Below are 72089 nucleotides of genomic sequence, written 5' to 3'. Positions count from 1 at the left end.
GTCCTGTTTAGATAAATTTGATCGAGATCGGACGAGTAGTTTTTGAGTTATCCCTGATTCGATTTTAATTGACGGTTTTAACGACTATCTACAAGGTTTTACTTGTCGATATAATTGAAGTTTATATATTTTCGTTTGCGAGCAAATACAATTATTGTTACCTAGACTTACCTTTTCATAGTATGTTAAAGTTTTATCGTGTCGACTGAGGAGTAGTATTAAACTAACATTAGTATTTACAAAGATCATCCTGTTGAAGAAAGCAATCGGTCACCTCGTTGTCGATGAGGTTATTGCCGAGTCAAGGTTGACGGAATTACTATGTATAGCACATTCGTGACCCGAAAACCTAATGTTTTGACGGATCGGCCCTGAATGCGTCACAAAACACTCTCTTAATCCGTACGATTCTACTAACATAGATTTTGCAAACAATAAATACACTTTTAACCGGGGTCGATAAATTCGAAAGTATTTACTTTACACGCGAACACTGTGCCAGTAAATAAATAAAAGCGTTATAGGCCCAATCGCATTCATTCAAGTTTAAATTCTATCACTTTTGTAGTAGGTACTCTACTATCTTTAACATATTTTAACACTAGCGACCCGCTCCGGCTTCGCACGGGTATAAAATATAATTATAGCCTATGTCATTCACTGAAAAAATGATTAAAATCGATCCAGTAGTTTTGATTTATTCATTACCGCCCGTGGCTCGCACGCGTTAACTTTAGAGTAAAAGCCGGCCAGAACCGGCGCAAACGCTATGTACTGCAATTTTTAAATCTGTAATATCTTCGAAAATATTCATTTAAATCATATGCTGTAAAGGGCCATATAGATCTATATTAAATCAACAATGTATTTAAGGTATTTCACATAGAAACCTCAAAAATAACAGTATTTCTCCACTATTTAATGGATGTTATTATACATATAAACCTTCCTTTTCAATCATTCTATCTATTAAAAATAACCGCATCAAAATCCGTTGGGTAGTTTTAAAGATTTAAGCATACATAGGGACATAGGGAAATAGAGACAGAGAAAGCGACTTTTGTTTTATACTATGTAGTGATTTGCTGCCATAAGATTTTTTTATACAGGAAGTTTTAAGTTTTTTGTTGGAAAATATTATAATAATTGTTATACATAACATTCAGTAAAATATAATTGTACAGGTACAATAAACAGAATTGCTCCAGAGAGTTAAATATACCAGACGTAGATAAATCTATACTAATAAATGGAGAGCCGTGTTTTTTTTTTTGTTCGGTTATACTGCGAAAATTATTGAACCGATCGGAATAATACTTATACCATAAGACGCAGTGTGTTTCGGAGAAGGATTTAGTACTTATATAATATGTTGGTGATTACTTATCGTGTAAAAAAATATGGACGGAAAGAGGTCGCTAGTTTGTATATTACGTTCTGCACGTGGTACACTGAAAAAACATAATAATCTAACTTATTACTTATTATTAAGTATTTCTGATTTCGGGGGTACTTCCAATGTGGTTTGTTTTTAATTACCACACAAAAGAAAAATAAAAGTGTATTTCGTGCAATTTGGGGTTCGTGGTAAGAAACTATAGAACAAATAATTCAGCTTAATTTAATAGCATAGATTATTATTTCAAATTCCGTTATATGCCGTTCTTTATTCCGAGCCTAATATCTCCTGCATTATTTTTAAGCAGACGCTATCGGACTCTTGGTCAATCGTTGAGTTGTATTTAATTGATTACAACATTAAAAGTAATATATTGTTTATTTCTTGTATTTAAAGTTATTTTCACATCTTAAATTAAAGTAAATTTGCATAATTTACTCTAAAACGAGACTTGAAACAGTAAAACACTGAACGCCAGGAGACAGTATCAATTACATAACTTCAAGTAGGGAAGGCCAAAATATCGCATGTTTGTATCGATACATACGATATTTACATATTATGGAATAATAAATATAAAGTTATAACTTTTTAGACTAGGACATTAAGTTAAAAAAGTGAGAAGCATTAGACTTTTTAATTACAAAAAAATTAAAAATAAATAAATATATATATGTTAAATATATATATATATATGTTTATTATATTATATGTTTTTTTTTGTTTGCAGGCTAACATAACTATTTTCTATCAAAATATTTTCTGAGATAAAATAATATCAATCATTAAATATAAAAAAAAACGAGTGTGTTTTATACCACACGACTGTAGTAAAACTTCTTTAGATACATCTAACTTATATCTCTCTCTTAACTTTATTTCGCCTCACCACATCACACTATTCGTAATGCTCTCGTCACGCATTCACCAGCTTACTCCCCAAGTCAAGGGTGCGTAAAGAAGTTTTTTTTCAAAAATTGAATGAATCTGGACTTACCAGAGATGGGTATATAGTGTAACACTTAGCGTTTACACTTTCTATTGTTATTTGATTTAATAAAGTAACTCCTAAACAGTAGATTTTACTGGTGGTGCCATAATAAAACGCAAAGCATTATTACTCGAAAATAATAAGCACAAGCTTTAAATTTCTCTTCTTCTAATTTCTTTTTTTTCTCTTGATTCAGATAAATGACCTCCTCAGGCCCGGTATCTTTGGATACGCGGATGACAGCACTGTTACGGAGAGATACATGTCCGGTCCCCGAGCTGGTGGGGCTGAAACTCATGAGCATAGAGAGGCCCTGGTTGAACGCATGAATTTGGCTTTGAAAGAGGTATCCGATTGGGGTGACGCCAACCTAGTCAAATTTAATGCTTCCAAAACACAAGCGTGTCTTTTCACTGCTAAACGGAGTCCATTCCCATTAGCCCCAACTTTCCGGGGTGTATCTGTTCCGATCACCGATAGTATTGATCTTCTAGGCATAAATATTTCGTCTAATATGAACTTCGGACAATGCATAGAATCCAAGGCAAAAATTGCTGGTAAGAAACTTGGTATCCTCAATAAAGTCAGGCAGTACTTCACACCGGAACAGCTTCTTACTCTCTACCAAGCACAAGTTCGATCGTGTATGGAGTACTGCAGCCACTTATGGGATGGCTCTGCCAAGTACCAGCTCGCTGCTTTGGATTCTGTGGATCGACGCGCCAGAATACTCATCGGTGACAAATCGCTGGTTCGCTCTAGACTTCAAAGTCTCGAACATCGGCGCAAGGTTGCCTGTTTGTCGGTATTTTACAGGTTATATTTCGTAGAGTGTGCTCTAGAACTATACAATTTGGTTCCACCATCACCTTTTTACCACCGAACCGCAAGGCATCGCATGAATCTGCACCGCTATGTGGTTGAAATCCCACGATCTCGCACTAAACGATTTGCTTCCTCGTTCCTAATACGCACCGCAAAAATTTGGAATGCCCTTCCGGCTTCCGTTTTTCCAACGAACTATAACTTGGGTATCTTTAAATCAAGAGTGAATAGGCATCTTCTAGGCAAGCGCGCACCACCTTAGGCTGCATCTTCACTTGACTTCAGGTGAGATCGCAGTCAAGCGCTAGTCTATATATTAAAAAAAAAAAAAAAAAAAATATTTAAACAAAGCTTTCGTTACCGTCAATCTTAATAAAAATCTCAAATAATTTAAATATAGCGACAAATTGAAAATTAAATTTGTTATGTTGACGTACAGTTTGATGCGACACATCGATACGATATTATAATAGGAATACGATGCATCGCAGCGAATCGTATGGCTATAATATTCTATTGTATATTGATATATCGTATAGTGCTGTATCGATAAATCGATTTATCGTATCTTATTGGACATCTCTAACTTCAAGTACATTCATGTTAGGAAAGATTGATAATTGTATTCGCGAATTTGTAATTTGAGCCCTCTCAAAATGTGATAAGCTTTTTTCATAAATGGTTTTCATTAATTCGATGTCCGATTCTTTTGCTACATTTATTTAGAGATCTTAATAAGATAAAAGATTTTTCAGAGTAATTTATTTTACTTTTTGTATCACTGTGTACCTACGTTGGTACTCTTTTTTTAAAGTGGTTCTTTACGATATTATTTAATTTATTGCCATACATACCTGTTGGTTTTACTAAAAATAATTTATTTTAATAATACCACGAGAGCACGGTGGCTATACTGGTAGTTAAAATCGTAAATCTATTGATGCTACTTGCTCGATGGTGCTGACTACCTATCCCTATATTCGTTTTTTTAAAGACATGCTTTATTGGACAGCATTTTAATTCGTTATTTATTCGTTATTACTACTGTTTGTTTATTATTTTTTTTATTTTATTTGATTGCATAAACCTAACTCAACGCTGTTTTTTTGAAGTGAAACTTTTTTAGGCACATGAGCGTATAATTTTTACCGATGAAACGGCAACCATTTGATGAAACGGCAACGTATTTGTCGATGGCGCTGGAACGGATATCTAAGGCTTTAGATTTGTATAAATAAAAACAAGACTTAAAAATTAGTTTGCCAAAGAAGTTTCACTTCTGACATGTGTACTTTGTACGCACGCACTTTTTTTGTACGTCTTAATGTTGACTGGTAGATAAGGTTGTATGGCTTTAAATCAGCCTTATGCGCAACATATTTTATTTTGAGTTTTGTAATAACATTTTTAAATAAATAAAATAGACAATTACATTTAAAATTTAAGTTTGAGTACAGTAACAATATCAAAAGGAGCTCTTTTTATTGTTTGTTTTGAATTATTTTAAAATAATAATGAAATAAAAAATCCCGTCATAGATTTTTTCAAATGCTCAAGACGCTGTTTATTAAAATATTGAAGTTTAATTTTTAGACACTTCTAATTATTCAGGTACCTAAATATAATATTACCACATTTACGATTACAGCACGAACATAATAAGGAATGATAAGAATTTCACAGTAAGAAATTATCATATTGCTTTATCTACTATTCATTCATTGTTTTATTGAATTGTTTGTAAAGGTTTATGCTATTATTGTAAGTTAGTATTATGTAAATTGTATTTGTACATTATATTTATTTACAAAATAAAACAAAAATAATACAAATTGCATTGTACTTCTGTACAAATTGAGGATATTGTACGTCGACTATGTAAAAAATAAGACCGAATTTTTTTAATTTATGCATAAACAATTGCAAAAAATATCAGGAAATAATTAATAGGAAACCGACCTAAAAAGGTGCTATAATTTGTGGATTCGTTTGATATACCATTGATATACGACGTTTAATTCAATCTTGAAAATAAATGTTTTATATAAAAACAATCAATTGTATATAAGATGTGCCTTGTTATTGAAATAGAGCATCTCTTTGTGTTTTTAAATAAACTTTTATCTAAGAATCTTAAAGTACCTAGTTGTTATCTAAAATAACCAAATAATAATAAACATTATTACGGTAATAAATAGCTTGTTGAGTATTCGATGATGTTATTTTAAAAAATCAACGCATTGGGCATCATTCAATATAACGGTATTATAATTTCCCACCGATTGGAAACAAGCGTTTAAATTTATGACGGTTATTATTTGTCATACAAATTCGGAGATTTTAATTAAATACCTTAGAACTTAATTTACTTCTTTTGTTTCTTTAACGAAGCGTGTTATTTTTATTTTTAATATACATGAAATATAATTTTTAAAGTGTATGATTAAACTCATTAAACAAGCAAATTTCGCATTAAAATTATCCGCCTAATATGATAAAATGTTATTCAGTGACATAAACCTATAATAAAGCATGCTATTGTATTATTGTAAACTTGCGTTCCAACCTTATAAATAAAAATAAAACATATAAGAAACCATTGTTTATTTTAAGATTACTTTTCTTATTCAACGAACAAGTTTACAAAATCCCTGATAATCATGTCTCGCTAGAAAAAAAAATACACTCAGCTAATTGGCTGTCCTACTGTAGGACTAATAAAATTCTCTACTAAGTTAAATGTTCGTACGAAGAGTATAAGAGGCGTAGGATCTTGATCGCGCGTCCATACATAGCCAAAGGCCTTGTTCGCAACGCAAGGACGCACAGCCCCTAAATCGCCCGCCATTTTCAAAGCAGCAAGAGCGCGGGAAAGTTTTGTCTACGTGTCTAATTCTATTTATATCATTTATTTTATTGCAAAAAATACTAAATATTATTTTACTTTATTCTATTTAAAATTGTACAAATTTGGTTGTGGAAGTGAATAACGTTACTGGGGATTTTTAAGGGGTAAGTTTTTATCAAATATTTCAATAATAATTTACATTACATACATTATTATGATTTTTGTTATTTCTTAAAATTAACTATTTGTATAGATTTAAATTAGTAAATATTATAATAATAAAATAAAATAAATGAAAACAGTAAATATTTATTTTATTAAAAGTTATAATATTATAATAATACAGTTATAATAACTTTCTTTAAACAATGTCGATTATTTTTGAATTAAAATATCATTAGTTTGTAAATATTAAAAATTATTTATTACAATGAGTAACACAAATAAAAAAAACAATACCTTAATTTAAGTATTACTTTGTGGATAAATAAATATTACTAAATCAGTCAGTTAGCATTTCAAAAGTCAATTACCGCTGCACTGCGCCTGCAGCTTGATACTGAGATAAATCGAATGTTAACAAGTTAGACGTTTATTTTTTCTATGAGTAAAATGTTCATTGGCTTTTGTGTCTTACTTCTTAACAAATAGCCATTTGAATATATATAAAACCATCGCTAGAACAAGGTGTACCATACGAGGTATATAATATACAAGGTATATTTTTAATAATTTAATTTTATATAGACGGTTTTAAAAAGTTTGAAAAACTGTTGAGTTTCTTGCCCATTATCCTCAGCAGAATCTGCATTTTGAACGGACGGTAGTTTTGCATTAACTAAAATTAATTTATTAAAATAATTGTAAGCATACTTTGTAAAATGACGATTCAAAAGTCCGTTTGAAGCCTTAAATTAAGAAGGTCTCGATTTTGAAGACACGAACTTGAATTTAAGCTGTTACGAATAAAATATTGGCAAAAGTCGAAAATTAGTGTATATTTAACGTATTTAGCAATTTTGCAATGATAATCACGTAAATAGCACGTATGTGTCTAGAATATTAAGTATAATAATCGAACAAACAACGTTTTCTTTCCCAACAAGAGGAAGCATTTAAATTACATATCGAAAACGAGACTTTTGTCTTTGAGAATGTTTCTAATACATTCTTTAAAAAATTCTTCCTAATTAGCGTCTAATGATAATCAATAATTATTTTGAGTGACTAATGTAATTAATAAACTATTCTTTAAATAAATGGAAAAATATAATAGAATTAAAATTTTAATATGAAAGAAGTAATAGAAATTGTAAATACATTTAAAGTTAATAATAGTGTACAGTTAGACGGTGACAGTACATACATTATAAATTTCATTTTAAAAATGTTTACAACAAAGTGATATGTAGCGTACTTATGTTTTTTAAATTCTAATTAAAAAAATGTATGACAAAAAATTAATAACACGGTGTCGATTTTTATAAGTCTTAATAAATTTGGTAACTGAAATAATTGTCTTCCACAATAATATATCCTGTCTTTGTCCTAATAATATTGCAGAGCTAAATAGTTATTTTTAGATGTACACAGTATCCGACCTAGTATTTCTGAAGAAAATTCTTAGAATTAGCAAAAATTATAATATTTAATTCAAAATTAGGTAACTTCACTGTTTAAGTGCACCGATATCGGTGCACATCGGTTAATATTATGACATTATACAGAAGTTATATGTATGTACTTAGTTTATTCAATAAATTTTATCAATTTAATTATCTGAACTCATATTCATTCTTGCCGTTGATACTTTATCCTCGTGAATTTAACTTAGATACAAACGTAATATTATATTTTCTACGTTTTTAACATCTTTAATTATTCCAGTTATAAAAAAGTTGATAAAAAATCGGAGCAAAAACAAATCAGATCATAATATAAAACTGTTATTTTTCCTACATCCTACTTCTTTTGATTTAATTTGTGTGTTTTAATTCAAATAATAATGAGTTGTACTTAAAACAGAATGGAGTAGATCGCTGGATCAACTATTACCATTTAGGGTACGTCTTGAGTAGTGATTTTCTTATGAACTTCAGATTTTTTTTGCTTTATACCTAAGAAGGAATTCCAAGTTAAAGTTTCATTTCTAGGCCAAGGCGTTCGTATCTACCAAAAAAAAACCTATAGGAATTTTACAATAATTCCCAAAAATAAGTAAATTTAACATCTATATTTAAAAAGTCTGTCATAGCAAAACCACATTATTTGATATAAAATTATATCAGTAATAATACAGATTTGAATGATTTTGCTTTCATACCGGACATACAACTGATGGCTCAGACAGATATTTAAAAACTCTTAAAAGAGTAACTGTTGATTTTCTTGCCGTTAAGATTACTATTAATATTTTCCTACTTATTATTTTAACATTAACTATAATAACTAGGAAATAAAAATAATATATGTACAAATACCTACATACTTTTAAAGAAACAGTTTAAAAGTATATAAAGTATAATAATTAAAACATTTTCAAATTTTTTTTATATATTTTTGTAGAACACCCGTTTTTTATTCTAATGGAATTTTTATACTGAGTTTTCAAGATTCCTAGCAAAATCATTATCAACCGCCGACACGATTAACGACATAGCGATTTGCGGTTAAGTTTGTGCCTTTGTAGTCTTATAATTTGGTCATTGACTCTTACATGACCACATTTCCGAAGTTTGATCTCAATATTGTAATGATAGGTTTTGTTTTTGCGTATGCGGTATTTCGCATGATATATCTCATGTTAAAGCTATTATTACGATGAGATGCGAGAATTCGGTTGTAATCGAACTCGTCAATCATATCTATTAATTTGAATTCACGATTGTATGATGTAATGTACATGGTTTTCTGTGTCATTAAATATCATTACAAATTTTTTAGAGTAGTTTTTGTAGGTGTTCTTCTCTCTGTTATTCAATTAAAATATTTTGATTTATATTTTTAGGTTTGAATGAAAGGAAAAAAATATATTTTTAGTTCTATATACACAAATGTGATTCTTCTCTCTACCGTATTGCCGTACAGTATAAAAATTCGTTTCTAAAATACGAGTATGAACAGATTCAATGAACAAAGTAAACAATTATAATTTTATTTTCGTAAAATGTATAAAAAAAAAAAATTGTAAATTACAGCGACTCACATTTTATAGTTGTTTTAATAAGCGATATTTCATTAAGTATTTAAAATGTAGTCATATAAATACCAAAAGTATACAATCTTTTGTTATTTTAATATGATAAAGAATTACATTTATCTTTGAATTAAAGAACGGCAGGCAGGCAGAAAGAATTAAGAGAATGCCATACAAGTAAAAAAAAAAGTATAGCTTTAAAGTTTAGATTCCGCAAAGAAATCGATCAAAAACTATGAGGTATCTTGTTTTCATTTCAAATAATTGTACTAAATTAACTTTAAAATAGTTTATTAGTTTCATTGCATCACAAGAACTAAATAAAAATAACCTTTCTAATTAACTTAAACTTGGCCTTATTTTCATTATCCGTTACATACCATTCCTTGTTAAAACTAGAGATCGATCAGACAACTTCATTTACATATAGATCTTTGCGAGATAACATTGTTTTCTGTAAGGCTATCACGGCAGGGTAAAAGAGTAATCTTGAAAAAAAATTTTTATATTTTTATACACCCTAATAAACCTTATTCGTATGTTTTCTAGTCTGTCTCGTAAAGTTTTTTTTTTTTTTGTTTTATACAGCTAGGTTGGCAAACAAGCGTCCGGCTCATCTGATGGCAACCGATTATCGTAGACCAGAAGCATCGCAAGCGTGTTGCCGACCCTACTCCCGATCTCCCCTAGGAGCTCTGGTCACCTTACTCACCACACGAACACGAAACTGCTTGAAAGCAGTATTATTTTGCTATGATCTACTGTAACGTCAAGGTACTTCCTCAATAGGGCTGCTCCAGATTTACAGCAGGATATTTCCTGCTATAGTGTATTTCCTACTTTAGTGATTCCATATGAAACTCTTTTTTCGAAAAAAGAATATATTTAAAATCACACTCGTAAAAATAGTAAACAAATAACTTAGATTGAAATTCAAAAATAAATCGCTCGAAAATGTCGATCATGATCAAGGTTTTAATACGACATTAAAACCACATGTGATGATTTTACCCAAAATAATAATCATAATAATAAAACAAAGAAATCGCAAAGATTGTTTTTTATATAAATATTAAGACTGCGTGACAAGTTACTGTGAGATTAAAATCAAGAAGAGATATGATCTTCACTCCCGTCATCGTTGATTTTTGTTGTATTAGGAATTATGAATTTACGCTTGTCGCTATAAATATAAGATTAAATGAGGATTAATATCTTTTTAATAAATAAAAAAGTTTCAATGGTGTATTGATTTGGCATTTTGCATTTTGAAATGAAAATAAAAAGACGAAGTTCGATAAATTTTATTTAAAAAGCTTGAAGGAAGTTCTTGGTGGATAAAGAGGATCGAGTTCGGCAGAAACTTTTTTCGTTCACAAGTTTTTAGAAAATATAATGAAATTTGATGAAATAAAAAGTTGTAGTTTAATGTTTGTATTTTACAATTTTACCTTAATTAGTACAAATGATATTTTTATTTTACGATTAGTTAATATTATGGGAATTAAAAAAAAGATACTTCAAAGTCGAGACTCTAAGTATAGCGCGTAGAAATATATATATTATAAGTTATTGTAACTCAGTCAAATGATTTTTTATTAAATATTGTGCAATGTAAGTAATGAAATCGCAAATTAATAGTTACCAGCAACAACAAAGAAATTTAAATGAGGAAAATTTAGAAAATTCAGTTATATAAATCTCACCTTCGGTGCAACAAAGTCACAATTCAGGACACTTTTTTTGTTATGATAATTCAATATAAGATTTTTAATCTATAGCAAAGAAAATAAACTATTAATTTTATAAAGGTTTCAAACCTACCATAAATATTAATCCAGAAATGAGGAAATAAATGGGAAAAAAAGTTAAGTCCTCTCCTGTAAAATTAAGAAATGAGCTGTTGTGACTTTGTTGCACCGAAATTGCGAAATGTTTAACGTCATATTCTTATTTGGTAAACGTAACACCTCTGGTGTAAAAATTTTCAAACATGAACTATAGTATTTTTCAAAATATTGAAAAATATATCGGCGAACAAACAAAAAATATGAATTGACGAAAACTTAATCTTCTTACTTTGTAGTATGTAAAAAATACAAAAAAAAACAAATATTTTATTAACTACCCCAAGTCGCAAGAAGATAGGCAAGCGACATATTTTTTACCCGTCTACGTAACGACACTGCAGGTTTTTATCCCTAGTTGGACTTTTTATCCAACTGTGGCTATTTTTAATATAGCGTCTGTAGATTGGAGTATGTAATAAAAGGTATAAGATAATATTATAGGGCGTCGTCAATGTTGAATACCTACAAACCAGTTCGATTCCCAGTTATCAAGATGCAATGAACCTCAATATACGGTATCATCGTGAACAATAGTATTGAAGCTGAGTGATCGTGACCCATATGGTAATAATGGTATAAAATGGTACTGGTGTATCCGTTAAATTATCCGTTTGTTTTTAACTTAGCCTTTATTTTTACTTGATGAACGGTGCTATAAAAATTGATAAACATGTTTTTGGTGCAATAGGACATTGATCTCGCAATAATAAATATTAAGAATTTAGGAACTACTTTTACGATATCCGATTAATATTAATTGCCGGAGACTAGTTTTGTTGAGTGATAAATGAATAAAATATATTATGGCGCTACAGCTCTTGGACAACTGAGGTGATAAGAGTTGATTGAGGGCTATCGTATTTGAACATAGATTTTGTAAAATAAAGAATTAATTGAAGAATAGTGAAAAAGTACTTTTAGGCTTAAAAATCAAATGAATTAAAATTTATAACCATATTTAAACGAAAAAAATAGCAATTCTGGAGGCTTGTGAATTGATCGAAGCTTTTAAGTTTACATCAGTGTGAAGTGGAAGTAATTTTCTTAATCGTCGTAATATTAATATTTTATGCATTAATGGCTTTTTTATAACAATGCTAAGTTTCAACATTTTGATTCACACGATTGTTTAGTTAGAATATTTATAATATTGGGACGGGTTAAACCAAAAACGTCAAATAAAATAAAATAAATGATACCTACCTTTAAAATTATAAGAAGTAAAAAATAAAGGTAAATTTACAACTGATGACTACTTCAATTAGACTATCACGATTTCTCACGACGAAGAATTTATTTTGTACGATCTTCACGTTCAAAAGTCATTAATTTAAAAAATTTCTTAAGTTCATTGCTCATATAAAACCACAAAGTTTGTAAAAAATGACTAGGATTAGCATAACGGTGGTTCCATTGAATTGCAGTTAAGTCTAGCCATGACGTATAGATTAATGTGATATCCATGCGTTTTCCACAAGGTCCGTAAGTCTTTGGCATATTTGGCGATCCGGCCAAGTAGGCTCGTACCAAGTTCAATGCCAAGAATCCGCTACTTCTTCTCAAACGACACCCTGCTCCCATATTGTTATTATTCTTGACACGCAACGAAGCTAAAGATTCCGTTTATAAACACTGTAACTGGACAAAACGGGAGATGCTGTGCATACCGTCGTTGGAATAATAGTTTTTACATAGATTTTAGATTCAAGCGAGTGTGCTTCGCGACGATATAACTAGTTCAGTTATATGTTTATTTTCTACGGGTGCTAGTGGCTTACTTTAACTTTTTATTACGTTGAAAAAAGCTTAATTGCTTCTAATTGTTCATAAAGCTATATATAGTTTGTAATAACGCACAAATTAAAACAATGTAAATTAAAAACAAGAGTGAATTTATTTGACATGAGACAAGACGTTTTTTTGTTCTCTTTGACAAATAATATGTATATATAAACAATGGTAAATTATATAAATTGTTTTAGTCAGTCAGCCAGTTCAGCCTATTGCAGTCCACTGCTGGACATAGGCTTCCCCAAGTTCGCGCCAGACATCCAAAAATAAATGTCTAATAAATTGTGTCGCCGCGTTGGCGCAACGACTACAGCCATTGTACCTGTTGCGCTGGTGGTTGCGGGTTCGATCCCCGCACATAACAAACATTTATATTGGCCATACAGGTGTTTGCCGTGGTCTGGGTATTTGTGCAGTCCTTGTGGGTCTCCCCACCGTGCCTCGGAGAGCACGTTAAGCCGTCGGTCTCGGTTGTTATCATGTACACCTGATAGCGGTCGTTACTCATAGTAGGAAATATATCCGCCAACCCGCATTGGAGCAGCGTGGTGGATTAAGTTCTGATCCTTCTCCTACATGGGGAAAGAGGCCTATGATTATTTTTTTTTTAATTGATGCTTAAACAGTACCAAAATAACAGTAATTATAAATTCGAAGTAAATAGAGTTCAACCACATAATAATAAAACCTCGACGGGAGATTTGTTCCCATGAAGGGTATATACGAGTAAAAGTTTAGTCCTTTCTCATATTGTATTTAATGTTAAGTTGTAATACCTTTCTTTGGTTTCAAAAACTCATAAACCATACACAAATAAAACGCGAGGGTAAGCAATAAATTATTTAGCTCGGTATTCAATATTGGTTGTACAATCAGAGCATTCTTCGACGTATAATATTTTGAGTGCTTAAACAAATCATGAACCCCGTCGCGTCCACACACATAGGGATTTCGCACGCTAAACATACGTTCATTGAACTTGGGCTTTAATACCGAAATTTTAATTATATAATTGTTATTATTAGAAGGTACTAAATAAGGACGTATTCTTAATGCAATAAATTTAAGTTTTTTTTGTCTTTTCCTAATTAGGCAGTTTAGTAACAATGAACGCAGTTTTATTGAATATTAACATTCATATGTAATGTTAGATGTTTTGCTTTAAAATACGTCACATAACTCAAAAATTTATGAAGTTGTTTCTACATCAGATCTTTAAAAGTTACTCTAATGGTATCTCTTTTAGTTAACTAACAGCATATTTAGATTAGATTCGAAATTGTGTCAACACAAATTTTACATAGTTGTTCTATTGTAGGGTGTAATTAACGCAATAGAAGAAAATGATATGTGTTGTCTGTTGATCTTCTATATGTATTTTTTGTATGTCAAGAATATTTGTATCATCGATCATGAATCGATTTTGAAAATTATTTTTTCTATTGTTAGGAAGAGATATGATTATGGAATCTTAGGGAAAATATTGAAATTGCGTAAAAATACAAAGTTATTGTTTTATATGTGTAGTATGTGAATCTATTTCTGAAAGGAAGATTTGGCAAAATTTTGTATAAATTAAAATTATAGGATTATTAAATGAAAACGAATTACAGTTCAAAAGCCACATATCTAACAAGGAAATAATAATATTTCAGTTTTTTGTTAATCGTATTTTCAAGTCGAACTAGATACCTGTGACCTGATGTGTTTTGATAACCATAGTATGTATTTAGATATAGGTACCTTAACGTTGGTAGAGTAGGTTTACCGTAGAGGCAAAGACAATTAGTAATTAAATTTTTAATCAAAGTTTTCTTAGTTTTATATTGTGCAGTGTTTTAGAATATTTTTCATTAAATATTTTTATTACAACAAACCTAAAAAAAATACAAGTACAATTTGATAAGCCGCTATTCTGCTTTTTTTTCTGTAAGTAAACATGGCGTCATCAAAATTGTTTTGGATATACAATAATAAAACCATAATATTTATGACATTGTAACCGTTTAATTTTATTGGTTCTTAAACTCAAAATTATAAGGGATATTTAGTCATAAAAATGTGCTCCTAAAAGTCTTCTAAAATAATAACATTGTAAAAAATGATATCAAAGTTGTTATATGTGAACTTCCTCTTATATATATTTTTTATTTAATTTGATTATATTATTTGTCAAGAGTAGGTAATAATTTTTAGGAATTAGAAAAATGTTAATAAAACAATTTGAAACATTATGGAATCGTAAACTTGCTAGCATATTTAACATATGTATTTAGTTTTTTTTTAATATGGTGTTAAGTTTGGCTTTTAAATTGGTTTATGACAGCCGGTTTTGTTTTATTTCTAAAATTTGCTATCTTTATTGTAAAGTATGTTCACAAACGTTCCTGTTATACAGTTAGATATATAAATCTAACTGTAGAAGTAAATTATTAAAATGATGTGATTTTTATGATAATTTTCTGTTAATTAACTGTCCATAATCAGTTACTCAGAAGCATTCATAGGTAGACAAGTTGGTGATTGAAACATAATATATTGCGAGCTGGTTTCGGACTGGAGAATTTCGTAAAAGCGTTCTATGTTTATGACATTCTGTTTTATTTTTATCGAATATTTTTATCATTTGTTTGTTTGTGTGCAATACTATACAATACTACTATAACAATTCCGTTAAGGTGTTAAAGAGGACACGTAAACCTGTGACAAATGTACGGGTGAACTAAGCAGTCTATGTTGGATGGTACTGTACTCGTATCCTAAAAAAAATATTATTTAGAACGATACGTAGTTCAGTTTGAATATGTGTGGAATTCGGAAATTGATTAAAAATTTGCATAATTATGACAGTTACTTAAAAACATTTTCTTTTCATTCTATTGATGAGATGAAAGCATAACATAAAATTTTATTAAAAATAAATTGTTGATTTGATGTTACCTTTTATGAGGGATAAGTGACAGGAACATAATAATGGAGAGACAATTAAATACCGTAAACTTCATAACATGTTGTAAAAAGTACCGAATTCGAAGAAAATTTAGTACTTAATTTTACGATGTACGCCTGAGATCGTAATTTTCATTTTAAAGGCAAATCTTATTGAGCCTAATCCCACCAATAGAATTTATATTGTGTGTAACAAATAAAGCCGTTATTTCGTTTCTTTCCATTACTAACGTTTCTGTTAGCAGGACGTCAACTACGCCTCCGAATACCAAATGTTTCTTTGATATTTTAAATGAGTTGTAATTTGGTTTGGTCTTTGTATTAATTTTTATCTCATTCTTCATTAGCTGAATTCGCGAACTCTTTTACAAACCGTACTGTATTTCGACATTAAAAAATACCTCTTTTCTTAGTACAGTCCCAAAAAATACCATATTCGTTAATATTTATTCATTAGTTTTGAAGTGATGCGCGGTCAGGATAGACAAAGAGCCAAAATTTTAACAATTTAAGTTTCGTCTTCAGCTTTGATTATACAGCGCTCTATAAAATATCGTCAGTGTACGAAATTTAATCAATTACAGCTTTACTATAAGAACAGTCGTCCTGTATTCCTATACAGGATGACTTGACGAATATTTAATTATTGTAATAATTTACATCGAAAGAAAAGTAGAGTTAAGTCTTGATAAAACTCTAGATAGATTTGTGTACAGTGTTGTAGTGTTGATTTGTGACTTATGAGAAGTTTTTAAATTTTATAAATATCGATTACCACCTGACCTCTGTAACCCACGGTGACAAATCAATAGCCGTTGAGAGAAATAGAATTTATATATTAAGAATAATGAATGATGATGATGAGACGAACAGATAGCGATACCCAGTATTGAATACCAAGCACAAATAGAAGTCTATGTCTTTACTCTATGTTTTACATGTATTGAATACAATATAATGTTGACATTGACCTGAATCAAAATTTATTACATCTAATCCATTGAAATCAAACAATAATAAAGTTTTAAAGTATCAGCTACAAAACGATAAGATTTTAGAATCACCGGAAGATCTGATAAACGATCTATGCCCCGGAGCGTATCGGGTTGCTAAACTGGATTGATTTAGGATCTTTAAACTCAAAGTTTTACGTGAATACGGTACTTTAATTATCGTCTACTTACTAGTTAGCGTATTCCTGATGATAGTGCTAAATTATTAGTGTTACTATTTAAGTTGTTCACCTTATTAGTGTAGCGACGTTTTTACCGTAAGTATTGTTTTTGTTTAAAAGTTTTCAAATTTATTGTATACTAGGTGTTAAAGTGAATTTCAAACAAGTATTTAATATGCACTGTATGTATATTTTAAACTAATGGGGAACAATTTAATCTAATATATAAAATTCTCGTGTCGCGGTGTTTGTAGTTAAACTCCTCCGAAACTGCTTGACCGATTCTCACGAAATTTTGTGTGCATATCGGGTAGGTCCGAGAATCGGCCAACATCTATTTTTCATGCCCCTAAGTTATAAGGGGGTGGGGGGATTGAGGAGGTTAATAAAATATATGGCAAAACAACGTTTGCGGGGTCAGCTAGTTTTATATAACTGTACTATAATTATATTGTTAGTTTCTATGGAATGCTGTTTTTATACATATATGTTACACAAACATTAAACAAAATATTGACCAAGTTTTGCCAATTAAGACTCAAAAGAAAATAAATTTAAAGAAAAATTATAAATCACCACCATCACCAGGTAATGTTGTCTGTAGAAAATAGAAAAAAATGTTTTCGTACTGTGCTTTCGTTTTTTAACATTATTTTGAAGTCGTTTTATTTTTTTATTACTAGTTATCGACTTTTATTAATTTTTACACTAAAAATTAAAATAGTTTCACTATTTTTTTCGTTTGATTAAACTGAACTGTTGATTCGAAATAAATTAAAATTCAACTTTTTATTGTGTATGATTATTTGATGATGTAGAGAAAAGTTCTCAGATTACAGGTCATTCACTTTTAGTATTCACAGTAATAATTAAATAAGTGGCATGAAATAGAAATGCAAATAGAATATTGATAATATTATTGTAAAATGGTAAGTGTGCGCGTAGGCGGTACAAGATTGCAATAAAAAGTGGCTTGCAGCTTGTATTACCATCGTTATAGTCTTCCCTTTTTACAGATGTAGCAATAACACGTAGCAATCATTTTTTATTTATTTATGGCATATAAAATCTCTTGCGTATTAAAAAAAATAACTGGGATAATTTTAGCACTTTTTTTTATGCAAATTCTTTAATCATCAAGTGTTCTTATAGGCAGACAGAACAATTTTATTGTTGGTTATGAAAGTAATTTTATTGCTAAAATAATAACAAAGCATTAATTAAAGATACAGACGCTTATGTATATTTACATTTTCAAAATGCATTTTTTCAACAATATTTGTAAATAAAAATATCAAAATACATTTAGTTGAACGCATCATCATCATCATTATCACTTCCAAAATGGATTCTTCAAACTTTCTTAGTTCAACTGTTTTTTTTTATTTGTATTGTTTCAACAATGACTAATTAATCATTAATAAATCAAACTTATCACTAGCACAATGGCAAGCATATTTTTTTATAACTACTTAAAGTATTTTATTTCTTCCAATTTTTTATATTCGATTTAAACAATGAGTTCCTGTCAACCTATCAGATTTATAAATAATCTCACCAATTTGTTTTTAAAAGTTATTATTTGAACTGTGGGTCATTGTCCTCTGTCATAATAACGGATTTCGTAAATTTGTAAATCCTTATTTAAGAAGTCAAACTTTTCTAGCAGTCTTTTACACCTAAATATGATTAGTACTCATCATGAGTTCATTGTGTAATGACTGACACGCTGCATGGAAATCGTGATCGTACCAGAAAATTACGGCATCCTAGTATCGTATACGCACGTGGGGTCAAGGTACGATGGAATCATAGGTAAAAATTCTAGAACTCAGTGCTCTATCCTTATATAACTATATAACTTATCAGAGTTCCTACGACAAATATATCCAAAATTGAGGAATGGTAAATTTTTAAAGTTACATTTTACTTTTTGTTTTCTAATGTTTACGCAAATTTCACTCATTACAATGAAACAACTTTTTCGGATTTCATCGCGGTTTATTAAGTTTTTTAAATGTCCGACGTTTCGGATACTTTACAGCAACCATGGTTACGGGAGGACCACATTTTACTGCTCGGCTCTACCATTACATAAACTGGCTTTGGTGGTGTTCTGGTGTTACAATGGTTACATTAGAATAATTATTTTCGCTTTATAGTAATAAGTAAGAATTTTGTCTTTTCAGAGTTATAAACTTCGAGTAAAAACTAATATGTATATAGCGTAGTTAGTTCAAATGTTTATGCAAATTAGTTAGACGTAATAAACTTTACACTCATTAATCTTAATTAAAGTCCATTAAGGAGTATTTATATAAATCGTGTTATAATTTTGACTTCCTCTAGAACATGTTTTTAGGATTTTTTCTTTATCTTCTCATAGAAAAAAAAACCAAAGGTACATAAAAGTATGAACTTTGTACTCTGCGTCTAGAATGTAGGTAATATTTATACTATTTAACTAACCAAATAATTAATTTCAATATTTCTTTTACTAAACGAATAAATAGTAATTTATTGGTATGAATTTTTTGTAATAAATAGCTGCACCCTCGACTTTGTACGTAATTGGGTTTTATTGAGTTTAATAAAGATTAAGATTAAGTGTATACTCGAGCTTAAAATGAGACATTATGTCGAAAGGTTTAATTATAATATGTAGTTATTTGGACCTAGAATAGACCTAGGGTTACGATGACTATAATTTTTGAACTAAAAAAATAAATACTTACGTGTTAAATTTCGAGGGAAAATTTTTCCATCTAGGTCGTAGCGCAAACTCGACACAATTGGCGGGATGCGTATTACAGTTTTGGTTTCAACATTGATTATAGCTTACCAAATAATAACTACTATTTGATATCTGTTATTAAAGGTACCTTAGTAGATGGAAATTATTTTGAAGTCGTTGTTTAACAATTTTCTTATATTATGTTAAAACACTTATAAAAAAAACCGTCAGCGTCGGATCACCCTCTAGTTTTACAAGGCAGTCACAGGACTGTCGATTTGTAGTTGTAATGAAAAATCGCCTCTGGTATTATAATAATGCATGCATGCTTAACAAAAGACATGGGCATTTTGAGTCCGTGGATGTTTATTTTTCAATAAAAAAAACACACATCTATTCATTATTTTCTGAGTGAGCCTAAGCCGCCTGCCCAGCGTGGTGACTATGGGCAAAACACATGAGTTCACGTTATTTTTGGCGTAAACTTGTGGAGGCCTATGTCCAGCAGTGGACTGTATAGGCTGTAATGATGATGAATGATGATGAGTGAGCCTAAAAACAATAACACTGAATTGAGCTTTTTTTTCACAATTTTAATATCTTATAACCAACCGTAGATACCTGTATTACGCTATTTTATTCAACAAAAACTTAATATTACCATTGTTCTATTGAAACAGAAAAAAATAAAGGATTTTGTTTTTGTTTACAGAATCTACACTGTTTCTAACAATTCATAATAGTGGTCATCCGGTGAACTAAGAAGTCAGAGCATTCATTAGCATTTGTAACTCGTTTATGCAATTAGTACAATATAGTTGTATTTTTAATGACACTAGTGGTCGTCCAGAGGTCGAAATTCGACCATAATTAAAAAATTTAAATTAATGAAAACCAAAAAATTATGAAAATAAAGAAAAATTTTATTGATTTAATATATTTTTATGCATTATTTAAAAAAAAAATATTAGCTTTCTGCACTCCTTCTCTATATAAACTATAAGTGTGCGAAATTTCATACTCCTCCATCCGCGAAATTTTCGTAAAAAGGGATACAAAGTTTTTGCTTCACGTATTAATATATAGATAATAAAAGTATTGGAATACATAAGTACCTATTAAAATCACTATGAAACGAACGATGAAAATAAAATGCTTGCAAAACATGTATTACTAGATTAATATAGCGGTTCTTTGTTTGTAAAGTGAATAAACTAGATACAACTTTAAAAAGCTACTATTAGGCCAGTTCAAATAAAATTTAATCTTGCACTAAACTTACTTTTTTTAAAGGTTTAGTTTCACTTAGGTACTGAGTATAAAATCACAATATTTTGACAGACTCAGGTGGAGCTTCAAGCGCCATCTTTAAAAAACGTTTTTGGCCGATATCTCGAAAACTATGCAATTGAGTGCAAAAGTTATGTATACCATTATTATATATTACCGGTTTTTCTAACGCAGCCGATAATTTTGAAACTATCTAAACTATCTCTTCTAACGGTTCATTAAAAGGGCCACTAATCGTAAACGGTAGTGTACAGGAAACAAAAGATGGGAAATTTTATTCCCTACAATAATTATCTCAAAAACTTCCCAGACTTTAGATTTTTTGGCCAGCTAGTTAATAACTAAGATGCCCAGCTTAAAATAAGTAATATTATGCAATCATGATATAATAGCATAAAAAATAAGCAGGCGATCAAAAAATTGTTTCATGAATTCGAAACATACCTACGTTAACAAATAGCCATGACCGTGAACGTGTTAGTATGAGCAATGCACAATTATATGTGATGATTGCTTTAATTCCATGCTATTAAAATTTTTCTATAATACATAATTCATTTAAACGGAAAACACTAATGGTTTAATACATTTTTTTATTCTATATACAGATACCTATATCGAAACATATATATATATATATATATATATATATATGTTTCGATTAATTCTGTACATTGAATATTTATGACGACAATATGCTGTAACTATAGTTACTGTAACTATCAAAATACAACGATTAGAGTAATTATTATGTGTAATGTATTAGTAACAGATCGGAATAAGTCTATATATAGCGATTAATTCTGTACATTGAATATTTATGACGACAATATGCTGTAACTATAGTTACTGTAACTATCAAAATACAACGATTAGAGTAATTATTATGTGTTATGTATTAGTAACAGATCGGAATAAGTCTCAAAATTGTCCGTCTGATTATAATAAAAGTATACTAAATTAGATAGACTTTTTATAAAGTGATATAACAGCTTATATAATACAAAATAGAGACACACTAGTTAGCGTGAGTACAAAAATCTGAAAACTGTATCACTATTAAGTAAATAAAAATGTAACAGATGCAATTGTAATGCTACTTCACAATAAAAAATAACAAACACATTCCCTATTAAAGTTGAAAATATTCAATCTGCTGAATGATTATACCTCGCTGAAATTGCTAGTTTGCATAATCACCCGGTGTACGCAATCTTCAATGTTACACTTACGCCCCTTATTTAACTCTAAGCTGGATAATATTGTATTATCCATTCCAGCTATTAAAAGTAACTTGTATCTCCTCAATCAGACATTAACCGCAAGAATGCAGTTCTCACCACCGCTGGAAAAGGGAATCTTCACGAACCTGTTTCACCTGCACCCTTCAAGTCGCAATAAAGTGTGGCTTTTGACTTATGCAATTTTACTCTCGGCAGACCTTGAATCTTTTTAACGAGCCCATACGTCACTCTCAGCTATAAATAAAGAGCTAATTCTTTTATTTTCTTTTGACTGCGTTAAATATAAATTAGTTTTTGTTCTTTTATAATTACAATAACGTGTTTAATAATATTAGCGAAAGTTTTTTTTATAAATATTATTTCAAAGATGTATGTATGTTGAACGTAAATTATTTATATATATTTCTATATATTATCTTTGAAGGTTAATAACAAGAAAATATGTAATCATAAAATTAATGGAAGCGTTTTTTTATTAGATTGCTGTAGTTCAATGATAACAATATTTAGATGTCGAATTATGATAAAAATGGGCAAAAACTTAATTTTTTAATTTTTTAAGGACTGATAATATCGAGTAAAGATTTTATTAGATAAATATTGATGTTTTTAAATCCGTTATATTTTCGGTTATTTTTATTACCGTTGATAATATTCGATTACTTGTAATCACGTTTTTAAGGTGATAATTCGGAAGGAAAAAATGTTTTGAAATGCGCTTCATTTTCTTTAAAGATATGTTAGACGCCCCGTTGCGAGATTAATAATTTCGGTGATTGTACAATTGGTGGTCAGGTTTCTGTTAATGCCGGGCATAACTTTTCCTATTATATGCGAGTACCTACGAATGTAAGATAACAGTCAAATAAATTTCCTCCAGAAATACAACTAAGCGTGGTACTCGATTTAATTTTAACAAACTATAAGTATCATAATAAAAAAAATTAAGTTTAGAGTCTAGAATGTTCATAAAAATAGACCTTAATATATAAGGACAACGTTTCGTTAGAAAAGATGTATTGTTATTAATAGGAGTAAAACATTCAATTAAATTTAGTTTATATTTAGTTGGTGCATGGTAATCTTATTTCAGTCTGTACGATTTCGTCTTTGTATTTTGATTTCACTTTTAAAAGTACTTTAATTTATATAGTCGAGATTGAAGATAAAAATGAAGCAAAAAAACTACAATGAAATTTGACCAGGGTGAGAAAAGCGTTCGTTTAATACATTTGAATACAGCAAGCAATTAGATTTGCACGCTAGGATGCCTTGGGAAATAATGTGTCATCGCAAAAAAAATGTAACATCCCAACTCGTTCCTTTGCGTTTTTATAACATCAGCCAGTAATTATTCGAGGCAATGAACTAGTCGTGTTGATTTTTTCTTATAAATACTAACTGGTTGTTCACACGTGACCTTTAGGATAATACTCGAGGAATTACCGAGAATGCGATAAGGGAAGATGAGTCCTTACAAGCATTTATACAGACTAGTGGTCGCCCAGTGGTCGAAATTCGACCATAATTAATTTAAATTATCAATTTGACAATTAAACAATAGAGTATATAATATGCGTGTCTGTGTCAAATACATAGTAGTGTGTGTAGTGTTTTTTTCATGATTTAATGTATTTTTAATGCATAATTAAAAAAAAATATTAGCATTCTGCAGTCCTTCTCTATATAAACTATAACTGTGCGAAATTTTATACTACTTTAAGCTGACTGAAAGACAAGGTTTTAATTACAAATATATATGTGTACACAACTGATATCAAGAATAAAAAAATAAAGTGAAGCCCGCATTCAAAAAGTTTTTTGTTTCTCATTTGTCATTATTTACATTTTCAAATTATTTACTACTTATAATTACAATATATATATATATATATATATATATATATATTATTTATTATTTATATTTAATGTTACGTACTTGTAGTCTGATATCATGCAGAAATCAAACTTTTCGACGTTTGTTTTTAAAGAAATCACGATGTTTGCATATTTATATATAATGATTCAGAGGAAATTATTGCTTTGATCACGTTTTTCAATTAAAATAATTCAAAATATGACAGCTATCTTATTGTTTGAAGCATATGTTGTCAATTTATAGTTTAAAATGTACCCTATTATACCTATATGCTTTATTAATAAGGACACTCCAGTTGTATAATATAAAGGCAATAATATCAATTTTTAATTTATTTAAAACAGATTGAGCATTAACATTGGGATACTTATGGCGAATTAGGTGTTATTTCCTGAAGATCGTAATTACATAACAGTGCTATATTATACGTTTACCATCATAGCAACCTCTTCTGTCATAATTAATATATATTATAGACTGGCTGCCCAGACAGACTTTGTTCCGTCAAAAGTTAAATAGTAAAAAAATATTTTTTTTTCCAATTTTTTTTAGTATTAAAAAACTTCCGTGGGCCACAAAAAATAAATTTGCCGAATTGGTCGAGCCATTCTCGAGTTATGCGCTTAGCAAAATTAATTTTTATTGATATAGCTATATATTGGTTTGAAGCACTCATGAATACTGTGTGGTTACGGTAGTTAGAATATAACGAACTAAGCGGCGACTAAGGGATAACTCAGTTCCACTACCACCTTGGAACTTAAAAAGCCGACCGATGGCGGGATAATCATCCAACTGCTGGCTTGCAGCGTTTTCGGTGCGACAATGCCAGCCCTGCGGTCATTAACCCGCCTGCCCAGCGTGGTGACTATGGGCAAAACACATGAGTTCACGCAATTTTTGGCGCTAACTTGTGGAGGCCTATGTCCAGCAGTGGACTGTATTAGGCTGAAGTGATGATGATGATGATGATGATGAAACACTCGTGAAAAATAAGAATAAAATAATGTTTACAAGTACCTACAACATTGCAGTTTTAACATATAATTCACTAATTATATATTTTAAAATTCAATATTATGTTTTAAAATATGTTATCAACCTTCAAGCATATTTCAATTACATATACAACACGTCACGTTAGGTATGGATAAACGATTTTACATTACATACTTGTAATACTGACTGGTTCAATTTACATTCATTCTGTACATGCACTTGAACTAAATGGTATATGATAGTATCTATATGAACATAAATAAGAAAATGATATACATAAATATCAACAAATAGTTTGACACCATGGAAAATTTTGGGATTCTCTCAAAGACTGAAAGAAATATTACTTTTGTTACATTTTTTAACACACACAAACTCATCTATACAAATAAATAAAATTGGAGTATCTGTTTGCAATATTAAAATAGCCGCTTTTTACTAAATGCATATAGGTAGATAGATACACGGTACATAATACAAAATGACATTTTTTACAATTTTGCCTGTCTGTCTGACTGTCTGTTTGTTCCGGCTAGTCTCTGAAACAGCTTGACCGATTTTGACGGGACCTTTACTGGTAGATAGCTGATGTAATAAAGAGTAACTTAGGCTACTTTTATTTTAATTTTTTTTTGTAACTGCGTACTGAACTATATTTTTTTTTAGTTCCATGCGGACGAAGTCGCGAGCACAGCTAGTCTTTAAATAAAGTTAAAGGAAATACGTGTAATTTATTTTCTTGGTTTCTATCGTGCTTTTTCTATTAGATCTAAAATTCGCCATTCCTTGTTTTAAGAAACTTGGTCTAGTATTAGATACTGTATCGGCAGTAAATAATATAGCAACCCCCTCTCATCCCGTGGGTGTCGTAAGAAGTGACTAAGGGATAACACAGTTCCACTACCACCTTGGATCTTATAAAGCTGACCAATGGTGGGATAACCATTGAACTGCTGGTTTTGAAATATATAGGCCGAAGGCGAGCAGCAGCGTCTTCAGTGCGAAAAAGCCAGCCCTGCGGTCACTAACCCACCTGCCCAACGTGGTGATTATGGGAAACACACATGAGTTCACGCCATTTTTGGTGCAAACTTGTGGAGGCTTATGTTCAGCAGTGGACTGCGATAGGCTGAAATGTTGATGAAGACTGTATCAGCACAAAAGCGCTGATGAGCAAAGACCTTTTATCCATATGACAGAAACAGCTAAAAGCTTAGTCTAGTCAGGTTTCTATTATAAAAACTGGCACTAATCGATTAACGTGTTCTTTGAGCAGAACTACAAGAAAATACAAAATATATTAGAAACTCATTACTTTAGAATGTAATCTAATTTTAAGTTTTAATTTTGTTTTCTTCTAGGTATACGGAATGAAGAAGTTTCAGTAAATATTTCTAAACTTATCGTTAAAAATGAAGGATTTCGATAGAAGATTGTGTCAGACTATATTAGTGCTATTAGCACTTACTAACACGATACAATCTGATACAAATGGTATGTAAAACAATAAGTAATAATTAATTTATAAAGAACCATCACTACTAATACCAAATTTTCGTTATTAAATATAAAACACTAACATACTCTTAAATTGAATGCTATCGTATTTGATCTGAGAAAGCACAATAGACCATCGTACTTGGCACAGAAACTGAGATGACCAAACGCATCTGACACCGATAAAATTATTATCGTTAACCTTATTGCTTGCCTCGGCTGTGTTTAGTTGCATTTAGAGGTGGTTTTCGCTTTGCAGCTTGCAAATGCTGGAATGACACACCACCTCCCATTAGATTTTTTGCAACTCGCTTGAAATTTTAGTAAGAAACTGGTCCTTGAGCAGCAAAAATAAGAATCAAAGTGGCAGAAAGTGAATCTATTTAGGTATTGTTATAGGCGGCTAAAGCATTTCATAAGACAGTTTAGTATGAAGCGCTCATTAAGTAGGAGTTGTATTAACTATGATTTTATTATAAGCGTATAGTGTATCTCATGTAGCTCATCACCTGTATATTTTGGCTACTTGTATCTTCGGTGAAATACTTCATTTATTATTCCTGTTTTTTTTAATGACTATTTTCGTATACTTCTTTAATATTACATATGTTTTACTATATTTAGTTTTTAAATGTAAATGTAACGTCCTGGGGCTGGCTGCATTTGTAAAGGCGCATACTGAAAAGCTGAGCAGCTGTAAGTGTACGGCCTTTTCACCAGCATTTTTTCTAAAATCTCTGTTAATTATACTAAGAAATCTTTTTATTTTGTATGCTTGATGAATAAACGTCGTTATTGTTATTCTTAATTTTTATTTTTTATACCCTTACAGAAACTATTAGCACTCAGGATCGTAAAGGACGCGTAAATGGGCGTATAGTAAAACTGTATTCAGGTGTAAAGCCTGATCCAATATTATGTTTTGAAGAAGGATTTAAAGCTGATCCAGTTGATTGTGCAGTTTTCTATCGATGCACAAAAACGTCTCGAGAAAAATTTACCGTTTACAGAGTAAGAATTATTATCATGCATTTGTTTTAATAAAAGTCGCTGTTATTATAAATTAGTAAATTATTGTTAATATACTATACTTTTTATCATTATTTAAACTTATAATGTTATATTTTCAGTTTCAATGTGGGCCTGGTACCGTTTACGATCCTGAAACTGAAGTATGTAATCATCCGATTAATACAAAACGATCCGAATGTGGTGGTTTAATTCCAACCGCAGAGCAAGAAGAAGAAAACGAAGTAGAAGATCAAGAACTTCCTTCACCTATTAACACGACATCCTCAAGCGCTACATCATATCCATTAACATCAACTACTCAAATAACAGAACATTTTGTAGACTATAAGCCAGTCGCAACGGTCTCTTATCCAACTGTAGCAACAACTGGACAAGAACATGTAGAAAATTCTAATAACTTACTAAGTTATCCAGGGTTTGACGTAATCAATGATACTCAAAATGTGGCTATGACTTTTACAACGATGGCTCCATATCCTGAGAAGACTTCTCCTTGTATATTAGATGGGTTTATTGGAGATAGTGAAAATTGCAGAAAGTTTTATAGATGTGTGAGCGATTCACGTGGGGGGTTTATACGATACGAGTTTTTTTGTAGCGAGTCTACAGTATGGGATGATAATATTCAAAGCTGTAATCACGCTTGGGCTGTGCGAAATAGACGATGTGGTCGAGGTGATTTTAGTAGTAATAATAATACCTATCAACCTTCTAGTATGTTATTACAGAATAACGAGATACAAAGTAATAATGACGCTAAACTAAATGAACAACATGATTATAATATTGACAGACCGAAAGAAGAATATATGCAGTATGGAAATAAAATAAATGATGAGAAACACACTAAAAAGCCAGAAACGATTCATACAACTACAACTTCAGCATATCGAGAAACATCAGTTAGCAGCATGCGTGATCAATTTTATAACAAATATGAAGAAACAGATGTAAAAGGTGCCAACTATGATATTAATGAAATAAATCATTATCATACAACAACATCTACATATTATATACACAACTTCCAACGAAACTATACGACGTCAAATACCAGCATTGAAAAAAATGTTCAATGTACGGAAAGTGGTTTTATGGCAGATCCAGTGGATTGCAAAAAGTTTTATAGATGTGTAGATAATGGCAAAGGAGGTTTTACAAGATTTGATTTTTCATGTAGTCAAGATACAGTATGGGATAGAAAACAAGAAGTATGTAATCATGCTTGGGCCGTTAAAGAATGTGGTGGAATAATATCAATAGAAGACTTAAATAAACAAGTTATAACCAATAATCCAATAAAAACTAGCACTACTGAAAAAAATAATGAGGAAGGATTCGGTAACCAAATATATCAAGAACCTAGTAATGTCCAAACAACATCCTCAACTAGCATTATTGAACAAAATAAAGAGGAAGGGTATGGTAACCAAATAAATCAAGAAACAAGTAATGTCCAAACAACATCGTCAACAGTTCTAACCACAATATCTCTACTTTCAACGACAGAATCTTCTAAAGTCACGAATGCAGAGTGCACCTCAGACGGATTTTTCGGGGATGTAAATGACTGTCAAAAATTTTATAGATGTATTAATAATGAAAAAGGGTCATTTACAAGATATAATTACGTATGTGGCGATGGTACCTTATGGGATCAAAGTATACAGGCATGCAACCATGCCTGGGCTGTCAATTCTTGTAATCAAAGTACAACTATAAATATTACACCGCAAACAACTAATGCTCATTACTCCACTGTAACGACAACTGTTTCGTATAAAGAGACTACTATAAATGAAGATACTAACAACGGCGATGATGATTCTGGTTATAATAGTCATGAGAATACAGCAATTTCAAAGCAACCCATTGTGTTGGAAACGACTACAATAAAAAATTTGCAAATTCAGCAAAGCAACTGTCAATCTAGTGGATTCATGGGAGATGCTAATGATTGTACAAAATTCTATAGATGTGTTGATAACGGCAATGGTGGCTACACTCGATACGAATTTTCATGTGGAGATAGTACTGTTTGGGATCCTGAAATAGAGGCATGCAATCACGCATGGGCAGTAAAACAATGTGGAGGAGCTAGCAGTACACAGGAAGAAGTCACGTCACATGCCACAAAGAACGATTTGGGTAATGGACATACAACTCCTGTTTATAGTTCGCAAAGTTCTCCACAAATGTCAACAACACTACAAACAACAACTAAAACAACACAAATTATTACCGAAAATAATCTGTGTGAAACAAATGGTTTTATGGGTGATAAGTTTGATTGCAAAAAATTCTATAGATGTGTCGATAATGGCGATGGAAAATATATTCGGTATGAGTTCTCTTGTGGTGACGGTACGGTATGGGATTCAAAACTTCAAGCTTGTAATCATGCATGGGCCGTAGAAGAATGTGGTAATACGCTACATACACAGACAACACAGAACAATAAAGAATTTGTGAAACCTAGTACCACTCCTAGTTCAGAGAATGAAAATGGCTATGTGACTCTAAGACCTACTGAAAAAGACATTTCTATGTCTGTTACAACCTCGAGCAGTTCTATGGTTACGATAAATGTAATCAATAGTAAACAAGAGTGTCAATCAATTGGATTTATGGGAGATCAATACAATTGCAAAAGATTTTACAGATGTGTTGATAATGGAAACGGAGGTTTTACTAAATTCGAATTTTCATGTGGTGAAGGCACGGCATGGGACTCTAATATTGAAGCCTGCAATCATGAGTCAGCCGTACAAAATTGTGGTAGTGTACATTCACAGACTCAGTCAGAAGCAACCACATCTTCTATGCAAACTCCATTAACAACTACACCTTCTAATAATTTATTAACAGAAACACAACAATCGCAAACACAAGCATCATACTCTTCCACAACTACTTTAATCGATATAGAACCACAGCGTCCTTCACCAGATAATGAATGTATGTCTGATGGATTTTTCGGTAACATTAATGACTGTAAAAAGTTTTACCGTTGTGTTAATGATGGCAAAGGTGGTTACACTAAATACGAATTTTCTTGCGGAGATGGTACTGTATGGGTTCAAGAAATACAATCATGCGATCATCAATCTGATGACGTTAATTGCAGCTATTCCTCAAGTACAGTGAGTACGGGAAAACCCGAAATCAGCAGTTCATCAGAAAATACAATCTTGAATACAACTGACCACAGTGAAAGCCAAACTAATGAGAACCTTGACAACAATATGCCTATTTTACAGGATGAACAAGGTTCTGGAACTCAATCAAATATGAGTACAGATAACTCAATAGCTTCATCGTCGACTACAGTGAGTACAAGGCCAACAAGTAAGAACGAGTGTACGGACGATGGATATTTTGGCAACGTTGAAGATTGTAAGAAGTTTTACAGATGTGTTAGTAATGATAAGGGTGATTTTACAAAATACGATTATATTTGTGGTGAAGGTACCATTTGGGATCAAGATATAACAGCCTGTAATCATCCACAAGATGTAACAAATCCATCATGTAAATCTGACCAGGAAAGTTCATCAACAACAGTAAACAGTAGTTCGCAGTCTACGAGTAATAATAGCTTAATTTCATCAGAAAGCACAAGCCCTGGAGCTTCAACATTAACTGAATCTACTACAATTAAGAATGAAATGAATTCAACAAGTACTAATAATGAAAACTCAAACGAAAATTCTAATGACAAAAATATTACATGTAAAAAAGCTGGATTTTATGCTAACCCAAATGATTGTAAGAAATTTTACAGATGTGTAGATTGGGATAGCAATGGAGAAAAGTTTTCGATATTTCATTTTGAGTGTGGTGAAGGAACTATTTGGGATCCCTCACTCGAAACATGTAATCATGCAGATTCTGTTTATCCACCTCGTAGTTGTAATGGTACCTCACAGCCAAATGAAAATAAAACTGAATCATCTGAAACGACAGAAAAAGCTACTACAACAACGAATCAAGAAACTACAACTAGTCAATTAGATTCTACTACACAGCAAATAACAACAACACAACAAAGTACAACACAACATACCTCATCACAGCAAACAACAACACAACAACAATCATCAACTACACAGCAAGAAACAACAACACAACAACAATCATCAACTACACAGCAGGAAACAACGACACAACAACAAATAATAACAGAACAACAAACAACTACTCAACAAAGTCCAAGTAGTAGTAGCACAAGCATAGAAACTACACAAGAATCAACAACACAACCATCGACTACTGAAAAATCCACCACTCAGCAACCAATAGCAACAACGACAGATCAAACTTCTACTCAAACAACACAGGAACAAACTACAGTTTCAGAGTCTAATACTGTATCGACAACGACTGAATCCCCTGAGCAAAGTTCAACTACTGGTGAAGTTCTTACATCAACTCAACCACTAACTACTGAAGAAAATATTTCACAAACAGAACCGCAAAATTCAACCGAAGCTTCTACTACAGAAAATCAACAGCAGTCAAGTACAGAGTCAAATATAGCTAATCAAGAATGTCCTGAAACAGAAGAAGATCAATTTGTTCTAGTGTGTCCAACTTCATTTAAACGGCATCCTAAATATTGTAATCTATTCTATCAATGTACTGAAGATAATGAAAGTCATGAAATTAAAACAGCAACGTTTACTTGCCCAAATAACACAATATACGATGAAACTAAAGTTCAATGCGTGGAAAAAGACAAAAGCGATCAGAAGTGTGACGGAGAAATTGCTCAAAGAAACAGGGTTAAACGACTGGGAGTTGTAAATAATGAACCGGTAATTTTACTTAATACATATAATTTTATTACAAAACTTAAATTAGTTGCTTTCAAGGTTATCATATTCATTAAAAAGAATGCGTAGTTCAAGTTGTACATCAAACCGTTGCAGTTTTTTATCAGACATAACAATAGAATAAAATTTTAAGTTGCAGTGTAGCATCGCCACGGAAATGTTTTATCATAAGCTGGCGCAGTGGTTATGGTAGCAAAATTTTATTTTAACGTCTATGAGTTCGAATTCAGCTCATATTTAAATATTTTATACGGCACTACACATGTCAGTGTTGGTGTTAGTGTTTTTCATCTAACAGTAGTCCGTTGTATGTGCGATTTCCTTTAAAGCGCCTATTATTTCATAAAGTCATTAGAATTTGTTGTATTACAAAACTCATTATATTTTTCTTTTCCAGATTGTCGTCACAAGAAATGTTATGGCTTGTCCAAATATTGGACATTTTCCAATTGACAAAAGCGAAGAATGCTCCACAGTTTTCCTTAAATGTGAACAAACGAAATCTCGAAAATTACGGGGCTACATTTATAAATGCCCTGAAGGTTTTGTTTACTGGGCAATAAGTAGAAAATGTGAATCTCTGAGAAAACTAAGAGATTGTAAAAGACCCTTTGACGAATGGATAAGGAGACATGATATACCCGTAGAAAAACACAATGTTGCACATTAGCTTATAATACTGGGGATACGTGCAATACATTAAACAATGCGCTGTAATTACAGCTAATGATGTATATTATAGATAGTAAGATAACGCTATTCGTTATCATATATCATAATATCATATAATTAGTAGTTAATAATGTATAAATAATTCTAGTCTCATTCTTATTCAGGATCCATGATTCAATCATTAAAAATAATATTGTTGCCATAATTATTAATGAAAAATATTGTACTTGTGAACAAAATATTGTAAAGTCACATTATTTTGATCACGACTAATTAGTATTAGTAATTAAATACATAATTTATTTTAAGAATCTTTTATTTTAACACAAAATTGTAAAACACAACAATAAATGTTTATAACATTGTACATTATATAACTTATATTAAAATTACATCAACACCTTTACACGACGATAAAACTCCTTTACAAAATATTAATAGTTCTGTTATTATAAAATCTGTAATCGATTCGTCATCATAATGTTGTAAAGCATTGCTAAAAATAGTTCCGATAAATGCATGACAAGGTGTTTCAGTAGCGATTAAATTTCCTTTCAAATTAATACTTAACGATATATTATTTTCGTTTTCATTGGAATTTTCGTCAAGGTTAATATATTTTTTAGTGAACATTTTTCTTTTAGACAAACATTTTATTAAAGAATTGCTTCGTTGATCTTTAAAAGCAACGTCCTCCAGAGCAGAATTTGTACTAGTAAGTGACGTCGATGCTGTGGACGTTGTCGGCGTTGAGGTGTCGTTTAGTGTACTGATTTGCTTATTTGAATTTTTAGATGTATATCGTGGACTTTTGAAAAGGTATTCTAAGAACATGGGAAAGAGATTGTGCTGGGTAATAACTTCATCATCAACTTGATTAACGACTTTTTTTGATGTAGATAAGTCATTAAAACTACTTTCGCTTAGTACGTCGGAGTTTGAAACAATTTTATTTATATGTGTAGTGTCTTCAAAACCTTTGGTTTTGTTTTTGTTGGTATTATTGAGATATCGTTTTTTAGAATCGTTATGCGTATTTCTTTTAATTTTATTAAAGCTTAAATTCTTCTTTCTAAAAATATCTTTTCTAGTTTCTTCCTCTAATAGATTTTCTTGCATTATATTTTTGTCTTGGTACTCTATATTATTAATTATATCTTGAATATTATTTATTTTCTTTTTTGGCAATGAAACATTTTCTTTTTTTGTTTTTTCATGTCTCCCAGACTTAAAATTATTAAGAATATGTTCCAAGCTTTCTCTGTGCTCTGGGTTTGGTGAACTTGGAGTAAGTATTACGGGATCAAAGGCAACGCCTCCTTTATCCCATATTGCAATACATCGAGTTAAAAAACCATAGATTTTTTCGGGCAAACGTCGCCAATACGTTTTCAGCGGGGACTCATCCATGTATTCCATTAAAGATATAATTTGAATATTAGTATTTTCACTTAAATTTACTATTTCTTGCTTTTTATCTGCCATCCATAATGAATTCCATGCCATTTTAATATTTAATTCGTCACTATTTTCTAATATATCCCTTGGATCATCTTTGAGGAGTATAATTACGTTGTGCATAAAATTTGAATACTTTTTTGAAAATTTTACAATGTGCGGTAAATAAAACTTTATGCTTGATTCCTCATAATTGTTTACGAAAATATGCATAAATACATTAATTTTCGAATTTTCATGAGACACATTTTTAGATATGTATTCTTTATCGTTGTATTTAGCAGGCTTATAATGTGTTTCTGGGAGCATAGAAATCGCAACAATGCTGTTATATATTACAAAAAACGTAAATGCAATCATGCCAAATCCTATCCACCAGTACTTCAGCAGAGAAGAAAAGTGCTCTGAAAAACAATTAAGGCATTATTGTAGTTCATTTAAATAACAACCACATTTAAATCGGATAAGCCGTTTCTGAGATTAGCGTACACAAGCGCACAAACAGACAAAAATTCTAACTTCCATTGTTTTGCGTACTTTTTGCGTTGATAAAGGTTCCAATAAGTTTTCTCATATGGCTTCCATGTGCAGACAGTGATCCGTTACATTTTTATTACTAGCTGTGCCTGCGACTTCGTACGCGTGGAATTTAACAAAATAGTTATAGTTCAGTTCGCAGTTATAAAATAATAATAATAAAAGCAGCTATCTGCCAGTGACAGTGCCGTCAAAATCGGTCCAGTCATTAACGAGATTAGCCGGAACAAACAGACAGACAAAAATTGTAAAAATATATTATTTTGGTATATATACCCTGTATACATAAATATGAATTTAGTAAAAAGCGGTTATTTTAATATTACAAACAGACACTCCAATTTTACTTATTTATATAGATATGTATTAATTGATGTCATAATTATGTTTTTACTATAGTCGTCACAATAAGAGGCCCGTTTGGACATTTAACAAATACCCTAGAACGTAACTTGGTACGAAACTGTAAGAAACAATAAAATAATTATTAATAACAAAGTGTTTTTAAAATATAAGTACGTATGTTTTTAGACCCGTTAAATAATATGATAGAATATATTGGGAGTATTCTTTTCACGCTTACTTTATAGTAGCATGCAATTTCTAATTATTACGAAACGTCTCAAAAACAGTTACGTTCCAAGTCTATTTTTTTAAACACTAGTGCTGTAACTAATTAATTATTGAATTTTGCCAGCTTCATTCGATTTTAATCGTAATTAAATGTTGTGTCGCGATCTTTACTAAAAAAAGAGCTGTGCGCTCAAAGCGGTAAATAAAATTTTGATTTGGCTAATAAATCGCAATAAAATCCGAAAAAATTGTTTCATTATAATGATTAAAATTCGTGTAAACAATAGAAAACAATATAAAAATATGAAGACAAATTACATTTGTAGACAAAAAACCTTTTGTACCATTGTACTATTTCAAATGACTTACATACAATATTAAAGTTTAAGTTAAATTTCTGATCAAAATTTTAATCAAATGCACTTTACATTACATAATCAAATCGATCAAATACTCATACAAACATGAATCGATTTATCGTGAGTATCGAATACCAATTTATATGGTTACTTCGCTATTTACGTCCTGATGACATATGTCCAAACGGGCCTATTATTTTGTGACGACTATAATAGCTCCTTAGTACAGTTTTTAGTGACTCTGCTTTCTGCTTGCTGCTAGTGGCTTTAAATATTTTTGATTATATACGTACGTTCATACGTATATAATAAATAATTATCAACAAAATAAAATATGTACCTATATTAGTCGGTTGTTACTTATAACACAGACAACACGTCAACCTTAGGAACAGACGACCGTGTGTGGGTTGAACATATTTATTTATTACTATTGTTTAATATTTATTATAAAAAATATTACCTGGCCACCGGGTTATGATAGCAGCAGCGCCTATCGCTTGAGATCTTGCACGACCAGATATCGCTGAATGTCGGAATAGGCGTTGAAACTTTGGGCTTGATTTACGTATGCGAAAATCTTCATCAGAATAATCATCATACAACAGTGGAAGGTTTTCTCGACACGGTTCACTCATCACTACATAAGTGCATATCAAAAAAATGAATATTAATAGAATGAAACTCTAAAATTACAGTACAATTGAACAAACAATGTTTAGCATACCTTCTTTCTCAATTAAAACACATTTAATTTTTTTTATATAAAATGTCAAAATAATGTCACGAATATTTATACATGTTTCGTTTTTAAATGATCAGCTTCATGAATAAAAACTTTTTGTGAGAATAAAATTGCTATAAGATCCTCAAGATTATCGAAAATAATTAAGTATTATAAATAAATACGACGCATCTTTATTTAGAAATTAAATTTGAAATATTCGAAAGATTATTCAAACAATTAATTTTGTTTTATGTTACACACGTCTTGTATGTTTGAAATTGAATTGATGTTATACATGACTCAATAAAATTTTAGTTTAGTTCCTGGGTTATAGCACGTTTAGTCTTTCCGCCACAATACTGTTGATTCAACAAAGATTCGTCTCACGTGCTGTTATTCATGTAAATTTGTTATTGAAATATTTAGTGCCATCAATCAAATACCTACTTTTACAAATATAATAAACGCTTTAGCTTCGCTTCCTTTAAATAGAAAAAAAAAATGTATAGCACTTGTATATCATCATCAATACATATAATTAAAATATAATGGATCACTGTCTGTACATGTATGTCATATAAGAAAAAATATTATTGGGACTTTTATCAACGCAAATAGCACCCAAAACAGCAATTATTAGAATTTTTCTCTGTTTGTCTGTGCGTTTGTTTACGCTAATCTTAGAAACGGCTTATCCGATTTAGATGTTATTTTCACTAATATATTTAAGCCTTACTCAACATTTAATCTTTATTTTATGTCAATTGGTTCATAAATTAAAAAGTTATGCCAATTTAAAAAAATTAACGTGTAAATAACGGTGTTTATAATCCAAAATAAACCAAAAGATATATATATATATATATATATATATATATATATATATCATACGCCGGTCTCTTGCCACCGTCAACGTGCCAAAGGTTATTCGACGTCACAGGAGACCGAAGAGCTGGCAGCTACTTCGGACAAAGATTTAGTCTAGCTATTCAAAGAGGGAACGCTGCTCACGCGGGCTCCGTTTAATAATATTTTTTAGTTATTATATTATGTATAAGTATATATATATATATGTACTTTAGGTTTTTTTAGTTCAATGTAATTTATCTTATTATTATTATATCTTTTCATAAATATAAATAAATATTATAACCCAAATATATATCAAAAAATGATGTCCAAAGTCACTATTCCACGCAGACGAAGTCGTGGGCACAGCTAGTATATATATATAATTCTCATGTCACAATGTTAGTTACAATATTCCTCCGAAAGGGCTGGACCGATTTTTATGAAATTATGTGCATAGTGTGGATATCGGGCAGGTCTGAGAATCGTTAACATCTATTTTTCATACCCATAAGGGGAGATATATAAGGGGAGTGGACTATGGGGAAATTTAATATTAACATGCATCTGGTGATATATTATCTATCTACCTATCTTTGTTTTATGTATGTATGGTATAAATGAATAAAAGAAGTTAAAAAAGTTTGCATGTATTTGTTTACTTTTTTGTTGATTTTTAATAATCATATCAATTAAGACATAGCGCACATTGGTTACTTTTGTTACCGTGACGTTAAAGTTTTGTCATTGTCACGTCACGTTTCTAAAGTGAAGTGCGCTAACGAAGAATGACTGTAACAAAACTATTTTTAAGATCGAAGCGCATTCCAATCCATATTTCGAAGAGATGGTCATTGTCATTGAACTCATCAGACTCAGAAGAAAAAAAATGTAGATAAATAAATATACGTACACACACGGTCTTCTGTTCCAAAAGTAAGCAACATAATGCTTGTATTATAAGTAACAGCCGACTGTTTTAGCTAAATATTTTGGAGTTCACTTCTTAAGAATCGATTTTCATATAAGTCCCTCGATATGATAAATATGTAGAGAAAAATTTACTGAACGAATAACCTCATTACGTTTCTTGTAACGCCATCTATCGGAACCCTATTAGGTTGTTGGGCACGAGATGTCTATAAGCCCTATTGGCGGACGACAACGTTTTCTAATAACGCCATATCTTATCTTAACATATATAAATTACGCGTTACATTGTTTGTCCGCGATGGACTCCTAAACTACTTAAAAGATTTTAATCAGTTCGCCATGTCTGCTAGTGATATATATGATAGATGGCGCTATTTGTTTCGTTTATTTTCCATTTGATATGGTATTAATCTTTTTCTTAGACTAGTAAGACTTTTTTGTGTCTATTTACATAGTCGATCTGAAGAAGTGGACTCCAAGTATGCGTCGAAGCTGATTGACACTTTTTTATATGTATATATAGAAATAATACATATATGAATATATAACTACAAATATTTCAACCAGACACAGGCGGGAATCGAACTTGTAATCGCAGAATAGAAAGCAGGACGACTACAAACGGCGCAAATGGATGAATACTGGGTACACTCCATTTGGAGTGACAGGCTACTAAGTGTACTTCGAGAACATTTAATGATTTTTTAAATAATAGATAAGATATGCGGGTCTTTTTTCAACTTCTTCTATAATTATGTCATTATCAATACCTTCTTCTCAAATTTTCACGTTTTGTGTAGATCACTTTCTGTGGTCTGTGGTGTAGATGATGATGCTATTTTGCATATATTAAAGTCGATAATCGTTATACAAATGCGAACGAACGATGCGGAGAATGACAATTTTGTCACTCGTGTGCGCGCTGCTATAAACACTCGAACGGCGTGGAGACAGTTTCGTCACGAGTTGGCCTACATAATTGTCACCGAGTTGTCACGTCGTAGCATTTGCGTATCTTCTATATTCTCCTTAAATATCCACGAACTTGATAAGACTGACGAACAGTCACGGTGACAAAAGTAACCAATGCGCGCTATCTCTTATTTAGCAAACTAATTTTGACACATATTTAAAAATGGAAATCACATAGAAATGTAAAATTCTTGTCATGTCCCAGAGATTCATTTGTAGCTCAATAAAATTTTTGATGTTACGTTAAGTTTATATTTTCATGAGGTAAGATTTTTATTAATTTTATACTATATAAATAATAATAAAAAAATATTATATGAAGAATGTAGATAAAAGCTTTCTCTTGATTCTGTAGTGTAAATGTGATGGAACCTCAAGTAAAAACTGATGAAGAATATCCCTTACTACGAGTAGAAGCGGGAGCAGGTGACACTAAGACCCGAAATACTATTCCACCCGCCATTATGACGACGGGCTGGAATGTTACCTGTACACCGAAGCAGTCATGGTGTACTCGTTGGCCAGGTGAATGAATATAGATAATGAAAATTAAAAAAGCATTTTTCTATAATTAAATTTATTAATAACCTTTTTTTATTTTATTACAGAATATGTTTCAGCTTTATGGATGACTTTTATTTTATTAGCTGTTTCATTTTTAGTATTTTATGCTTTAGGGATGAGTGCTTATAGACGACAACCTATTGTTATTGTAAGATCTAATGATACAAATACTAAACAGGGCAGCGATGTCTTCTATCATCATATTATAGCACGAAGTGCATATGTACCGTTTACATTATTTTCTGATTATCTGTCCTTCATGGCAACACAGTACCCGTTTTTGCGCTTCAATGTATATTTTTTAATCGACGATTCATGGCACACAAAGTATCCTCACCCTATATTTTTAAATAGGCTAGTACCACATCTAAGTAATTCTTTTAAAACGGCTTTTAATCAAAATCATCAAAAAGATATACGGGTCTTCCAAAAAAGATATCAAAATGTGAAAATTAATGTAATGTATTTGAGCAAGTACATGGCGATGACACCCTTAAGATTTAAATGGAAAATGATTCCTCAAAGCTATTTATCCTTTTATGCTAGAATATACGAAATTTGGCAAAATGGCGGCATTGGCTTCGATCTTGTAACGTTTAATGATAATTTTAATATTAATAAGAGATTAGATCAAAGGATTGACACGATTTTGAAGCAACATAGCAATGGTTTTGATGTAGGCAAGTATGAAGACGTTTTGGATTCCTTAGACAATGAAGAGCAGAATGATTTATTTTCCATGTTCTTCAATTTAATGAATAACATCTTAAACGAAACCCGTTTATTTTTAAATACAGATTTTACGGGTAATGCGACGCCTGTTAATAAAAACCTTATAGAAAACACACGTAGAAACAAGCGTGATATGGGATATATCGTTCACAACAATACTAGTAAAAATTTTACCTTGAATAAAAACGTTTCTATACTTAAGAAAATAGATCACAATGACTCTCTTATATCAGATAACTCTAGCACAACTATTAAAAATATTACAGAAAGTTCTTTTAACAATTCTATTGAAGAGATAAAGCAATATGATATTAAATTGCCAAATATTTCCGGACATTTGCCGCAAATTTGGTTTTTTTACGACATATCCAACTATCCTGATGATAGTAGTCCGTCTTTTTTGCTGCCAAAATTATATCTTCAGTCAAGTGAAGCATCGAAAAATATTGTAGCAAATTCGAAGAAATCTAATTACCTGTCATTAAGTCCTGATGGTCTTTTTATAGCAGCGTCTTCACGACACCATCCATTTCTAGCTCAACTATTTTCCTCGAGTTGTCATAGGCTCAGTCCAAAATACGCTATAAAAGATACACTTTTCAGTCAATGCTCTGGATTTTTAAGAGACGATATTTATTGTGAAAATATTCGATTAATTTATAATGCTATTTGAGGTACTTTTATTTAATGTTATTTTATTGTTGATTATGTTTTCGTTTGTAAATTGTTATGGAATTTTGTGTCTTTAAAATAAAGTTTTCTACTCCACAATTCAACATATAATGTTATTGAAATTTAAAATAATAATTGAAAATTGAACTGATATGTTTTGAAACTAGTGCGTTCACCGATATCCAGTGGCGGATTTACAAATTTGCCACTAGTAGGCTGTTCAATTTTTACCTACTGACTTGTTTTTACAATACCCTATTTTTTAGTTTTTGAGATTCATTTTCTAGATGTACCTATACGATTTTATTTTTATACTAGCTGATCCCGCAAACGTTGATAAAAAAACCCCTCCACCCTTATAACTTAGCTGTATGAAAAATAGAGGTTGGCCGATTCTCAGACCTACCCGATATGCACACAAATTTCGTAAGAAACAGTATATATAGCCGTTCGGAGGATTATTGTAACTAACATCGTGACACAAGAATTTTATATATTAGATTTTTTAGTAAATTTTTTGTTCAATTACAATAAAATAATAGCCTTTGGCACTCCTGAATAAATAATAAATAAATATATAAAATTAATAAATAAATACCTACATAATACACACACGGCCGTCTGTTCCTAAGGTAAGCAACTTAATGCTTGTGTTATAAGTAACAGCCGACTGGAATAGCTATATTTTTTTTTTTGATAAACATACTTATAAATAACTAGCCGACCCATGCCCACTTCGTTGAGCGTTAATTATTATTATATTAACCAAATAACATACTTTAAAGAACAACTTTTATAGCACTTACATAAATAATATGTTGCTCCAACGCCATCTATCAAAAATCGAGAAAACGTCGTCGATAGACTAAAATAAGACTAAATTAATAACGTCAAAAGACTAATAAATTGTTTTCTAATAGCGATAGATAGCGCTAGTTTATTTACCATTTTGATATTATATTTTAATCTTTTTCTTATTTACTGAATTTTTTGTTCAATTACAATAAAATATAGCCTACGTCACTTCTGGATAGTGTAGCTTTCTGTTAGTGAAAGAATTTTCATGATCGGATCACTTTTTGCGAAGATTACCCCCTACATACAAACAAAGTTATAAACTTTACCTCTTTATAATATTAGTATAGATACATATATAAATATATAAATAAATAGATACATTACACGCAGACTCAGGGTGGGAATCGAACCCAAAACCCCCGGTGCAAAAAGCAGGGTCATTCCAAACTGCGCCAACGGGCTAGTCAATATAGAGTAACTGTCTAAAGAATTTTCGTGATCGAATCAGTATTTGCGAAGATTACCCCCTACGAAGAAACAAAGTAAGAAACTTTATCTTAGTATGATATTAGTATAGATTAATGTTTTTATTTATATTTTTGTAAGACAAAAAAAACTTAGGCCAAATTTGCCGCCCCCTAAAATGTATCGCCCTCGTCTGCAGCCTACTTAGCCTACTACTAATTTTACTACAATAAGACATTGTATGTTTGGCTTTATAATAATATTTAGTAGATACACAAAGCTGTTGTGTGGTTACGGCAGTAAAGAATATAGCCACCCCTTCTCTTCCCGCGGGTATCGTACGAGACCACACATGAGCTCATGCCGTTTTTGGCGTGAACACTGGGAGGCTTATGTCCATCAGTGGACTGCAATAGGCTGAAGTGTGTAGATATATATTAAAGCTTTTAAACTACCACATTCGTACTAAAAGTCGGCGTATTAACGATTAAAAAATAATCTTTGTGAAATAGTAGACTTAATTATTCTTTAACACATAAATGTCGAAGCTCCCTGTATTTTTCTTGCCCTAAATTGTTTCATTATCTTTCTGCGTGATCTTTTCCATGCTAAATTCCTCCTCATTATGTACATAGTATTTCTATAAAAAAAACTTGATATTATTATCCATAATACCAATGGAAACGATTTCATGATCTAATGAAAATAGAGTTCAGATAAAATATATAAAAATACGTCCAACGTATCAATCATTTTTCGATAATAAGTGGTCCTCACTACACCCAATGGTTTTAATACATATATTTACAGTAATGAATGGTAGCTGTAATTCCTCGTTGAAGCGCAATTCTGACTCTCAACAATTATCGACTAGCCTTCATATTACCAGTGGAAACTATGACTCGTAGAGTTAATTTTTTTTCTTGCGCACCCTCAAATAAATTTTCTTATTCATTTTTTAACGTTAATTAATGACATATCCCAAGTTGTTTTATCTATAAGCCCTTACCTAAAAACTATCTTAAAAAGTTTAAAAATAGACCTTTTAGGTCTCTTCATTGCATAGACTACATACTGTTTGAACTAAATTTTTGTGTATATAATTATTATTATTATTGTTATCTGTACCCAAAACAAATGTTTTGGAAATATTTAATCAAATAGCAATCAAAGCTCCTGCCAACTGGTTAAATTCACTTTTAATATTCTCATGAATAAAGAATAGAATATTGATAATGAAGCTCCCTTTTAGCATAATTTTGGGTCCCATATTAAAAACATATTTTAGAAGTTCCAAAGTGTTTTGCCAACATTACGCGTTTTCTGTTAGTGTCCCCTACACATACATTTTTAGTGCTCTCGGTTTGGTGAGTCTAAGTTTTCTAAAACGCATTTTTAATTATAATCCTTTTATAAGGTTTACTGACGTATATGTAAACACGAAAAACTTATACCATATTTTTCTTCTTCAAGATAAGAAAATAAATTGAGCTCTCGAAACGATTTGTGGTGAGAGGACTTCCTCCTTTTTAATATAATATTATTTTAAAGAATCGTATTTTTTCTAAAAAGTGAAATATTTACTTGTTTTTACAGATGTTAAAAAATTAAAAGTGATAATTTTACTATTTACAGTGCATAAATGTCCATCATTTAAAGAAACATTTTGGCGAGACACCACTAATTTATGAGGTATCAAAAGAGTCGAATGAAATTAAAAGAAATGATATGCTTGTGCATGATTTAAAAATAATTGCAATATCTATGGGTTTGATTCAGTATATTTGTCTTCTTGTCGGTTGTTTTACGGTAAGAGAAAGTTGCTTAACGTTTATTAATATAATACAGATACAGAGTAGATATAATAATTTTAATTTAAAATTTACTTCTAGGAAAACCCGTCCCTTTTTCTTCCACACTTAGCAGGTCAGTTGGTAATCGTATTCGTGAAGATTGTAAGTACGTTTCTAGTTCTGATCAAACTAGATATGGAGTCACTTCATAAATTCAGACAGAGATTGACGAGTGTCGCGCTGATGTCTTTCAACTGGTTGCAAGAGTTTTGTGTTTTTAGACAACACTTATGTATTTGTGATCTTTGATGTTTGAATACATATTTTTTTAAAGTTATTATTTTATTCGCAGTAATTTTTGGTAACACTATATTAATACTTAAATGTTAGTTTACAGTGATCTACTTTTTTGAGGAAAAGGCTCTAAAATTTTTTTGTGACTTATTTAGTTTACAGTTAAAATCTATTTTCCAAGTTCTCCTTAAAAAAAGAAAAATGATTACCTACACCAAGGGCGGATCCGGGAGGACGGATCCGGATCATGGGAGTCATGACCTCCGCCTGGGCTGGGTCCAGGACTTAGGTGGACAACTAATTAACATTGTTAAACAATGTTTTTATATAGTTTTTGTTACAATATAGATAGAATAGAATAGAATTTTTAAATACAGTACCTTACATAAATAAAATACCTACTTTTTACGTGTATCTATTATTATCAAAATTAGATTATAACTTCATGTGAATTGACCACGACTATGTGACCCCCTCCCTGGCGCCAAAGCTGGATCCGCTCTTGACCTACACACAATTGTATTTTTGTCTTTATATAAAATAAGTAATGAAATATTATATTATTTTAAGCTAACGCGAGCACTTTTCATATTTGTATGAGTTAAGGTGCTTACCACGTTTATTGTTTTATACAACATCTTGTTGCATCAAAAAGCACATTGAGGCTGTCACAAAAAATGACCTTCATAAATGCGCCATAGCTCAACATCTCCTAAAAGTGGGTAATAATCATTGGATTGAGTTACATAAGCCACAGGTTTTATCATTCGAGCGTCATAAGTTCCCTCGACTAGGAAAGAAGGTAATTGAAATTAAAAATAATTGTGTTTGCTCACAAACGAAAAAAAACCTTCAATTTCATCGACGAGTAATACAACGTAGATCGACGAAAAAATAGTTAAGTAACTACGCGTTATCAAAGATAACTCAAAAAGTAGTTATCAGATCTTGATCAAATTTATATGTGACCACATGATAAGCATCAGCTTTCGATTAAATTAAAAATGATCAAAACCGGTACACCCAGTAAAAAGTTATTGCAGATTTTCAAGAGTTTCCCTCGATTTCTCTGGGATCCCATCATCAGATCCTGGTTTCCTTATCACGGTACCAAACTAAAAATATCCCCTTTCCAACAAAAAAAGAAATATCAAAATCGGTACATCCAGTAGAAAGTTATAATAAGGTATAATACAACGTAGGTCGACGAAAAAAGCGTCAAGTAAAAACGCATTATTAGATATAACTCGAAAAGTAGTTGTTAGATCTCAAATAAATTTAAATGGGACCAATTGGCACACACCACCTTTCGATTAAAACAAAATTTGTCGAAATCGGTCCACCCGGTCAAATGTTCTGATGTAACATACATAAAAAAAAAAAAAAAATACAGTCGAATTGAGAACCTCCTCCTTTTTTGGAAGTCGGTTAAATATCCGAATTTCAATAGGAAAGGCTCGTTCAGACTACCGAGTATGTGGAATCCGAGGATAAGTTTATGTGAAGGTGGGTTACGGTATCAGTGCTCAAAGTCCAAAAAAGGCACTGTCAATGTAGTTTGTCGTAGTGTGTATTACAAATACCCTTAGTGCTAATTATAAACTAGTCGTCCAAAAAGAAAGAATAAATAGGGTAGAGAGATTTTTCTGATCTGTCACCATCTACAAGCACCGTACGTCAGTCTTGCTGTGACGGCCATTGAAACTTTGCCCAAATAAGGGGATCTCAACAAAACAATAAACGTGGTAAGCACCCGAACAAATAAAATACCTCACACTTAACGTCCCCCAAAAGAATAAGAATCCCGTGTCGTAGGTTCGGAAACGCACAATCATAAACGGCCCTACGGCCTTTACAAATATTTGTCCTATGTTGAAATTGAATACGCCGTCCATGGTTTCTGTGACATCGCAAGCGGATAAACCAGTTACTTAGTGTGATTATTGCGCTAACGCATCGCCAAAGATCACATGTTGAATTACAGAAGCAACAGCACATTAAAAAAGTTTTTTTTTTTTTAATTAATATGTATTGTACGATACGTTGACGCCGAGTTGGCGTAACAGTCACAGCACTGGTCCCGGTTGTTATCATGTACAATTGATAGCGATCGTTTCTCATAGTAGGGAATGTATCAGCCAACCCGCGTTGGAGTAGCGTGGTGGATTAAGCTCCGACCCTTCTCCTACATGGGGAAAGAGGCCTATGCCCAACAGTGGGATATTACAGGCTGAAGCCCGAACGATAAGTATATACGTATGCATACGCTGCAAAAATAAATTTTATATTCAAATTTATAAAGTTTTAAATTTTTTGACTGAACGAGCTAATACTGCTTATAACATATTTTATAATGATTTGATAATATTTTTTTATTTTTTTGCATTTTATATACGGCATGTCAAATTTAGTGTCAGCTATAACGTCACTGTAATTTGCATCGACATGATACCATGAATATTTTATTTTGGTCTAGCTGTTACTAACAAAATTTGTGTGCTGCTCATGAAGAAATATTAAGTGCCCACTCTATTTGCCTATCTTAAAAAAATAACAGTATTTGCTGTAAACATTTCTACAATATGGAAACTGAGAGCAGCACACATTTCCTCGAAAATATTAGACTTAAACATGAAAATGACCCGAATCCTGTAAGTATTGTATTCTGCCTTAACAATTTAGATGAAGAAAACTCAAAACGCAACGCAATATATTTACACGAATGTATATTTATGAATATCTCATAAAACGGGCAGGTTTTCTCACAATGTTTTACTATTTTATAGCAGAGGTCAAAATAAATTTTAAACTCAAATTTAGAACTAAAAACGTTGACGGTATGTACTGTTTCGATTTTAGTCATTCTGATCCTATATATTTAAATGGCCTTCAAAACTACTACTAGGTAGGTACTACTACTAAGGGTATTCGTGAAATACAAGTTTATATACCTATGTTCCTACATTAATCAAAATGACATAGGTATGTTTTACTGTTTAAATGTATGAAAAATAAAAGTTACATTAATGCCGACGGTTGCGGGTTCGATTCTCGCTTGAAGCGGGTATTTTTATGTGTTCAAAGTCTAAAATAACCCACGTTAAATAAATTCAGTTCATCTCACTCACTCACTTCAGCCTATTGCAGTCCACTGCTGGACATAGGCCTCCACGAGTTCGCGCCAAAAATGGCATGAACTCATGTGTGTTGCCCATAGTCACCACACTGGGCAGGCGAGTTGGTGACTGCAGGGCTGGCTTTGTCGCATCGAAGACGCAGTTCAATTCATCTCATGATAATTAAATATTTATTTCAGGCTGTTTATTCCTGGATCTTGCTACCAACACCTGATAAATATTGCTCTTGTATAATAAAAATTATCATCCAACCCTTAATAGGATTACGACATTCACAAGTTGTTTTTGTTTAGTTTAGTAAACACATACATATTGGTTTCCGGTCTAAATATTTGTTCCTGTGCATCTCGCCACGGTGCTTCTATGAGCCCATTAAGCTGGAATATATCCGCCAATTCGCAGTAGAGTAGCGTGGCTAATTTAGGATTTTGGATTAAACTCTGATCCTCTTCCTACAAAATAGAAACTAGAAAGATGCAAATTACAGTCGCATGTTACAAACTGAATCAATCTATCAGTTCACACAAAAATATTAAAATCTTAGGATTAAATTTATTTACTGCCTCTATAGACTGGTACGGTGAGCAACGATAGTGACGGTATCCGTGTGAAGTTGCGTGCCCTACTTGTAGCCCTGTTAGGGATTTCCATGTCAGCTTGTGCATTTGCGTCGCAACCCGTCGAACTTGAGCTGGACGATGACGAAGTTAACCAAAGACTTAATAACGTTAGCTTTGCTAGACGGTTAGTACTTAAGCATTAATATTAGAATAGCTATCTTGATATTAAGTATCTATAAGACAAAACAATGTTAGACAAACGCTATTGTATAATTTTCAACAATTGAGCCACAGTTTTAACCCTTTAACGGTCACCTTGACTTTTTTTTTAATATGCAATTTATTTTAAGTAATATATATTTTTTGGCCCGAATTAAAAAACACTGTCAAAGTAAAATAAATCTAGACTGCATATTTTTCGAGAAAATCCAAAAGCAAGCAAGTGGCCAGTAGACTGGCCACTGACCGATCTGCACCACTCACTATCACGGCAAGTTCACTGGCCAGTAAACTGGACATGCACAAAAAAAGTACATTTAGAAGGAAATAGAATAATAAAACAATACGTAGCCATCAGCCTTATATTTCAGGACATGAATAATCACATTTCCATAGTTTGAACTATGTTACGATAAAGTTTTCTTCTAAAAATAATCACATTTTAACAAAAAGTTCTTTTAAAAATATTCATCGTTTTAACTTTAGATACATATTATAAACGAAAAATTCTTCTTAAATTTAATAATTTTTTAAATCCTATAATTATAAAATCTTAATCGGTTTGTAAAATTGTCAAATACTCATTATGTTACCTTTAGGAATTACAAATCAAAATTTCTTCTTTCAAAAATATAAAACTAACAGAAAATTCTTCCTCTTAAATTTAATAAACTTTTTAATCCTATTTTTATAAAATCTTAATCAGTCATTAAAAAAATCTACAAATATTCATTGTTTTAGCTTTAGAAATAACAAAACAAAAACTCTTCTAAAAATATAACCTTGCAAAAAATTAGATTTTCTTTTTCATTCCTGAATTATGAAATGGTACAAAGCATTCTACACATAAGGCGACATTGCACTTAACACATTCATAGGTACTTCTCTTTGGCTTAGAAGCAGTACTGCAATATCTGCATCGTCTTAAATTTTTCTTGGTTGACTTTATTGGCCTGTGGTCATTCTCATCATCGTCATTTTGAATAGGTACAGAGGGTTTTTCATCTCCAATAAGTTCATCAGCTAATTTGCTCCTGAATATCAAATGAGTCATGGGTTTTGTACCCCCAGGGTAAGCCTTCGTCCAGGTATCCTTGTAAACAATGTAGGAGTTGACAATCGCAGATTCAATTAAATAAAACCAAATTTTCATCCACCAACGTCGTGATTTCCACGATATATTATAGGATGCCATGTGTTGATCAAATTTATCAACCCCTCCCATGTATTTATTATAATCGATAATAGGACTAGGACAGGCGACTTGTTCCTTATTACCCTGACTATTAGTACGGCGCACATATCCTTTTTTGCTTGGGTTATGCATATTTGAAGCAACACAAACTGCTTTTTTCCCTCGGTCTCTCCATTTACTAACAGAAATGTTGGATTTCGTCATTGCGCAAGCACTATCACCCAAAGCCATGGTCCGGTCAAGGGGAAGTTTATTAGACGGGAAGAATTTTCTTGTAGGCATAATAGTACCAACAGCGAAAATTTTTTTTCGCAACAGCTTGACTAATAAAGGCAGAGAAGTAAAAAATCTATCAAAAAATATGCAATAACCCAGATGCTCAAACATTCCAGCTAATTTCATAACAACTGTTTCGCCCAGACTCATTTCCCTCTCAACTTGTAACTTTCCTTCGTAAACATCAAAGTTAATCATGTAACCCGTTACAGCGCAGCATATTACCCACACTTTGAAGCCACGCTTTATTGGCTTCAGTGGCATATATTGTTTTAATGTTGATCTACCTTTGAATGCTATCATACTTTCGTCTATTGAGAGTTGCTGATGCGGACTAAAAACAGAAGAAAAAATCTGTGAAAAATGGGTGAGCAGAGGTCTTATTTTGAATAGGCGATCGTAACCTGCGTTGCCCCTGGGGATCATTTTTTCATTATCGTTCACATGCAAAAATCTCATTATTTTTAAAAATCGGCGCATGCTCATGACACTGCTAATTCTTGGCACATGAAAATTTGTATCTTGCGACCAATAAAGCCTTAGGGAGGGTAAACTGTGGAACCCCATAATTATCAAAATCCCTATGAACTTCTTCAGCTCCTCTTCCGTTAGGTTCAGAGTCTGATGGCACTGTGTGGCATATCTGTTACTTTCAGTAATCATGAGATTGAAAAAAAAAGGTGTCAAGAAAAGGGTAAGTATTTGTAGTGGTGACTGTAAATTGACTTCTGTATTTATTCCAACATAATTTTTGAAAGTACTATTTTTGAAAATAGGTGGCTCACGAAAATGTTTATTGCTCCACTTATTTAGATCATCGTTTACCTCAATAGTACTTGGGGCTACTTGAGGATGGGGTGGTAGGGGCGAAGACGGGGGTGGGGGCGACGGCGACGGAGGTGGTGGCGGTGACGACGGGGGTGGTGGCGGCGGCAACGGGGGTGATAGTGGCGACTGCGGCAGCGACGATGAGGATGTTAAATTTAGTGAAGGTGATGATGTAGAGGGAGGAGGTTCTGACAAACGTGATGGTCCTGGCAGTTGGTCTCGGTTTCTCCTACGGGTACTACAGCTACTGGCATTATTGGTGATGATACTGTCGTTGAAACAGTCTTCACCATCAGAATCACCACCAACGTCAGAATGGACGGCCTGGTCATCTGTGATGCCCATAAAATCATTCCACTGGTCTTCATCAAGTGCTTCCAACTCCGAGTAAGTGTAGCTTTTTCTAAAGCAAAGAAAATTTCGTTTGTTAATATAAAATTAAAAGATTTTTATTAACGTTTCAACACTGGCACGAAAATGCACGAAAAAAGTACTAAAACTGGCGGGATTTTGGGTTATAACTACCGAACCAGAATGGTTGTGATTAATCTATTAATTAATATAAAAAAAGGCTTATTATTATATTGCAAATAATATTATTTCAAGTGATCACACCAAAACAAAAACTTTATGCAGTAGTTCAAAGTTACATATGTAATTTTTAGGTTATGTTTTTCTCAAAGACCGACTGGCATTCAATCGTTCATAAATCACATTTTTATTATAAAACTATATCATTATTGGGAATAACATTAAAGCTTAAACTATAATCAATAAGTTTTACTCACCTGTTAAAGCCAGACATATTTATTTTCACTTTAGCACATCAAAAAACATCCTGCACTCGCGCGGTGACAGTAAAAACTACGCTGCGGGCGCACAGTGGTCAGTATACTGGCCACCGTGAAAAATGGCGCGAAATTTCTTGAGCGCGCAACTAAAACGAACGCTGGCTAGCTTACAGGCCAGCGTGCTTCAACACAAGTCGGAAAAGTGCATAAGGTTGAACTTCGGAACAAAACTGTATTTAATTTCGACCTTAACGTAACAGTCCAGTTTACTGGCCACTTTGTATGAGCCGTCCTATAAGGGGTTAAAGGCGTTAACCTACCTAAAATTAGATAAAGTATTTGTCTTTCGTTTTTATTTTCCATGTATTTAGTTTATAGAAGAAAAAAAAACAGGTTTGCACTCCAGGAGTGCCGACAGAAGTGAAAACTTAGATTTTAGCGGTGAGGTTAATGGTTAGAGAATCATTTTGCACATATTGATTTAATTATCAGTATAAAAGTACTATCATTTATGTGGTAAAATACAATATTTCACTTACTGCGCTATACACATTAGTTCGCGCCAAAAATGGCGTGAACTCATGTGTTTTGCCCATAGTCACCACGCTGGGCAGGCGGATTGGTGACCGAAGGGCTGGTTTTGTCGTAACGAAGACGCTGCTGCCCGTCTTCGACCTGTGTATTTCAATGCCAGCAGTTGGATGGTTATCCTGCCATCGGACGGCTTTTTAGGTTCGAAGGTGGTAGTGGAACAGTGTTATCCCTTCGTCTCCTCTTACGACAGCCAAGGGAAGAGAGAGGGTGGCTATATCCTTTACTGCCGTAGCCACACAGCTTGCTTCTTATATCGTTTCTGAAAGATTAAACTCTATAATAACTAATTTCGTGTTGATAACATCAAGCTAAGTATGTACACAAGAAAGTAGGTACGAAGTCAGGCTTAAAACAAGCATGATTTAGTCCGTTTATAAATTTGAGTAAACCAAAAAATAAATGATTTACCAAATATACCCCTTATTAATTTTTTAAAATAATTTTAGAATTACGAAACCGACAATCCGCCTTGTGATGGGATACGGAAAACTAAGCGCTTTCGTAACAGCTACCACGTCTCTTTTACTACTCATTGCTGTGATGTCCAAGGTAAAAACACTTATTCATAGAAAACATTACTCGCAAACGAAAAAAAACCGACTTCAATTACATCGACGAGTAATACAACGTAGATCGACGAAAAAATAGTCAAGTAACTGCGCGTTATGAAAGATTACTCAAAAAGTAATTATTAGATCTCAATGAAATTTATATGTGACCACATGACAAACATCAGCTTTCGATTAAATTAAAAATTATTAAAATCGGTACACCCAGTAAAAAGTTATTGCGGATTTTCAAGAAGTTTCCTCGATTTCTCTGGGATTCCACTATCAGATCCTGGTTTCCTTATCATGGTACTAAACTAAGGATATCTTCTTTCCAACAAAAAAAGAATCACAAAATCGATACACCCAGTAAAAAGTTATTGCGGATTTTCAAGAATTTCCATCAATTTCTCTGGGATTCCATCATCAGATCCTGGTTTCCTTATCATGATACTAAACTAGGGATATCTCCTTTCCAACAAAAGAAGAATTATCAAAATCGGTACATCCAGTAGAAAGTTATGCGGTATAATACAACGTAGGTCGATGAAAAAAGCGTCAAGTAAAAACGCATTATTAGATATAGCTCGAAAAGTAGTTGTTAGATCTCAAATAAATTTAAATGGGACCAATTGGCACACACCACCTTTCGATTAAAAGAAAATTTGTCGAAATCGCTCCACCCAGTCAAAAGTTCTGATGTAACATACATAAAAAAAAAAAAAAAAAACAGTCGAATTGAGAACCTCCTCCTTTTTTGGAAGTCGGTTAAAAATACAAAAAAAAACCGACTTCAATTACATCGACAAGTAATACAACATAGGTAGACGAAAAAATAGTCAAGTATATACGCGTTATCAAAATTTACTCAAAAAATTGTAATCAAATCTAGATAAAATTTAAATGTGACCACATGATAAACATCAGATTTTGATTAAATTAAAAACCATCAAAATCGGTAAACCCAGTAAAAAGTTATGCGGTATAATACAACGTACAAGTTAGATCTCAAATAAAATAATGTAAGAATAAAATGTAGACTGGTAATGTAATTTTAAGATAAACTACTCTAAACTATTTCTTCGTTAAAAAGAACGAATAATATACCTACAGGAAATTACAAATAATTATCTTAATCCTATGAAAAATGCAATAGGAAAGGAGTGATTGATTAGTCTTTTAAGATCCCTGGTGGAAATATTAGTTTGAAAGTTTTAAAAAATCTTCATAAGTTTGAATAAGACTTTAAAAAAAATAATAACTTTAAATTATTGTAGACCAGTCATATTAAATTCAAATTCACATGGTGAACAAAAGCATGAATAGTGTAGTTATGTTGGATCTTAAAACCCATTCATAAAGAAGATGATAGACTAAAAATATTACGTGTCATTGTAGGACAAGCATATTTGTTAAAGTAGTATTACAAGCATTGTTGTTTGATATAGTTGTATTCCAAACGGAAATGGCAATACAAAGATATACAATTATTACCCTTCTTTGCCAGATAGCTACACATCTTTTTTTAACTCTATACGTTCACGGACCGCATTATCTGGCAGTTTTCAAACTTTTCGTTTTTAAAATTGACCGCAAAGTTCAAGTCATTCACTCAATTTCAGAGCCGTGAGCTTGATATGGTTATTGGAGACTATAATTTAAATGAAGTATTATTCTTATTAGCAATCATGGTGGCGACGTGGTGCAAGGTGGCTAGCGGCACCAGCATTGCTCGTAGCGGCCCTTGAAGTAGCATCAGATGCTAGCGACGCATTACTCGCAGCATTGTTACGGGGACCTAATGAACCTGCGCTTGTCGCAGGGCAAACTGCCGCCGCTTGCTTTCTGATCACTGTTGAGATTCTTGTCTGGTAATAAATTTGTTTAATTATTTTTACTATTATAAAGAGGAAAAATTTGATTTTTTGTTTATTTTTAATGGATAAACTCAAACCTACTAGACTTTAAAAAATTCTTTCGCACGGAGGATGCTACGTTATTACTATCTCATGTTAGATACCCTATGGAAAAAATCTCATAAAACATGTACAAATACAAACCAAATTCTCATATATATTCTTTATTGCACTTTAAAAAAAAATCACAATTACAAGTCATTTTTACAAAAAATGTTGGCAAGGGCGAACTTATCTCTGTAAGAGATCTCTACCAGTCTACCCATGGTGGTGAGAGAAGATGTTATCGCGGGACTCAAAAGTGCATTTGTGATAAAGTGAAAAAAAAAACTGAACAAAAAGTTAAAAATAATAATAAAATGCCATATACTTATTTTGCTATATATACATTCAAAATTAGTGAAATAAAAAAAATACATATATACTTAAATACATACATAGTTACATGCACATATACATGCATACATACCCACATACATACCTACATATACACACACATAAATACATACATACATACATACATACACATATACATACATAAATACATACATAAACACATACATACATACACATACATACATACATACATATATTGAGAGTACAACAATTATGAGAGGTTCATAGCTTCGGAGAGAAGATGTTTCCTTAGCCTGTCCTTGAAAGCATAAATTGAAGTGCTGTCTTGGATCACTCTCGGTAAATGATTCCAAAGTTTTGCAGCGCGTATTGTGAATGAATTGAGGAGGAAGTTGGTGTTATGTCTGGGGACTTCGAGCATCGATGTGACGCAAGACCTTCTGGATCGTGTTGGGGTAGGAGAAAGAAGGAAACGGGACCGAAGGTAGGAGGGAGCATTTTGGTCATGGAGTATGTTATAGAGAAAAGAAAGGATATGCATATCACGGCGAAGTTGGATTGGGAGCCACTTAAGTTGAGTGCGAAATTGGGTGATGTGATCGTATTTACGTAAACCAAAGATGAAGCGTATCGCAAGATTTTGTAGACGCTCTAATTTATTAAGAAGCTCCTTTGTCACATCTAAATAGCACACATCTGCATAATCGAGGATAGGTAAAAGAAGGGATTGCGCAAGCAGAATTTTGGTTTGAAAGGGAAGAAAGTGTTGGAGACGCATAAGAGAGTGGAAGGTGTGGTGCATCCTTCGGCTGACTTCGCTGACATGAGCTATCCACGATAAGTTTTTGTCCAAAATCAAGCCTAGGTTTCTAACTTTGTCGCAGTATGGTATCGGTGTGCCACAGTACAAGACTGGAGGTACTGTTTCCCAGGCAATACGGTTTCTCAAACGGCTGCTACCGATAATTATTGCTTGAGATTTTACTGGATTTATAAGAAGTCCAAACGAATTGGCCCATTGGTAGATTGCAGCTAGGTCCTTGTTAAGGAGATTGATAGTCTCATGCAACTCAGCCAGTCCAAAGTGACGGTAGATTTGTAAATCGTCTGCATACAGGTGGAAGGGAGAAGAAATAGCACTGGAGATGTTGTTAATAAATATAGAAAAAAGTAACGGGGAGAGTACGCCGCCTTGTGGGACACCAGCAGTAAGGGTCAACCAATTCGATGAGTTAAAATCAGTCCTTACAGACTGCTGACGTCCCGAAAGATATGAGTGAAACCAGTCAATGCAAGTGGGGGAGATGTTAACTGCACGAAGAGTGCCAAGAAGTATGTCATAGTCTACAGAGTTGAAAGCGCTACTGAAGTCTAACAAAATCATTGCAGTGAGCTTGGTGCTATCCATAGCCCACCGAATATCCTCCGTCACATTCAAAAGCGCTCCAACAGTGCTGTGGGAAGGACGGAAACCGGATTGATAGGGGCATAGTAGAGAGTTGGAAATAAGGTAAGAATAGAGTTGTTGGTGAACTATAGATTCCAGGACTTTGGATAAAATGGGAAGGATAGATATAGGACGATATTGAGCAGGACAGGAGGGATTTGAGGTTTTAGGTAGTGGAATGACAACTGCCTTCTTCCAGAGCGAAGGAAAAACATTGCATGACAGTGAGAAGTTAACTATGTGCGTGATCACAGATGCAATGTCCTCCAGCACTGGAAGAATCATCTCAAGACTGAGATTGTCACTACCAATGGCCTTGGTGGAGATAGAGCGGACACACTTCTTTACCACTTCTGCATTGACTGATTTGAAGAAGAATTGAGGTAGGTCGGTAGGAGCCTGACTATTTAAAATGGAAAGAGTGGATGATTTAACATTGGCGTCTAAAGTGAGAGGTGGAGTGGTGAAGTGAGTGTTTAAAATATTAGGATCCACTGAGCTTTGACAAGCATCAGAGGGTTTGCCTACTCCTAGCGACCGTAAGAATCTCCAAACTTGCGCTTGGGTACGATTCTGAACTGAGTTATGAATGTAGCGACGTTTTGCATCCCTACACATCCTGTTGCAGAGGTTACGTAGAGTTTTGTATTTAGACAAATTATCAGCCGTCGGCAATTTTTTATATGCAGATTTGACCCTGTCACGTTTAGCCATGGTCTTTTTAATGACAGGTGACAACCATGGGGCTGGCGCCCGTTTCATTCGTACTGGTCTAATGGGGGCATGTATGTCATAGATCTTAATCAGTTCAGCAGTTAATGATTCAACCATGGTATTGATTTCACTTGCATTGTATATAGTTGACCAGTCGATGTTCCTCACATCCTCTCTTAAACGTTCCAGATCCATCTGCTTAAAATTCCGCTGAAGGAGAACTTTGTCTCTGATTTTGGGAGGACGTATTTTGTATGTTAGGAAAATTAGGTCATGGTAGGAGAAAGGGGATGTCATTTGTCCATGAGATGAAACAAGATTGGGGTTAGAGGCAAAGGCTAAGTCAATAAGGGATGGTCTTGAGTTAGGGAAGTGGTGAGTAGGAGAAGATATAGGTATGAGGTGAAGATCAACAGCAGAGGTAAGCGAAAGTAATGTTTGTGCTCTGCTGTCATTTTTTAGAAGGCATGTGTTAAGATCGCCCATGCAAATTATATGCTCATAATTAGGAGCTAATCTCTCAAGAATATCCTCCAGGTTGTTAAAGTAATTAACTTTGTCATTTGGACTGTAAAGAACCCCCAATAGGAGTTTTCTGTGGTTGATGATAATTTCTACAAAAAGATATTCAAGAGTCCCTGATACATGCGAAGATGAGCAACAAACTACAGTAGCTGGGATGCAGCTGCGAAGGAAAATTCCCACGCCTCCGCCACCCTGATCCGTACGATCATTACGGAATAGTTGGTAGCCAGGAAGGGAGCAACTAGTGGACGGGATGGATGGCTTAAGCCAGGTTTCAGAGACAAGTATGCAATCAGCAGTGCTAGTGCTAAAAGATGTGAGAAGATCAGAATAGTGAGCAAGTATGCTCTGCGCATTGATATGCACCAAGGATAAGAAATTCCGCTGATTCATAAAAACATGAGATAATTTGTCTGCTAGTGTTTCGGAATCAGAAATAGAGGTGTTGCAACTATTTTCAGCACTGTCGAATTCATCCGAAGAACAAGTGAAATAATCATCTTCAATCATATTTTCTCTCAAAATAATTTAAAAAAAAGATATATATAAAAAAAATAATAATTTATAAATATGAAATAAAACCCAAGTAAAATACAAAAAATAAAATAAAAAATAATAAAGTATAAATACTTAAATACTGAAACTAAAATACACTGATACTGACTGAAATACAGTATCCTCACCCATGGGTTGACTGCAATAATCATCTCATACCGAGTTATGAGAATCTATCAGATCTCATAGACTCTCATAACTCGTATGAGTATTTGATCTGCATTTGTCCATGTTTTATGAAACTTTTTCCATAGGGTATGTCTGACTCAGTTTTAAGCAGATTCAAAATTTATATAAATTATTATTTGAATAGGATCTGCAGCTCTTTGGCAAAATAAACATGTCACTGTTCTATTCGTTGAAAATGACTACCATATGTAGCTCTGTAATATGAGTATAAAAATGAGGTTTTCAATTCGAATGTATTTTTAAGTGTATTATCATATATGTCATGCGATCCCATTTAAATTTGGTTGAGATAGGTATTACATAATGTCATTATATTGTCATGTGATCCCATTTAAATTTGGTTCAGATATTTTTTGAGTTATTCCTAACAATGCGTACTTGACAATTTTTTTTGTCTACCCACATTGTGTCTTGTCGATTTAAACTGAAGTCAGTTTTTCTCGTTTGTGTACAAACACAATTATTATAGTATTTTTTTTTTATTTGTTTAAGCTTTTTTTATTAAAGTAAAGTTTCATGTTTCAGGTATTTTATAGCGAAGTTCTTTGAATATAATCCAACTCCATCCGAAACGTTACAGAAAGAACCTTCACCCAAACCTGTAATTACTTATCCTCAGTAACGTCAAATATGTATTTTTATTTTAGTTTCTAGCAACTATTCTGAAAACTGTATTCCCCTTAAAATGATATTTTCATTGATATTGTCATGTCCACCGATTAGATTTGTATATAATAAATTCCGAATTTAATTCCTTATAACTTATTGTTGTTATTGGTATATAAGACAAATAAAAATTATGAATATGTTGTGTGAATACGGAAATAAAATACAAATTATTTCTAAAATTTACTCCTTTATAATACATATTGCAAAAGTTTGAAAAGCCCATATAAATGTTAAGTTTAAAGCCGATATCAATGGAATAAAATTGAAGTGCAATTTAAAGGCACAGTGCTAATAGAGGATCGGACAGTAACCAGATTAAAACCCATAATGTACTTAGACAAATTAATATACTGTTTTAGGTTTATTTATCGAATAATAATTTAATATAATTCATTTAAATATTTTGTAATGAAGAAATAAAATATTGTCAATAACAATATTTTTAACCTGTAATGAAATACCAACTACAGTACGTGACGTCATTTGTAGGATCAAGCGTTGGCCGTGTTCCACTAAGCGTCCGCAACGCCTGCATCATGTTTTCACCATGCCGCCATATTGCGAGCACACAGCTAACACCTGACACTTGACAGCGCCCAAATATACGTTCCACTTATAAAATTCGTCCACAACGCCCGTTTTTTACGTTAGTGGAACGGCAATTTTAACAGTCGTGATCGATGGGGTTGTGGGCCTTAGGTGGAACGCATCAATTGTTATTACCCCCAGATGACGTCACGCGCTCTCAAATGACATACCGTGGTGTTTTGGCGGGATTTTTAAACAAAAAATATTAAAACATGATTTTGAGTACCTAAAAGTCTTTAAATAATTAAAATTCTATTTTCTATAGAAATAAGTATCCATAAAGATTAATTTTAAACGCTTTCTGAAAATTTGTGCGATCCCCTATTCTATATTTTGATATTTATATATTAAAAAAATATATCTTGTTTTCTATAATATCACAGTTCTATATTATTTCATATAATTTTGTTTTCTCCATATTTTAATCGTAATACATTGCTTTTTAGCGTTTTGTACATTTTTCACTTATTATATATTACATTTCAAAAATTAATTATAATAACAGTATATAAATCATTATCTGTACTTTTACAACGAAGCATAAGTTTGTTTATATGAAATTTAAATATCATACTATGGTGGTGATACAGGATTAACACAGATGTGGCCAACGCTGAGCAAAAGGCTATAAAAATCTCGAACGTAATGAGTTAATTTGTAGATGGTCCCTTTGGTTTTGGCGAGTAATTTCAGCATTTCATCAAGAGCTATTAAACACTTTTACTTTACAGCAACTTGTATTCGATTGTTACCATTACGAGACATTGTTTAATTTATTATGTAGACTCAAAATTCCATTATTATTGACAAATAACCCGATAAAGTCTAAACATATTTAAAGGTGCAATATTATGGTGTGGCAAAAAATCAGTCAAAATTAGACAAGAGACATTAAGGAACTTATCAATAACACAAACACAAAGCGTATATCTTTCAAAATATTAGTTTCCTAACCAACATTATATGACTTAGTTTTGTCTGTAAATATTAAAATTGTGTTAGTTAGATGTAACTGGATTACTAATAATATCTAAAAAAAGTCAATAGACAAAATATGATATCCAAAATAAAAAAGGCTGCAATTGTTTTTCATATAGTGTGACTTTAGCACAAACTACACATTTTGTATCTAATAAAAGAAACAAAATATTGTAAATAGCGCAGATAAACAAAATTCCTTTTTACACTTGTAGTCAGAAGAACAATTACAGATTACAAATGCTAGTTTATAGAAGAAGAATAGTAACAATAATAATACCAAGATATTTAATAATTTTATTATTATTTTATCATAAGTATTAAGCATATAATAGAGCACTGCCCTCACAAATTTTTTAGTGATAATATAATTGAATATAAATGTATCACATCATGATATGTTTATGATACAATCTTAGATTTACAAAAAATAGGACCCATTTTCTAGATTAGACTTATATCCTATTTTTGGCCAAATAAAATATCTATACTACACTATGAATATATACGTGCACATGATGAATGATTAAATATATTAAATTTATTATTTAAGCAAAGCGAACTCCATCGCAGTTAGGACAAGTTATACGTTTCTTGTTCGGAAACTCGCGATGTCTTTGTTCTATTTGACTTACTATCCAAATCATAAGTTTATTCTTCAATTCTAATATAGTTTCTTGACGTACTATGCCGTCTTGAAAGAACTCTTTAATTACAATCATGATCCCGTTGTCGGTATTCCTACATTCTCCCATCGGTCTTTGGTCCTTGAGATACCTGAACACGAACTTGACGATTTGCGCTATCAGATCTTCTTCCGGACTCAAAAGTCTCAACTTAGCGATTTCTTCTGGAAGCAATTTCGATAAAATGTTGAAAGAGATCGTCATTAGACTTGCGTAGATATCCTGGCTGAGATTTTCTAGAAGTTTCGCAATACTTTCAGCACCAGATGCACTGACTCTTACTAACAATGTTCCGATGCGTATGATTTCCCCTGGATGTATTCCAACTAAGATGCCATTCTCTTCATCTCTATCCACGTAGGTAGTGACGGCTGATGTTGAATTTATACGAGTTGATACATTTGGCGTAGTAAGGTCAGCTGGGCCTATTGTGGAAAATAATTGTGCCCTGCCTTCTGAACCCATTCCGTACAACTCAGAAGGATTAAATTTGTGGACGGCATTAAGGTTAACGTTTCCATCGGCCGTCATAGATATTCTCAGTTTATGCTGATTTAATTCTTTATTTATTTTGAGTACATCTGCAAAATACTGATCCTTGTTGGCGATGTTTTGGATCCCTTTAATCACTTCTGTATTGCCTTGTACAGTTCCTGAAACTCTTCGTGTTTCAGCGTTGATCTTGTCAAATATTTTTCTGTAAAATTTATTTACAAATAATAATAATGATAATTTAAGAAATCTGAGCTTAATTAATGTTAGTTTTTAAAAACTACTGAACTTCAATAACTATGTGAAAAATATTTTATTAAAGATTTTTTGTAGAAGGTTTTTGGTGATGAAAAATTAAGAAAAATTGGCGTAAGTCATTTGAAAAATTAAGAAAACGTATCAATTATTTCAACTTCACGTCCTTGACACTAAGACATGACAAAGTTTGTCGAGTCAATTAGTATTAACATAAAAGTTGTATATCTTACCTATGTCGATTACTCCTGAGATTTGCACGGTATTCATTAATAGTATTGGCTTGGGCTTCTTCGATAATATTTTGTGCAGTACGATTTGAGACAACTGCGTGACAGAAGAATAATGTCGCGGCCGAAAATTGGAACAGTTCGAGTGTTGTCGGTCTCTCGCCGTGTTTCCGATACTGTAGAGCAGAGAGGACGGATATTTTTAATTGTAAACTGTCATTCATTTAGGCCCACAAAAATTAGAAATTTTTCGAGAGATCAGTTCAATACCTAGGTGATTTTCATTAAAATAGAAAATTATTCTTTTGAAAACTAACATTATTTCAAAATCAATATTTAAATAAGAATTGAAAATTTTGAATTTTCATCCATTTCTTAATAGTCAAAGATCCCACCTTACTTATTTTCTGATGAATCAAATGTATATAATAGAATAGCAATAGAAAAAATGAGTTTCAGTAAAATTGTAGGCTGGCTTTTTCTTGGAAGAAGCAATTTAACAATTTTTATTTAATACACAATAAGATTGTCATAATTTTAAATAATCTCATTGGCCTTAGTCCGTCTATTGCAGACGATTTAGACAGTGTCAGAAAGACATTGTGTCGCCTAGGACACTCTTCAGGAAAACGCAGAGTTGCCTAAGCTCTGCGCCACCCTCTCGACCTCACTGGCAAGGCCCACAGGAACGACGAGTGGATACGTGTGGAGCCATTTCGGCTGCAGGAGTCTTTCGCATTTTAGAGCTATGCCACGAATGCTTGACCCCATTCCGAGTAGAATAGCACCACCTCCTTTCTTGCCGTGGGGGTCATAAAAGGCGACCGAAGGATAAACCTGGCCCAAAATCATCAGGGTCCCGGAGAAGGAAAACTTTATTTGAATTTTAAAAAATTAAAAAGAAACTCACCTTCATTATAATATGCACTAAACTATGGAGTACACCGGCGCCTCCAGTTACCAAGTTAGCATGACGAAGTATTTCAACCGAAGTTGCTAATGCTTGACCGGCCTAGAATTAAAAAAAATATATATATACTAAAATTTGTATATTATTATAATTATAAGATATAATTATGACGTTGTTAACCATTTTATTGTCTTCAAAATTGTTCTAAGTTGCTATGAATAAATATAAAAAATCATGATCTATCTCTTTTCTCTATGTCCTAATTTTTTGTTACTTTTGTTTGTCAAGCATGGATCAGATTTAATTTTTAGAACAATTTTTATATGAATTTTTTTTTTATTGTAATTCAAGATAACTCAGATTTCTGCTAAAAAAAAACATTGTAACTTCGGTTACGAAAACATTGTATAAATATTAAATAATATCCACAATGAAGTAAATTAATAGTAGAAATTAATTACTCGGTAAAGTTTTAGATTAGGTAAAACCGAATTTCGGGACCGTGGGGGGATGGGGGGGGGGAGAGGGTGGGGAACGCTACCCCTGGTACCATTGTCACACCTCAGAATCCCATGGTTATGGAGATATCCATGGTTAAAGTTTTGAGGTTAGAAGAAGAATTTCGAAAGTTAGAGGAACGCTTGGCTCCGGCGCTGCGGGAAGTACAGCCCTTCCGCCCTTGCGTGCGAGGGCTGCCCTCCCTTCGCGCCTCCGCGGCACAAAAAAACACTCTAGGGGTAGGACAGACCAAGACCACGTGGACAGTGGGGTGCTCCGATTCGGTTTTGGGTATTTTTCGAATTTCTAAACCTATATTCTAGCACGCAATGTTACTTATTTTATTAGAATATTATGTCTGACGCGTTATTTTGTTTAAAAGTGTCGATTTGTCACACAATGCAAACGGTACGAGCTCAAAGGTATTATAATAGCTTTAAATTCTTCTTCTAACCTCAAAACTTTAACTATGGATATCTCCATAACTATGGGGTTTTGAGGTGTGACAGTGTTACCTTGTATAGATTCCCCTACACCCTCCACCCTCCACACCCAAAAACCCCATAATTCGGTTTTTCTAATTCGGTTTTACCTAATCTAGATCTTAGCCAATTACTCTACTATTAATTACTTCATTACGGATGCGAATTTATTTAACATCACTTGGCCATTTTTTAAATGCAACAAACTTGTAAAATGCTCTCCTGAAAATCAAAATCAGCTTTATTCTTTCGAATCGTCATTTTACAAATTAAAACTTTAAAAATAAATTATTATTAATGTAAAAGTAAAGCTACCACTTATTCTGAATGTAGATTCTGCATAGAAGAATCGGCAAGAAACTCCGCAGTTACTCTTTTTAAAAATAATATACATACTGTGTTTAGTACAAAATTAGTAACATGTTGCGTAAAATACAGCATCACTAAGTCCACACATCTTTATCAACTATGTAATCTTGCACCGAATAATACGCTTTATCTATTTTTTTTAAAATAAAATCTTTAAATTTATGTTAACACAATTCCAAAATTGTTTGTGGGATTTTATTATACATGCGAATATCATAATCTAGAAAGGAGACGTTTACTTTGCGCAGTCAAAAGCTTGGAGTTACAATTTTGTTATTCCTTCTCGTGTTTACAGTGCAATTATTACTATTTATTTCAAAACAATGAATATTCTGGTGAATGCACAAAAAATTTTTATAAATATATTGCGACGCAATTGTTAATATGTGAACCTTAAGTACCTTTTGAAAAACATCCCGTAGGGAGACTCGAGCTCCAAGATAGTAAATGCCGCGAATAGCCCTTTTTTGCAAGATAAATACAGTCATAATATCTGTAGCATACCCTACAGTAACAGACCGTAAGACATAACACTATGGAAATAGTTAAAATAAGTATATTAAACGTGCAGTAGTAACGTCGGACGGTCGGTTGTCGTACTTTTCGAACTGCAAATTCTGCGGAGCTGAGTCTACCATTCAAGGATGACAAATGGTAATTCCACTGAAGCTTTAGTCCAAATGTATCCCTAGGAAAACTGTAGTATCATTGTCAATAAGACTCTCGTTATTTATTATAAAATTATAATTTAGATGCTTAACATTAGGTAACGAAAACACAATGTAGTTGGTGTTGCATTCAAAGCCGAGTTGTTTATTTTAAAACCAATCTTGAATTCGCGACAAAGAACTGTTCACGTCATCATAATTTACTTTTTTCTTGAATTCGCGACAAAGAACTGTTCACGTCATCATAATTTACTTTTTTCCTATCAACTTTACATATAAGAGATGTGTCATCTGCAAATAGCACTATATCACAAATATACTTAACATAAAATGGCAGATCATTTATATATATTTAAAAAAGCTTAACTTAATGAGAAAAGTTTTCTCAACACAGAACAAAATGAGATACAATGTTCTTCATATCAGGTATCAATAAATAATTGGATAATTTTTATTGTATGCTTTGTTAACAACCATTACTTAAATTAATATATACGTAAAGTAAATATTTTTCATTCTCTATCACTGCCAAATTTAGGTTGGATTTAACAATAAAAAAGGAGTAACTCACAAAATAAACTCACTTTGGTCATATTATTTCCAGCCGCTGCTGACTTAGATAATAAACCACTGGCAGCACCAGCGGCCAGTCCCACACTAGATGCTGCAATATTCAACCAGCTGCCTCGCGCCTCCGGATCCGTCGGATTGATTGTCTAAATAAAACAAGTTGTTTAAGTAAAATCATTTTTTGCTATTAAAAGTGACTAGTGTATTTGCATCCAGAAAAGAATGACTTATCGTTGTCATTACCTAAACCACGCCCTTTTACCAAATATAACAAAGTAATAAGAAAATTGCGTTCACATTGGCCGGTTAAAGTAAGCTATTCAAACGATATGATCGCGTATTCTCTTAATCAAAATTGTATAAAGATATCTACTTGTAAAAATAAAAGTGAATTAATAATTCATAGAAGAATTAGAAATGAACTGTGACAACATTCAGTCATACCTGCTCGTGAACAGTTCTGTCACGAAGATGAAGAGATGACCTGACGAGGCCATATATACCGGTAGCAACAGTGGCAACAGTAGCAGTGACAAGAACTGCCGGACCAATTGGTGTAAATGCAGCAGCACCGAGCACCCCAATAGCACCCAAGGAAGCCACCGTACTAGCCGTATCCACTGAACTCAAAACTCTTGCCTTAAGGCCCAATGAAGGTGAAGGCGTTACCGTTAGCTTAACGGAGAATAAATCCTCTCCCTGAAATTAAATTTTTAATTGATTAGTGATAGCTGAGTCTTGTGGTATAGCTTGTCTGCCTAATTTCAAATTTTGTGTGAATTCAGAGAAAAGTAGCTTATAAAAAATTACTTAAAATTCAACGATAACTACTTATACGTTTATGTAGTACACTTTTGAAGAATCACACTTATTTAATAAAATAAAAACCAAAGAGAACCGAAAGTACCAAAAGAACCGACAAATCCCAAGCAAAAAACTGGTTCTTAAAAACTGACCAGTTCTGGGAACCCTACTGCAGGTTCTCATTCATATAGGGTTCATATATATAGCAATACCATAATATAAAATATACACTTACAACACATTACTCTTAGCTTAATGAGCTTTTATGAGTGTTTGTTACCATTAAAAACTTTTTACTTTCATTAAATGTTTACATTTTATTATATTTATGTAATTAAGCTAATAATTATTGGAATGGATGATAAGTCTTGTAATTATATTTTGTGTACGGATTAATGCAATATTACCTTTATAAATATTATTTTACTTTTAATAAAATATCTTTATAAAGCAGACTCACTCTATTAATCTAGTAGGTCTTTCAAAGTTATATTATATACTTATCAGTTAATAAGTCACCATAATAGTGTCAAACTGAATTTTGGTTGTAATTTTTCATGTAAGTTCTCCTGTATGTAGTATTTTTTAAATATATGTATAATTGTATAACTTATTATAGGTACATATATTTATTATTTAGAAGAATCATAAAGGTCAAAGAATGTTTCATTCCTTATTATGTTTGTATAACAGTAAGAAAAAAAAATAGAATTATATAATATTTTCTTATAAAACGCACCTCAACTAGAACTCCTTCGTATTCTCCATTTTCTGGCGCAATAATGACACATTTAGGCAAATTATTGTTTGTTAAATACGATATCCAATTTTTATATACTCTTGCATCTTCATCAATAAAAACTTTACAGGGTTTAGCTACGAAAATATTTATAAATTAGTTATTGCATAAGACGAATAAATAGAGAAGTAACTCAAAAAGCTTGTCATTATGATAGCTTTCGATTTAAACAAAATCTCATCAAAATCGGTTCACCCAGTAAGAAATTATGAGATATAATGAAATAATGATCGAGAAAAAATTGTCAAGTAAATACCCATATCTAGAGCAATAAAAAAAGTTCTTTTCAGATCTCGGCTAAATTGAAATAGGACCACATAACAAGCACTATATAATCGAAAGCTGATTCGAAAAAAAAGCATCAAAATAAATCCATTCAGTTAAACTTTCTGAAGTAATACACACAAAAATATAGACAAATTAAGAACCTCTTCTTTTTTTAAGTTGGATAAAAATATCAGACAACAAAGAAAAACATTTGTCTTATATATTTATGTAATCATCGGTCGGCAAAAAAGCATACGGCACACCTGATGGTAAGCGATTACTGTAGCCTATAGACACCTGCGACACCAGAAGCATCGCAAGCACGTTGCCGACCCTACCTCCAATCCCCAGGAGCTCTAGTCACCATACTCACCACAGGAACAAAACACTGCTCAAAAGCAGAATTACCTCAGGTAAAAATATTTTTTTGAGTGTATGAATTTCTTTGTTCTATTCTAAATCTTAATATGTAGTTTTCTATACATTCAATCTGTTCAGTGTTTTGGCTGGGAAAGCCAAGTTAATAAATTTTCTTTTAATGTTGCATTGTCTATTTCATCACTTTAATAAACAAAAGCCACACTTTAATTGTTGGCATAATAATAAATATACAAGTTTATATTGTTGCTGTGCCTGTCAACCATATTTAAACCAAATTTTGTTCAATTTATATTGATTTGTCCTATCCATGATGTCAGAACTTTAGTTTATTAAAATGGTTTCATTACAACTATATTACATCATAGATGTTCATATTCTACAATTGAAAACATTTATATTTATTGTAAATACTAAATTTCAACTATTATTTTTTTTTTTCTATTTTGTACACGAGTAAATAAAAAAGTTCATATATACCACCGATTGTAGTAGGAATACATGTTCTGACACAAAAAACAGCTGTACACCATATAACAACATCATTGCGTAGATGTAGGTCGACCCAGTAATCTCGCGGTTCAATTTTATAAAATTTTACAGGCTCCGGATGTGCACATACAATTAACAATACTGACATAAGAATATCTCTATCATTTTGTGCATATTTACCTGAAAGCATAAGACAAAAAATTATTTAATTACAAATTCGAACATATGTGATGCATTTTATACAAATTAATTTAATTAATTAAAACAAAATACATAATTTAAAATATCATACTTTGTTCACATAGTTTTTCATAAACTTTCATAACCCGTTCCTTTTGTCTTGAAGTATAGCCTTCTAATTGAGAATTATCTGTATTATTTATAAAACTTAAATCCCCTTCTGTGCTTGGACTACCAAACAAGGCAAATGCTATGTTTTGTAGTAAGTACCTGCGATTGCTGTAGTCATATCTGCAGCAAATAAGTTTTTATTGAGTATAAACATATGACAAAGCAATTAAAGTTATTCTTATATTTTAATTGATGAATTCTTATGTTAAATTTTACTGTAAATAAATCTAAATGTGAATGTGTATGAAATTGTTATATATACTTACTTAACCCAATCACATTCAGGCAAATTTTCAAAATATTCCTGTTGTATTTGCACTGGTGACAAATTAATTCCACCTCTATTGTTGTTACTTTGCGACATGGTTTGTTCTAAATCCAGCTGTGACCTATCCAACACTGGTAGAGCACTTTTATCACTTTCTGATATCTTGCAATAGGTTCAGTTAAGTGTAAAACTGTAAATATAAATCCGGAAATTTTGTGTAGAATAACTTTTTTGAATAGTGTAATATTTTTTCACACTGTTTTCATTATTACACTAAAATATTTACACAATAGTTGATTATAGCGTTACTTATTTATTACACAACAATGCTGGTGGACAACTTACCGGACGCTAAGAAAGATACTTAAAAGTAAAACGTACAATGTATATAATTGTGTATAAATATATATTATATATGTATTTTGAAAGATTACTTGCTATGGAAACTTTTAAACAAATTCCCCATCTGTCATTGCTAGTGTTTCTAGAATGATAAATTCAATTTACCACATCAGTAGTAAAAATATTTGATATATATTAAATTTTTCATTTCAGCGCACTTGAGCAGTATTCCTACATTTTTTTTACACCACCACAATCCTTGGTTTTTTAACTATTTTTGACACTAATTGTTAGATATTTTTTAATCGATCTCCCATATAAGCCTGTTCTTCTAATCTCTAGCTAAGTCTTTCAGTTTATTAACATACTTTGTATTATTCTAAAACTTCTCTGGACTTAAATTTAAAAAACGCATAAAATTAAGGACTTTCATACAAACGTGCTTTAGCTCTTAGAGCATCTTAATTTAATTTTGTTGCAAAATCTGTTCTTAGCGAATAATTATTTACTATTGTAAATTATCTCTGTGACAATTTTTTATATAGCTAGTAGCACAAAAAATTAAAGACTTAAATAAAACCTTTCGAAATCCCTTAGACCTACTTAATGAGGCTCAAGGCTATTCCTCAGTCAAATTTCAAGCTTGTAGTACAAAAACATCATAATTTATAGACATTTTTGAGACTCCTTAGACCTCTTTAGTGCAAATTGCTTTGTCGCAAAATCCATTTTCGGTGGACATTTCCTAACAATTAACTATCTTTCTATTCAATTTTTAGTTTACAGCACAAATAATGAAGAAATTTTGTACAAACTTGGGAGAGAGCCTAGACCTCTTTAATGCGACTCTAGTCTTGAAATCCAATATTAAATATTAACTTCTTATAAACAAATTTTAAACTTGTAACGAAAGAAAAGAATGACTTTCATACTTTGTGAGAGTCTTAAGACCTTTTACTCGTAGTCCTGCCCTATCGTAAAATCCGTTCTTGGCGGTTGCCTACTAACTATAAACTACCTCCCTGCTAAATTTTGTCTCTATAATAATAACAATAATAATTATTTATTTAATTCAAATTTACATCCATACAAGTGTAAGTAACAATTTTATAACTTAAAAATGAATGTAAGTATGACAACACGTGTGATGTTTATTTTGTGTAAATGTTTAATTTTTTGTGTGTGAATTACAATGAGAATCAAAATTAAAATTAAAATTAAAATCCAAGCACCAAGTTCTAAAATTTAAATTAAAATTACAATTAAAACCAATTTAAATCAAATCAATAAAATTTATTCGTCCAGGAGTTTTTGAAATTCCGTGATGAATGAATGATTCAACAATTTTACATAGGTAATTATGTAGAAGATAGTATGACAGTACTATAGAGACACAACCGTAGAAACATATCAGTTAGTCAGACAGTTTAGTCTGGGTTTTCCGCAATCTTCATCCACCTTACACATCCATATTACGTAGATCGTCGGTCCAGCGGGCCGGAGGACGTCACATTCTGTGTTTGCTAAGACGCGATCTCAAATTTAAGCGCATCTGTTCCAACGGCCATAGGTACTGCATCACAGGTACACACACCAGCCCACTGCTATTTCTACTTGCTAATTCTGTAGGCTATGTCAGTTTCTTTCCTATCCTTATCCTATCTTTGAGAGAAACTATAGCATAGCCCGTTCCGTTTCCGTTTTTTTTTTCGTTGTTCAGATAATAATATATCGTTATAAACAAATATAACTAAAAAATGCTTTAACAGTCAAATTATGTTACAATTGCATGGTCAGAGAGAAAAAAAAACGGCCAAGTGCGAGTCGGACTCACGCACCGAGGGTTCCGTACATAATTATTAAAAGTATTTATATTATATGATGTAACTAAAGATTTATGCTTTTCGTAATTTTTCTTATATCTGTGCTATAAGACGTTGCTTCGTATCAAATTTCAAGATTCTGAGTTCACGGGAAGTATCCTGTAGGTTTTGGTTCACTTACGAGTGTCAAAAATTTGCAGCATAAATGACTGTATCTTTTGATGGCGTTGGCGTAGAAGTTTGATTTTTTCACAGCTCTAAGGGACAGTTGACCTGAGTATTTGATATGAATTTTAGCCTGATACCTTCACGCGTTCCCGAGAAAAAGGGTCTTGACAGATAGACGGACAACAAAGTGATCCTATAAGGGTTCCGTTTTTTCCTTTTG

The 72089-nt window shown here is 32.1% G+C and overlaps 5 protein-coding genes across 5 annotated transcripts; 3 read left to right on the top strand and 2 right to left on the bottom strand.

Moving 5' to 3' along the window:
- The first annotated feature begins 18756 nt into the window (after positions 1-18756).
- Positions 18757-33513, top strand: LOC123657243 (serine-rich adhesin for platelets-like). The gene is made up of 8 exons (XM_045592819.1): positions 18757-18821; positions 23027-23103; positions 23640-23667; positions 23753-23771; positions 27516-27677; positions 27797-31278; positions 31315-32515; positions 32931-33513. Exons 1-8 carry the CDS (start codon positions 18757-18759, stop codon positions 33201-33203), a joined length of 5307 nt encoding a protein of 1768 aa, XP_045448775.1. The 3' UTR covers positions 33204-33513.
- On the bottom strand, positions 33504-36770 carry LOC123657242. Its single transcript, XM_045592818.1, has 2 exons — positions 36596-36770; positions 33504-35088 (listed from the first exon to the last, which is right to left on the bottom strand). The coding sequence occupies exons 1-2, from the start codon at positions 36768-36770 to the stop codon at positions 33584-33586; spliced, it is 1680 nt and encodes a 559-aa protein (XP_045448774.1). The 3' UTR covers positions 33504-33583.
- Positions 36771-39548: 2778 nt separating this feature from the next.
- LOC123657015 lies at positions 39549-41685 on the top strand. The gene is made up of 3 exons (XM_045592618.1): positions 39549-39877; positions 39969-40138; positions 40222-41685. The coding sequence occupies exons 1-3, from the start codon at positions 39873-39875 to the stop codon at positions 41580-41582; spliced, it is 1536 nt and encodes a 511-aa protein (XP_045448574.1). The 5' UTR covers positions 39549-39872; the 3' UTR covers positions 41583-41685.
- Positions 41686-44079: 2394 nt separating this feature from the next.
- LOC123656896 lies at positions 44080-59607 on the top strand. Its single transcript, XM_045592511.1, has 6 exons — positions 44080-44211; positions 44480-44653; positions 48640-48812; positions 52978-53080; positions 54763-54950; positions 59308-59607. The coding sequence occupies exons 1-6, from the start codon at positions 44080-44082 to the stop codon at positions 59402-59404; spliced, it is 867 nt and encodes a 288-aa protein (XP_045448467.1). The 3' UTR covers positions 59405-59607.
- A 13-nt stretch (positions 59608-59620) lies between these two features.
- On the bottom strand, positions 59621-69779 carry LOC123656897. The gene is made up of 9 exons (XM_045592512.1): positions 69535-69779; positions 69210-69388; positions 68906-69097; positions 67721-67857; positions 66622-66876; positions 66192-66323; positions 63591-63692; positions 62684-62856; positions 59621-62400 (listed from the first exon to the last, which is right to left on the bottom strand). The coding sequence occupies exons 1-9, from the start codon at positions 69630-69632 to the stop codon at positions 61566-61568; spliced, it is 2103 nt and encodes a 700-aa protein (XP_045448468.1). The 5' UTR covers positions 69633-69779; the 3' UTR covers positions 59621-61565.
- Positions 69780-72089: the final 2310 nt, after the last annotated feature.

Source organism: Melitaea cinxia, chromosome 10 (genome assembly GCF_905220565.1).
Source record: "Melitaea cinxia chromosome 10, ilMelCinx1.1, whole genome shotgun sequence".
Classification (NCBI taxonomy): domain Eukaryota; kingdom Metazoa; phylum Arthropoda; class Insecta; order Lepidoptera; family Nymphalidae; genus Melitaea; species Melitaea cinxia.
The sequence above is the reverse complement of the archived record's forward strand: the minus strand, read 5'-3'. Positions and strand labels throughout refer to the sequence as shown.

Bases quoted from the DNA above. Each gene is read 5' to 3' on its own strand.
- LOC123657243 (XM_045592819.1), top strand. From the start codon at position 18,757: ATGGAAATCGTGATCGTACCAGAAAATTACGGCATCCTAGTATCGTAT. The intron at 18,822-23,026 runs GTACGATGGAAT...TTTTCTTTAAAG, and splicing joins TATACGCACGTGGGGTCAAG to ATATGTTAGACGCCCCGTTG. The intron at 32,516-32,930 runs GTAATTTTACTT...TTTCTTTTCCAG, and splicing joins GAGTTGTAAATAATGAACCG to ATTGTCGTCACAAGAAATGT.
- LOC123657242 (XM_045592818.1), bottom strand. From the start codon at position 36,770: ATGAGTGAACCGTGTCGAGAAAACCTTCCACTGTTGTATGATGATTAT. The intron at 35,089-36,595 runs GTAATATTTTTT...ATGAACTACAAT, and splicing joins TATCATAACCCGGTGGCCAG to AATGCCTTAATTGTTTTTCA.
- LOC123657015 (XM_045592618.1), top strand. The intron at 40,139-40,221 runs GTGAATGAATAT...ATTTTATTACAG, and splicing joins ATGGTGTACTCGTTGGCCAG to AATATGTTTCAGCTTTATGG.
- LOC123656896 (XM_045592511.1), top strand. From the start codon at position 44,080: ATGAAGCTCCCTTTTAGCATAATTTTGGGTCCCATATTAAAAACATAT. The intron at 48,813-52,977 runs GTTAGTACTTAA...AAATAATTTTAG, and splicing joins AACGTTAGCTTTGCTAGACG to AATTACGAAACCGACAATCC. The intron at 53,081-54,762 runs GTAAAAACACTT...TATTCTTATTAG, and splicing joins TCATTGCTGTGATGTCCAAG to CAATCATGGTGGCGACGTGG.
- LOC123656897 (XM_045592512.1), bottom strand. From the start codon at position 69,632: ATGTCGCAAAGTAACAACAATAGAGGTGGAATTAATTTGTCACCAGTG. The intron at 69,389-69,534 runs GTAAGTATATAT...TATTTGCTGCAG, and splicing joins CCTGAATGTGATTGGGTTAA to ATATGACTACAGCAATCGCA. The intron at 63,693-66,191 runs GTGAGTTTATTT...TTTTAATTCTAG, and splicing joins CTGGAAATAATATGACCAAA to GCCGGTCAAGCATTAGCAAC.